Source organism: Sparus aurata, chromosome 8, assembly GCF_900880675.1.
Source record: "Sparus aurata chromosome 8, fSpaAur1.1, whole genome shotgun sequence".
NCBI lineage: Eukaryota > Metazoa > Chordata > Actinopteri > Spariformes > Sparidae > Sparus > Sparus aurata.
This window is the reverse complement of record NC_044194.1, coordinates 1,430,520-1,491,467: the sequence shown is the minus strand read 5'-3', so window position 1 is coordinate 1,491,467 and position 60,948 is coordinate 1,430,520. Positions and strand designations below refer to the sequence as shown.

Below are 60,948 nucleotides of genomic sequence, written 5' to 3'. Positions count from 1 at the left end.
TTCCTATAAATAACCACCTAACCCTCTTCTTTGCTCTCGTATTCTGCCAGAAACAAGATCACGTTACATCGCCTCGAGCACATCCAAACTTTTGTACGAGCAACATCAGCCTCTACTTACCTCATCATGGACTTCGTATCACTATCCCTGTCGGACGATGATCTTTTCAGACGAGATCAGGATCAAGATTCATCAGAAGCCTGCAACTTCCCCGTCACCTCCATACCCGAGACCCTGATTTCAGTGGCCCAAAAGCTGTCTAGGAAGCGAGCGTGTTCGAAGAGCACCAACTCTGTCTCATCCATGGTTTGTATCCCACCTGGTTCATCTCTCCTTAACATTCAAGATAACCATAGTTCGCCTGACGACTCCTCTGTGTCTCCCAGCCCATCTCCTTCGGCAGCAAAGAGAGGACAAGGAAATTTGGGAATAGAACATTCACCAACTCCTTTGCCTCCGAAGATAAATCCTGCCTCCCTCCATCGTTCCACCAACACCGTCCGAACAACTCGCCGATCGATGCGTCTCCACGATCCGATGAGATCCCCCGACTGCCCTTCATCTTCTACAATCAAAGATTGGACAGTGGCCACTCTCCAGAAAACTTTAAAGGACAAACTTTTCTCCACACTCATGTTAGCTTGATCTGTCAACACCAGCTCTCTTCCGGGTGACGTCATCATATGCACCCCCACACGCCGTGACATTGACGCTCCTGTTAAAGGGACAGTACAATTAAATCCTACAGCTCAAAGACAACAGGAAGCTCAAAGACAACAGAAAGAGCGGCAGGTGTTGTTTCTGGACTTCCCTCTTCAAAGGTGTCGGCGTGTAGTTTGATAATAAAGGATACTGCGGAGGCAAGACTGGGTGGAAATAGAGCGATCTTTATTAAAACAAAATCTAACACCTTGAGTCTGGATCAGAAGCGGCCGTGTTCTGATATTATCAAATCTGTGGACAAAACAATGCCAAAATGCTTTGCCCTCTGCTCCATCAAAACCTCAGCCTTTGCTCTTACGAGGTTTTTCCAAGTGCCACACCCCTTCGCTGGTGTGTGGGGACTTATTAGAGCCTATTTTCCATAACCACCCACTTCTCCTAATTGGTCACTTCGATAGATTAAAGGTTCATCTATCCAATGGAAAAGAAAAGAAGGATGGGTCTGCCTCACATCCCCTATGAAATAACTCTTGTGGGGGTTACCTAACTTTGCTGATGTCAGCTAAAGTAGACAGGATGGTCTCTCTTAAACTTAGATGACAATGTATAGTTGAGACAGCTCCAAACCTCTGGTGTGGGCTCTTTCCTGTAGCTTATCTCTGATGCCCACCTCAGGGCTGATCAGGGCTCCTGGGCCTGGGGACGCTTATCCTGTCGTATTCCCACCCATGTCTACCGGGGAGCATCTGGTCCTATCCCATCCTGTCATCCCTCTTTTCACTATTGTCTTGGAGCCCAGGCTGTGTAAGCAAAACACAGACACTACACAACTCTAGGACCCCTGGAGCTGTGAGCCTCACTCTGTCTGCACTCTTTAACTCAAATGAGGAGGAACAATTAGTCATCATTCAATCTACACTAAGTAAACTCGAAAATCAGAATGTTTTGCCATCCAGATACCTCACAGGAAAAGAGGAGACAGAGATCCTCAGCCAGATCAAATGACTCTAGGGTTTCTGCTACCACCTCTTGTCATCACTCCACTCCAGAGGGAGCGCCCGGAGGGATTCAGGACCCTCCAACTCCAATCAGGATTTTCATCATCGGCACCAGCAGCCTACAACATCAAGGGTAAATGTCATGGCGCCCACTGCCATCCAGTTCCAGCCATCACAACAGCCAATCTTTGCGGGGGAACCTGGCACCAGGAGGACGGGATCTTCAACGTTTAGTTTTATTTTTCTTTCATAATAAATCATTTAAACGCATCTTGTTGACAGTGTGGTCCTTGCCAGTGATTAAAAAGTTATTTAAATCAAACTTATAAAGCAGCTTCAACAGAGTGATGAGAACACAGAGATGCATCATCACCTCACATTGATGCAAACCACAAAATCTACTGAGAGGAAAACAAAGATCTGACTGGTTTTTATTCACCTGCTCAATTCTACTCAGTCAGTAATACGTCTCTGTCTACTGGACGTGTTTTAAACAGCCAGAACCATTAAAACACTGTTCAATTCTTCCCTACAACAGGAGACACTGATTAAAATGTTCCTCTTTAATTAAAATCATTATGTTCAGTCATTTCAGACCTCGCTGACGTCGTAACGAAGCCTTAACGGTTTTGTGGGAGCGTTGTGACAGATGCTGCTGCTGCTGCTGCTGCTGCTGCTGATCTCTCGGGAGGAGCTCTGCAGACGGAGAGACGGAGCTTTAAAGAGGAAAATAGTCTGTCAGGAGGTTTATTTCCATCAGAACCAACCACCGAACGAGGGAGGTCATTCTGTCGAGAGGGAAAAATATAAAAAGGTATCAACATGGGCCGCAGATAAAATGAGTTTAAAATTAAAATATCTCATTCTGGCAGGTAGGTGACACAACAGTGGAGGAGCAGAGGGATTAAAGTGCTAATGAAGTTTTTATAGTCCGTTAACCAGCTGACAGGACGAGCTGCAGGAGTCTGCTGCGCTACTGCTGTTTAACACCTTCAGATGATGTCACTGCGTCTCAACTGTGTGCAGTTACACAGCTGAGGAGAATCGCATCATGAGAGCAATGACATACTGAACTCCAGGACTCTGCAGCCGCGCTAACAGCTACGTGACACTGTGCTTCGGCATGCTAACACAGTCTCAGAGACAACAGCGTAAACGCTCAGGCGATCCCTGGACTTTATCGTTCACATCATCAGGCTGAAACTTCAGTGTGTCCACAGCTAACTCCTGGAAGTGACGCTAAACACAGACGGATGATGGTAAACAGTCTGCTGCTAAACTTTAGCACGTTAGCTTTGTGACTGTGAGCGGCGAGCAGAGCCAGAACATCTTCACGTTACTGTGAACTGAGGATTTACTTGGACCGAACAGACGTGACTGTGGAGACGAACAAACACTGTTCTGGTGACTCTGACTCAGTTTGAATGAAGTGAGTTTGACAATCCCTGCTGGGAAAAACAGCAAGACCAGCATATGTTGTGTTAGCATCCCAGCATTAATGGGACCTTGCTGGTGGTCCAGCTTCATCATGCTGGTCCACCAGCTAAACCAGCACCAAACCAGCACTAACCAGCACAGACGGATGATGAAGCGATGAAGCTCGTCTTACTTCAGCATCTCTGCAACACAGAACAGAGACATCATCGCTGCTTCTTCTTCTCTGTTTATAATGTCAGTTCATTTTCTAACGTTGTAAATCAAGGTTCTGGTCACATCTAACAAGTTGCTCCTTTAAAATATCTAAAAATGCTGAAACACTGCCCGTCTGGCCCCACAACCTCTGTCAGTTCCTGGAAAAAAATGTTCTGTCAAACATAATTACATTTCCTTCTAAATGCACCTGACAAAATACATTAGTGTCCTGTGAATGTACTCTCTAGCGGACTGGACGGGCCGACTCTGGAGGATGCTGTCCTCTCTCTGATCTCACGTGGACGGATGTGTAACGAACACACTCTGTCATCCAAGTCTTTTTTTTTTTGTTGCTAATCTAATTGTAAATTCTTCAGTTCGTCTCCTCTTCTGCAGCGACAACACAGGCTGGTAATGAGCCTCGTGTCGGTCCCTCTCGGCCCGCCACTCTTAACAACGAGCTAACGAACTCAGAGAATTATTATTGGTAACTAAATAATTAAGTCCTCACAGCCAGCGAGATGTAAGATGAACACAGGCGCTCCTCCGAGCACATCAGAGACTCTCCGGTCTTCAGAAGCTCCTAAAAACTCAGCTCACCTCCCTCCGGACGGGACTGAACTCTTATTAAATGTGAAGTATTTCTCTTCATTAACTCTGAGACACCAACTCACGCCTCGCTTCTGAATGTCATCATCTTCGGTGCAGTAAAACAGCTGCCACACATTTAAATGTTGGACTGGATGTATTCTCTTGACTCCGGCACACGATGATCGCTGCTTGCGTAAAACCCCTTGACCTTTATTCTGAAAGCGGCAGACTTCCTCTTCAGTTGAAAAGCGGTCGTCCCATCTGAGAGTCTGAGAGTCTGCGTCTGGTTTCTTATCACTTCCTGTTAGTCCTCCTCCAGAACAAACAAACAAGGACGGATCTCTGCGTGTGTCGCTGGCAGAAAACATCTCTGACAACATGAAGCTCATTTATTCAAATCGCTCCTCTGAATGATGAGATTAGATATTAAATTTTGCATCCAGCTTCACCTCTCTGCGTGTTTGTGACAACATGTTCTGCACACCTGTCGGTTGTTTGATCCCACATCATGAGATCACCATGGTAACCAGCCCTGCTCAGTGAGGAGAAGGGGAGGAGTCCTGCAGGTCCAGAGATACGAGCCACTCGTCCTCCTGAGCTCATCACGTCTACAGAGTCTGCACATCAGCTGACTCAGCACTTATTCAGTTTAATTTCTCATAACGACAAGATAAAAATAATCAGAACTTTAAACCAGTGAAACATGAAGCGCCGCTAAAAACAATCAGGGTTTAACAGTGAGAACATCAGAGCTGCTCCGACGAAGACAGGGTGATTAAACTGTTGATTAGCTGGAAAACAACGAGGAAAATACGTTTTTGTCACACCGCGGTGAGGTTTGTCCTGTCTTGGGTTTTTTGTTTTGTGAATTTCACATTTTATTTTGAAAAGTAACTCTCCTCTCGTTTCAGGTCACTTGCCCTTCCTCTTGTGTCACCGGTCTGGCGTCTTCCCTGATCACTTTGTTTTTCCCTGTCTTCGTTGCCAGAGTATTTCGTTCGTTCCGTCGAGTACATCCAGCCTTGATCACAGCCTTGTCGTTTCAAAGAAAGTTAAGTTTTGCCAAGTTTTGTTTTTGCATATAGTTTTCCTCTGTTGTAGAGTGATTTTGATTTTGATTACATTTTGGTTAGAGATTTGTTTTGTTGGTCAGTTTAAGTTTTATAGCGTTTGCTTTTCCTCCTGTTGGAGCGTTTTCTGTTCTTTAAAGTTTTTCAGCCTTATTCAGTGTAGAGATTTTCATAGCCTGTGTGTTTTCCTCATTTTTGAGTGACTTTTATCATAAGTTTTCATAGTGTCAAGTTTTCTAAGATTAGTGTAGACATCTCTTTTCCTCCTGCGGGAGCGTCTTTTGTTCCTTTTGTGTTGGTGTTTTGTTAGTTGTCCGTTGGACACTTAGTGTTTCTCAGCCTGTTTACTTATCACTCTGTCTACACTATATTAAAAATAAAGCCTGTCTTTACAACTGCCTTCCTGCATCTGAGTCCTCAATTTCTGCCTGAGTCTGACAGTTTTCTTGTTAGAATATGCTGTCTTTAAAGGGGCAGTTCACCCCAAAATCAAAACTTTATATCTTCCCTCTGACCTGTCAGGCTGCGGATCATCTAGATCGTTCTGGTGTGTGTGGTTGATGTTCGGAGCCGGAAACCTCGCTGAGCATCCTGAGAGTGACGGCTGTGATCGCCACAGGTGTGTTTCCGCCTGCAGGTACCGATGAGACGTCCAGATTTCAGGAGATATTAGAGTCTCATCCGAACGTGACATGAACAGAGCCGGGCTGCGTTCAGACTGACAGGTTTCATATTTACCAACTGCAGATTCTCCCTGAGGTGGATCAGCAGCAGACGTTGATGGATCAGTTGTGATCTGATGGAAACAGTCGGGTTTTATCATCCATCAACATCCAGACACACGAGGAGGCTAAAAACTGCTTCACCACGTCACCAGCAGCGTCTCACAGGGAGAATACATAACAAAACGGGGATGAAAAGAACGGATGGATATATTTTAGAAAACTGAAGATGAGGTGTAACATTTCAAAGCAACATGGGTGAATTATTGATCTGAATATATTCAAACTCTACAGAGGGATGTGAGGAAAGGTTTATGGTTCTGTCATTTCCTCTGGGCTTTGTCTGTTTTCTGGGTTTTTGTGGGGTTCTGTTGGCTCCTCAGCAGCCGGCAGCTCTGTTCCTGTTGTTTATCCACTCAGTATCATAAAGTACCCTGTGGTGGTCAAACTTCTAATAACTGAACCCCAGATTCTAAAGAGTTGTTTCTTGAAGAACCGTTATGAGAAGAGGATGCTCGAGGAACATTTGGGACTGAAAAGGTTCCTCGATGATCCTCTAGTTCCCCGAGTGTACCCTCCACCTGTGTTCCTCCACCTGTGTTCCTCCACCCCTGTTCCTCCACCCCTGTTCCTCCACCCCTTTTCCTCCACCCCTTTTCCTCCACCCCTGTTCCTCCACCCCTGTTCCTCCACCCCTGTTCCTCCACCCGTGTTCCTCCACCTCCCTCCACCCCTTTTCCTCCACCCCTGTTCCTCCACCCGTGTTCCTCCACCTGTGTTCCTCCACCCCTGTTCCTCCACCCGTGTTCCTCCACCTGTGTTCCTCCACCCCTGTTCCTCCACCCCTGTTCCTCCACCTCCCTCCACCTGTGTTCTTCCACCCCTGTTCCTCCACCTCCCTCCACCTGTGTTCCTCCACCTGTGTTCCTCCACCCCTGTTCCTCCACCCCTGTTCCTCCACCTCCCTCCACCTGTGTTCTTCCACCCCTGTTCCTCCACCTCCCTCCACCTGTGTTCCTCCACCTGTGTTCCTCCACCCCTGTTCCTCCACCCCTGTTCCTCCACCCCTTTTCCTCCACCCCTTTTCCTCCACCCCTGTTCCTCCACCCCTGTTCCTCCACCCCTGTTCCTCCACCCGTGTTCCTCCACCTCCCTCCACCCCTTTTCCTCCACCCCTGTTCCTCCACCCGTGTTCCTCCACCTGTGTTCCTCCACCCCTGTTCCTCCACCCGTGTTCCTCCACCTGTGTTCCTCCACCCCTGTTCCTCCACCCCTGTTCCTCCACCTCCCTCCACCTGTGTTCTTCCACCCCTGTTCCTCCACCTCCCTCCACCTGTGTTCCTCCACCCGTGTTCCTCCACCTGTGTTCCTCCACCCCTGTTCCTCCACCTGTGTTCCTCCACCCCTGTTCCTCCACCTGTGTTCCTCCACCCGTACCTCCCCCCTCGCCGGTGTGGTTTGTATTCTGCTGTGTGTCTGTTTGTTGCGTTGCTGCTGATCTTGAATCTCTTCCTGTCTGTTCGTCTCGTCTTCTGCATTCTCGTCCATTTTATCTGCTGCAGCACAGAAACAGTGAAAATGCTTAAAGACATAAAAGATCCAAAGAAAATATCTGAAACCGGTCGAGTTAAATTCAAGAGAACTGAAAAGATGTTCAACAATAATCATGATTCCACTCCACGTCTGTGTCTGTGTGTGCAGAGATCAGAGCCAGCGGACACGATTTATAAAAACACTCAGTTCTGTCTGGATGAACTTCCTCCGGTTTGGACGAGGACACAGCGAGCGGATCAGCGTGGAGGTAAAAGGCCTGAGGAGCTAACACACTTTGATGTCAGCGATCAGAGTGGGAGTGAAACTCTTCAATTAGGATTAGAAATACTCATCAACGCTGTCGATCAGCGCAGAACCCACAGATCTGTCCGTCCTCTCCTCCTTCATCCCTTCTTCCCCTCCTCCTCCTCCTCCTCCTCCTCTTAACACATCTGCTTCCTCTCTCCTGTCCTCATTTCCTTTTTTATCCTCTCGTCCTCCTTGTTTCTCCTCCTCTCTGTGAACAGTTTCATCTTTCAGCTCTCGCCTTCCTCCTCTTCTCTCCTCCTCCATTTCCCTTTCCATCCATTTCTCGTCTCATCTTCCTCTTCTTCTCTCCCCCTCATCTATCATTTCCTCTCCTCTGTTTCCCGTTCTCTCATCCTCTCCTTCCTTTTCTTCTCACCTGTACTGATTGTGTTCTGGCTCTACACGCCTTTTTTCCTCCCTCTCGCCCTTCACTTGACATTTTCCCCGTCTGTGTGAATGTAAAGGTTTATTTCAGCGGCTGATTGTTGGAATAAGAAGTTAAGATTGTTTCAGTGAGCTTCATGTTGTTCGTGTGGACGGCTCGTGTGTCCTGAGTCCGGCTGGACCTCGGCACCAGTTCTGGTTCTTTCTCTGGTCCGTCTTTGTGGTGGTTTTGTGTCTATTCGTCAGTTTGTCTCTTGGAGGTGATTTTGCAACTCTGAGGTGAACGAGTTTTGTGTATTTGTTGTTGTTTTGCATCCTTTTCTGTTAGTTTGTGTCTCTTTCTGAGTCTTTTGTGTCTCTCTGCCTGCTCTTGTCCAGATAAATCATGTGTCACACGTTCTTAGCGACAGAAGAAGTCGTATGCAGTGAGCGGCAGAGCGTCATAGTTCACATTACCTACAGGAGGTTCAGACAGGTTCTTGCGGTCTAATCGGTGCAGGTACTCTTCTGCAGTGATTCATCGTACACTCTCTTCCTGTAAATGATGACCTTTCCACGTCAATGTGAACAAAGTGCTCTGGAGGGGAAGATTGCTGCGGGAGAAAATGTTGTTCTCCTGGTTGTTTGGGAGTGATTTTCCTCCTGCTGCTGATGAGACCCCCTCCAGGTTTCTGCTGTATGAATGTGACTGATTTCACAGTTGACGTAATCATCGAGCACCAAACCTCCCCGGCGCCCCGGGTGGGTCGCTGCAGCGCTTCACGGAGGCACCGCGGCTCCTGCTGCGCTAAATGTGCGAGTGTGACCCAAAATAACAAAGAGAAAGATAAAGGAGGAGCTGTGGGAGGTGCTGATGGGTGTGTGTGTGCAGGAGGAGGGTGGAGACCCAGCGGGGGGTCGTCACGGCGCTCCAGCATCAAGCAGTAATTAAATTGTGTTTCTGTGTTAAACTGTGTCAAAGATAACGCTCCGTCCATGTGTGACAATAATTATGCTCCTTTGATGTGTGTGTTCACGCTGCGCTGCGTTCATGAACTCTGCATGTTCTGTAGCGCGCTCGTCTCTGCAGGAGGGAGCAGCTTCACGCTCTGATCGCCATCAGCCATTTTAACAAGGCCGCAAAAACGTGTTTAATTTATATCATCTGAGGAGCGCTGCAACAAAACTGGAGAAAAACTGATGCTGATGAGCGAACACATGCTGTTACTGCACGCTGTTGGGTTTACTGTAGCGCTCTGTGTGCCGCGCTCTCTAAAAGTCCACAGGAAGATCGTGGATCGTTCCTCCGCTGCTCGCTCGCTGCCGCTTTCTTTCAGAATTGATTTATAAGTGTGTTGATGCTTCTTTCTGCCATTGGGACTCTAAACTGTGGAACAGTTCCTACGACTGCAAACTCCCATGGTACTCTGAAAAAGAACACGAGTATCTTACTGGATCATGTTTTATGTAATATGTTTGTATCATTATGTAATAGATTATTAATAGATTATTTGTTCTGTCTGCTTATTTTTCTGATTTATTGCAGTTGTTGTCTGTTGAAGCCTGTTAGTGCCTCATGTTTTATCCTTTGGACTGCCGCTTTGCATGAAAGCTGATATATTTATACAGTTGTTGTGGTTGTTGATATGGTTGTTATTATCACCTGGCTGCAGTGACAGAGAGGAACACAGACGAGAGGTTTACGCCTCCTTTCAATCACTGATCAGCTGTGTGGAGTTAGTTGGCTGCAGAGTCGGACCGCCTCAGCACAGTTCACCTCAGAGCCGTCTGATCTAGAACAGCTTCCCCGTCCACGCTCACCCTCCAGACTGAAGCAGCAGCTCGGTGACAGCGGCTGTTTTCTGTGTATGAATGCTGGAGGAGTTACCTTTGTGTCCGTCGGGCGATTCATTCATTGACCTTCGCTGTCAGCGGCGCTCTCTCTCTCTGTACCGACCTCACACATGCACCGAGGTTAAGGCAGCAGCTCACTCCATCACTCGCTGCTCTGAGTACCTTCCTTCATCAAACTGGGGCCACCACCCCGGATTTTCAACTAAAAGCTCCCTGAGAGAGTTTGCAGAGAGTTCTCAGATCTTAAGCTCGTTTTTAGCAAAAGGTCATCTCGGGTTTGGCAGCAGAAGTCTGAGGACACGCAGGAAACCTTGGAACTGCTCCTTTTTCTCTATTTTCTGCTTAACCTTCAGAATAAAATCATAATTAGGGCCAAACCCCTTCTTACTTGTCAGGCTCTGTGGTTGAAGGCTTTCAGATCTTTAACTGGAGATTTTGTGCTGGTGGTGTGAGGTTTGATCTCTCTGCTGCAGGGAGGAGTCCGTCATCGTCTGCAGCGCCCGGACTGCAGAGGTGGTCGATATCTATACGTATGCGATGCTGCTGTCCCCCGTGCTCTGCTGCACACGCAATCATTTCGAACGCTGCTTTGAAATATTTACCTCAAATATGAAGAAGATAATCATCCTGCCTGTAAGTCTTTCCATTTCATAAAGTCATCAATAAATCATCACGTCTGAGCTCAGGTCAACCTAATGGTGTTAACATTTAATATATTTATCATTATGCAGCCAGGATGTACAATAAATGATAGTTATGATTGTTTATAACTGTCAGATTCTGTGTGGATGCTGAAAGAGGCAGAACCTTTCCTCCCACCGCAGCTCTGCACTGCAAAGCTCAACACTGGACTGACATTAAGATTTGAGCTTTGCTAATTTCATATTTTGTGATTAAAAAACAGCCGAACTCATCTTCCAGTTATGACTGTACTCCAGGAAGCAGATCATAAAAGATGAACTGTGAGAACAGAAACAGTCCAGACTGAACAGAAACATGAGAACTGGTCGCATCTCATGCTCACATCTGTGCAGCGGTATTTTAAAGTCCTCTGACAAACTCAAAGCTCCAGGCGCAATTTGTCTGGCTGCTTTTGATAACCTGTCAGAGCGAGAACATTTTGTCCTCCTCGGTCCAAATCCAAAGCACCGCCCGTCCTCCACTCTGACCACAACAACCACACCTTTCCCCAAGATCAAAGTTTCAGTCCATTTAGCTCAGAGTCGCCGGGAGAAGTTACGTAAATGACTCCAGTCGCCAGGAATTTTTAAAGTTAAGACCCCTTGGAGAATATTCTCAGAAAGTCTGAGCTCAGCCGCTGGTGAAGCTTTTCAGCAAAGGTGAAGTGAGGCCGCACAACACGGAGGAGCTGCTGCTCTGTGTGTCTCTTCTCTGCTCACACTGACATTTTCCACTTCTTCTATTTGCATTTTTTAACAATCATGCCCCGCAGGACTGAAACATGATTCATGGCACTAATAAGGATGAGAGCTCCTGCTTGCTCGTCAGGCTCTCGGTGCTGCTGGTTGCAGCCTGAGGTGAGTTGTGAGGTTTGATGTTTGAGTTCGTCCCTGCAGACCGTCAGCGGCGTCTGGACTCTGAACGTGTGAACGTAGCGCACGAACACGCTGGTTTGTGAATATTTAAATATTCACAGAAACTGTGAAACTGTTCACATGTGAAACACCATGCAGCAGTGGTTCTGTCTGATTACTGTTTTGTTGTGAGTTGGCAAGAAATTATTGATAATATCTTTTTAATAATCAAGAAGGAAAGTCACAATCCCTGGACAGTCATGTGTGAGTTGTTTTTACTGTCTTCTGTAACGATGTTTGCCAGCAGGCATTATGATAATTAGGAAAAGTAAATACACAAATGAATACATTGCCTTTATATGCATAAATAAAGATTGCTGTTCTGTGTTTTTGGGGAGTTGTTGTCGTGTTCAAACAAAGTCAATGATGAAAATATGCAATTAGACTCATATCTGCGTCTGTGCACTCGGTGCGAATGAGGCGCTGCGTTTGAAGCGACGACGCGAAAGTCATGAGTTGCAAATATTGAACTCAGGTGAAACTGTGTTACCAAAGCCGTTCACACTGACGTCATGATGATAATGTTGCAGATTTCCTGACATTCATAAATAATAATCACTGATGGCGGCTGTTTGCTGTACGACAACACATCTATCGTACTGAGACGGGACGGGAGCTGCCATGGAGGAACGTGAGTGAGAAAGTCAGGCTACCTTGTAAGTCATGGAAATATGTCTCAGCACAACACAGCTCGGACCAATCTGAGCTCCATCCAGGGAACAAGAGGTTGTTTCCTCGTCGTCAGGCCGACAGATCTGATGGAACGTGATCCATTCATTACAGCCAGATCACAGAGAGATCTCTTGGTGTTGGGTTCATACCGATGTGGTTCGCGGTCGGTCTGAACACGGCAGAACATGGCCTGTTATCAGGTATTCAATCAGCACCATATTAGGGCTGTAGCTGTGCACAATGAGACAGCAGCTGTGTTGGCGTTGCTACAGGACTCTCCCCAGCTGTAGCTCGCTATCATTAGCTCATTAGCAGTCGTCTCACCTAACGGACATCTCCGGCATTTTTCTCCCAGAGACGTGAGCTGACACTTCATCATTAATTCCTCTCTGTACTGAGACAGCAAGAAAATACCAACAAAGAAACACTGACAGGAACACATCGGTTGACTGGAAGCTGACTGTCAGTGAATCACAACACTAACAGTGGATCAAACTGTGCAGACGCAGCAGCGATCAAACCCCACACTCTGCAGGAGGGCCGGACTCTCAGAGTTTCCCTCCACAGAAATCTTTATTTCAAGATGTCCGCCTCAGTGTGTGTGTGTGTGTGTGTGTGTGTGTGTGTGTGTGTGTGTGTGTGTGATATATGAATATTTCATAGCAGCTTCTGAAGATGTCAGTATCTATTGGAACAAATATGGAAGCTCCTGTACCGCTCTAATCCCAAACTCACACTCCTGTCAAGGTGAAATCTGCACTTCACAGTCAAACTTCACGCTCCTAAAAAGCAACAAAAAGTTTAAAAGTTTCACATCGTGGAGACAAAATTATATCATCTGAGGGAGGAAACAACCCTCGCTGTCACATCTCCTCACTCTGAGCTTCAGGAAGGACAGAGATGTGAGTGTTTTACCCCCGTGACTGTTTTAAATAGTGGACAGAGCCACCTGAAGCCCATCGTTGGTTGGATTAGTGTCGCCATCTTGACTCAGGTGGAGCTGAGGCGAGCCTGGTTATTCAAACAAGCCCACCAACCTGGAAGCTACCAAGCTAGCTAAGGCTAACAAGCTGTCAGTGTTCACATGTAAAGATCAGCCCAGTCACTTCCTGCAGCGCAGCCAGAATACCTCGCATGTCAGCGCCACGATAAGGGACTGCCATCGAGAGGGAATGTGTCCACGTTCCTGCAGTGTCTTTTCTTTTCCCATCTCTTCTCTGTACGCACATGAACAGGAGATTTCAGCACCAGAGAGTGACGATAATCCAGTTTTTAATCCCATAAAGTTAAAAACACAATCTGCTCTCATCGACTCCTGTTTCACTAGCAAGGACCACACCTTCAACAAGATACGTTTAAACGATTTATTATGAAAGAAAGAGAAAACAAAACGTTGAAGATCTTGGTTCTTCGAGCTCTTCGAGTGCGTTGTGGGGAAGCTCTGTAGAGAATCCGCCGCCGCACTCGGGCAGCGACGGACCCCCTCATGGTCCTACGAAGGAGAGGAAAGAAAAGGAGAAACAGGGAGAGAGAAATTGGGTGGGGGGGAGGGGCGCTGAATACGAGAGCGAAGACGAGGAGAGGGTCAGGTGGTTATTTATAGGAATATCGGAAGTTGGCGCTGTTGAGGTGTGGTCCTGCTCCTGAAACTTCGCCATATAAGCTTCAATATTTATTTCCCCAGGGGCTCCAGCTGTCTCCTCCACGTCTGTCTGTTTGTCCAATTAACAACACAGAGATAGATTATGTGTCTGATATCTGAACTGAAATCCTCTGACTGCAGTCTCTGGTACGTCCACATTGGCTTCATGGTCTCATATCATGACTTCAAGCTGATATAAGACCCATGTAAGGTGTTTGTGCTGGTGACTGACAGTCAGAGAGACGTGAAACTCTCCATCAGTCCATCTGGTTCATTGATGCAAAATCAAAAAGTGCACAAACTGAAGGAGGAAGTGGTGCAAACTACTCAACGGCTACAATTCATCCAAACACTGAGCTGTAAATCCTGGTGAGCACACTGCTGCTGCTGCGGGGCTGAAATAAACACACCTGGCAGAAACCCAATAAAACTGCTTCACATCTCAGAGCTGTGTTCGACCCGCTGCAGCAGAGGCTGTAGGGATATTACAGTATATACAGACCAGACTAACAGAACAGGTCATAACTTTAACCTTCGGGATCATTAAATGATCCGAGCCTGCTGTTTCTCTGCTGAGGGAGACTGAAGGCATTTAGACTCCGACTCAGATTTGACTTTAACACCATCGAAACTTTCTGAATCCTGATCCTGATCAACATGGTCTCAGACTTCTGGACCCTACTGTTATTGATTTGTGTCCAGAACTTGTGAATTGTGGATTTGTTGGATTGAAACGTTGTGGGTGATTCAGTGTATTTGGACACCAACAGGGTTCACAGCAGAACGATGCTTTCACCATCGTTCTGCTGTGAAGGACATGATAACAAAACTAAAACCACAGTAAGGAGGATTTTCTTCTAAAAGCATGTGACTGCAGCCAGAAGCTCCTCGCCATCACACACACACACACACACACACACACACACACACACACACACACTTTACAATCCCTCCTGAGGGCACACACGCCGGGAGTGAAGAAACATCAACCCCTCTTCCTCTTCCTCTAACCTCAGAGCTGACATGCCGCGCTCCTTCCTGCTCTCCTGCTGCTCCTGCAAACTTCACAACAACAAAACTATGTTTGTCAAACACGTTTCATACAAACAGATCAGAAGATATCACAACAGAAACCTGAAGGGTCAGAAGGAAGACATTCAGACTGAATACTGATGTGTTGCATGGTAACAACGTGTGTGTGGTAAGACACAGAATATAAAGAGTTATTAATGTAGCTATTTACAAAGTTCACCATCTGCAGCTTCTCCTTGAACCGGCACCTTATCGTGGTGGAGGGGTTTGAGTACCTGAATGATCCTAAGAGCTATGTTGTCCGGGGCTTAATGCCCCTGGTAGGGTCTCCCAAGGCAAACAGGTCCTAGGTGACGGGTCAGACTAAGATCGGTTCAAAAGCCCCTAATGAAGAACACAGAGTAAGTTTACGTCGCCCAGATTGGTGTCACCAGGGCCCCACCCTGGAGCCAGGCCTGGGGCTCGCAGGCGAGCGCCTGGTGGCCGGGTCTTTGCCCACGGGACCCGACCGGGCGCAGCCCGAACGAGCGAAGTGGGCCCACCCTCCAGTGGGCTCAACACTCGCAGGAGGGTTCAGAAAGGGCCGGTGCAATGTGATTTGGGTGGCAGTCGTGGGCGGGGGCCCCGGCGACCCAATCCCCGGACACTGACTCTAGCCATGGGGACATGGAATGTCACCGCGCTGGGGGGGAAAGAACCTGAGCTGGTGCGGGAGGTTGAGCGGTACTGGCTAGAGATAGTCGGGCTCACCTCCACGCACAGTCTGGGCTCTGAAACCCAACTCCTTGAGAGAGGCTGGAGGGGTGTGATTGGGAGGAACGGCCTCCCTGATCTGGACCCAAGTGGTGTTTTGTTACTGGACTTCTGTGCTAGTCACAGTTTGTCCATAACAAACACCATGTTCAAGCATAAGGGTGTCCATATGTGCACGTGGCACCAGGACACCCTAGGCTGGAGGTCAATGATCGACTTTGTGGTCGTGTCATCTGACCTCCGGCCGTATCTCTTGGACACTCGGGTGAAGAGAGGGGCTGAGCTGTCAACTGATCACCACCTGGTGGTGAGTTGGATCCACTGGCAGGGGAGGAAGCTGGACAGACCTGGCAGACCCAAACGTATTGTGAGGGTCTGCTGGGAACGTCTGGCGGAACCCTCTGTCAGGGAGATCTTTAACTCCCACCTCCGGGAGAGCTTTGACCAGATCCCGAGGGAGGCTGGGGACATTGAGTCCGAATGGACCATGTTCGCCACTTCCATTGTTGACGCGGCTGTCCGGAGCTGTGGCCGTAAGGTCTCCGGTGCCTGTCGCGGCGGCAATCTCCGAACCCGGTGGTGGACTCCGTAAGTAAGGGATGCTGTCAAGCTAAAGAAGGAGTCCTATCGAGCCTGGTTTGCACGGGGGACTCCTTGAGGAAGTATCCGGGGAGAGGGAAGTCTGGGCGTCCCTGCTCCTCAGTGGCAAAGCACCGGGGGTGGATGAGATCCGCCCTGAGTACCTCAAGTCTCTGGATGTTGAGGGGCTGTCTTGGTTGACACGTCTCTGCAGCATTGCGTGGCAGTCGGGGACAGTGCCTCTGGACTGGCAGACCAGGGTGGTGGTCCCCCTATTCAAAAAGGAGGACCAGAGGGTGTGTTCCAACTATCGGGGGATCACACTCCTCAGCCTCCCTGGGAAAGTCTATTCCAGGGTACTGGAGAGGAGAATTCAGCTGATAGTCGAACCTCGGATTCAGGAGGAACAATGCGGTTTTCGTCCGGGCCGCGGAACACTGGACCAGCTCTATACCCTCCAGAGGGTGCTCGAGGGTTCATGGGAGTTTGCCCAACCAGTCCACATGTGTTTTGCGGACTTGGAGAAAGCATTCGACCGTGTCCCTTGTGGCATTCTGTGGGAGGTGCTCCGGGAGTACGGGGTCGGAGGCCCTCTGTTAAGAGCTGTATGGTCCCTGTACGACCGGAGCAGGAGCTTGGTTTGCATTGCTGGCAGTAAGTCAGACCTGTTCCCAGTGCATGTTGGACTCCGGCAGGGCTGCCCTTTGTCACCCGTTCGGTTCATTATCTTTATGGACAGAATTTCTAGGCGCAGCCATGGGCCGGAGGGGGTCTGGTTTAGGAGCCACTGGATTTCATCTCTGCTTTTCGCGGATGATGTGGTCTTGTTGGCTCCTTCGAACCAGGACCTCCAGCATGTCCTGGGGCGGTTTGCAGCCGAGTGTGAAGCGGCTGGGATGAGAATCAGCACCTCCAAATCCGAGGCCATGGTTCTCGACCGGAAAAAGGTGGCTTGCTCCCTCCAGGTGGGAGGAGAGTTCCTGCCTGAAGTGGAGGAGTTTAAGTATCTTGGGGTCTTGTTCACGAGTGAGGGAAGGATGGAGCGTGAGATTGACAGGCGGATCGGTGCAGCGGCCGCAGTAATGCGGGCGTTGTATCAGTCTGTCGTGGTGAAGAGAGCTGAGTCGAAAGGCGAGGCTCTCGATTTACCGGTCAATCTATGTTCCTACCCTCACCTATGGCCATGAACTTTGGGTCATTGGGATACAAGCGGCTGAAATGAGTTTCCTCCGCAGGGTGACGGGATGCTCCCTTAGAGATAGGGTGAAGAGCTCTGTCACCTGGGAGGAGCTCGGAGTAGAGCTGCTGCTCCTCCACATCGAGAGAAGCCAGCTGAGGTGGCTCGGGCATCTGTTTCGGATGCCCCCGGGACGCCTCCCTCTGGAGGTGTTCCTGGCATGTCCCGCCGGGAGGAGACCCCGAGGAAGAATATGTCACCCAGCTGGCCTGGGAACGCCCTGGGATCCTCCCGGAACAGCTGGAGGAAGTGTCCGGGGAGAGGGAAGTCTGGGCGTCCCTGCTCAGGCAGCTGCCCCCGCGACCCGGCCCCGGATAAGCGGACGAAAATGAATGGATGGACCATCTGCAGGTGTTTGGACACATCAACATGTCGACACGATGATGGCGCTGGATGACACGTCAGTTACATTTTAAACATGTCGCATGTTACAAAGACACTAAACAGTAACAATATAGGCTACTTCTTTGTCCCCGTGGAGAAAGTCCCCAGACTCTCTTAACAAATGTGTCAGTTTAGTGAGTTGTTGAGTTGGAGACACTTTATAAACTCTTTGAAACTCTGTCTCTGACTCATTCTGCATCATTTGGACCTTCTTGTTCATTCAGCAAATGTTCTACATGAACTTCTTCCTGTCTTTGTGCAGAAACATGGAGTCTGATGTTGGGTTTATTTCATAAAGAGCAGGAAGTGACATCAGATGGCAGGTGGTCACTCAGGTGCAGGTTAATCTGGTTGTAACACAGATAAAAACTTTAATTCAATGTGAACAGTTTTAATGAGATGAAAGACAGATGATTGATATATAAATAAAATGTGATCCGGCTACTTGTTGTTATATTTTAGTAACATTCTGCATGTTTCAGTCTTATTCTGTAACCTTTATTAGACTTTTTTAATATTATCATTTATCTTTATCAACTGGTATCCTTCAGTCAGAAAGAGAAAGTGGCTAAAATTGGAAGCATTATATTTTTCCTCAGTTTTGCATCATCGGTTTGAAGACGTGTCACCTCTGAAGCATCGCCGCCTCCGTCACACTCTCCGGGTCACACAAGTTCTGTTGGACCGAACTTCAGGCCTCCGTCAGCGCCGACGTTCAAGCTGACAGCGTGACAAATTTGGGCCAACTGAGGAGCCAAAAACACAGAGAGGTAGAGGAGGAGAGGTGTCATTCAGATGTGATGTGTGGGCACAAAGTAGGGCACGTCTGTCAACTTTAAAGCTGCTGCACTCTGAGGTTTAAGGCTCCGTTCATGCTCTGAAATACTGCTGACATGATGAAATACATTCCAAGTGCATCACTTTGGATTGTTTATTCTGTTCAGCACAGAAATACACATAAAATCTATTGTTCTGTGTTATTCCATACTGCTCTGGTTTCATGCTGAACACAGAACGGTGGTCCACGTCAGACGCTCGTTTGGATCCACCAACTTTTCATCACTTTTTCACTTCTCGGGTGTTTGTGTTGTGAAACGAGCTGCAACGACTCTCATTTGCATTCAGTTGATCTGTGAGTGATGGAAGTCTTTGTGGTCGTCAGGAGGAAGCCGACTGCTCCTGTCCACTCGTTAAATCAGCTGCTGTCGTCGCTAATGAACTCCACAGACTCGTCGTGAACACAAACGCTCGCTGTGTTCGTCCAGGTTTCCCCCGAGCAGACGCACTGGGGACACTTTTCAGATTGGAAGGCAGAAAATCTTGACTTAGAAAACGTCGTCTTCTGACTTGCAGCTGATTGCAGCATCAGTCCGTTTATTTGAAATGTAAATCCGTCTGTGATGTTTGATGGACCAAAGAGATCTCAGACATACAGCAGTCATGGAGCTCCCTCCAGGTTTCTGGATCCATGTAATTGTGACGTAAACCTTTATTCCACTAATAAGGACTGCAGGCTGAAAATAGCTCTGACTTTTCCAAATCTACTGATCCCTCGTGCTGCCTTCAGGTAACACGGCTTAATGTTTCAGATAATAAAAGACATCTTCTACCTTCTACCTGTTTCTATATTACAAAGTTCTTCATCGTTCCACATTAAACGGGCAGTAAACAAAATAAAACTCTTTTTCTACATCAGCCAAACAGCACTGAGTTAATCCAGCCTTCTTCCTCTGTGATGAAGCTGGACTCATGATAGATTTAATGACATGTTCAGGGTCTAAGCTGTAAACAGACAGAGAGGGAGACTGGAATGTGGAGAAAAGGCGTGTTAGTGTCTCGTATCTGCAGAGAGTTTCCGATTTTCTCTCTTTGTTGCTGCTCGGGACGCTTTACCAACCCAACATGTGTCTATTTGACGTCCTGGGAATGAGACGCAACAATCAACTGTCTTTGTGGTACGTTCAGGAACAGCTGGGACAAATCCTACTGATTCTACCTTTAACTTTAATAGTCTTTGAATTCTATTAATATGACGTGAGCTTCAGTTAGCTTTGAGCACAAATGTCCTTCAGAGGGAGACTTTTTACTCTGATACTCTGAGTACATGTCAGAGCCTGTAATCTATTACTTTACTGGAGTAAACAAGCTGGATCAGTACTTCTACTGTTACCAGTGAGCAAAGATTCAGGACTGAGGTTTGGTACTCTGGGTGCTGCTCCATGATGTCCAGAGACAAACTACCAAACCACTTCAAAAGTTTCTGCAGTTTGTCTGCTGACACCTTCCTGTCGGGTCGGACAGACGCTGAGCCGGCGCTGATCCGCTGCTGCTGGAAGGTTTATTACATGCAGCCGCTGATCCTCCACCCACAGCTACAGTCTGACATCTTCATCCGTCAGCATCAAACTGTCCACCTAACACACACACGCGCAGCGACACACTGTAGAGTGTAATGAGGTCCAAGGTGCAGCATTCAGCTGGTTTCACAGAGGTTTCACACAGTGTGACACTCCTCTGTTTACTCCCTAACGAGGAGACGGACAGGAAGCTGACACGGAAAGGTCAAAGTGTCAATTAAAAAGGTCGACGCCAGCAAAGTGACCTGCATGAAGAGCCGGGCTCTGTGTGTGTGTGTGTGTGTGTGTGTGTGTGTGTGTGTGTGTGTGTGTGTGTGTGTGTGTGTGGCGTAGCACCTACATTACGAAACGCTTGCAGCAATCTGATTCTGTGACGTCTTTAAAGCCTCGTGTCAGGTTCGTTATTCAGACACTGTGAAACACCCGCGGGTCAGTGTGACCCAGCGTGTGTTCCATCATCCAGAAGATGTCAGAAACACAAAGATCTCATTACAAACAACTGGGGAGAGAGATTTGGGTGTAATATGGTGAGAGGGAGTTTGTCATGTCTCATAGTTGCAGAGAAAGAAACATCAGCTGATCTTTACGATCCCACCTCGACGAGGATTCACTGATCTTTGCATCCATGTTTCTCTCTTTAGTTTTCTTCTGGTTTCTCTTCTGATCAAACAAACATATAATGTGTTAATCAGTCAGCTGTACAGGTGCTGCAATGTGGATTCTGATGTTTTTTTGATTAATTAACCATCAAGCAATCAGTTGCACCTCATTAACCATCGAGCCCGACCTTTAAACTTCACTCAGGGTCCACTTACAAGATTTTGTTCTTGAGTATTTTGTCTCGTTTCATAAGAAACTGAAAACTGAAGAACAGGAACACATAAACATTCACTTCTCAGTGAAAGCAAACACCACAAACTGTTCTGATCCTGACAATTGCATTATGGGTCGACAAGTCCAATATTAACCAAATGAAACGCTCCGGGACCGATTCAGTGTTTCCTGCGCGATAAAGTTATTAGAAAGAATCCGTCTTTCCAAACCCCATTTCCCGAGTGTGTGAGTCCTGCAGCTGTTCATCCATCACACTGTCTGCTCTTTACACCGTTCAAATCCTCCGTCACCATAGGACCACAGCCAGAACCGACACAGCCGATCAGATAGAGAGAGCTCTCACTTCTCTTATCTGTTTGCTGAAATTTAGCTTCTCACCTCCCTGCTGCTTCGATAACATCATTACATTGAAGTCGGAGCTGAAACCACTCACAGAGACGCGTAAAGAGTCTTAATGTTTCCTCTGATGTAATCTCAGCCTGCAGGCGGATGTCCTCTATTCGTCACACCGAAGCATCTGAACATTGATGGGAAGTCAGAGCCTCGAACCTCGTCTGGTGTCTGGCCCGACTGATGCTGCAGCTTCCTCACCGACAGAAACCATCTGGACACGACTGAGTTTAAGGTAGTGTGTCCCGTCCACTGTGTCACCATCACCAGCCAGGACAGCCAGATCCACTCCGATCTCTCCGCCTGGCGAGCGGCCACCGTCATCCTCCCTGCAGCTCTAAAAGGCAACAAAAGAAAATTAAACGCAGAGACGATGACGTAACATTTGTGCATAATCATAAATAATAAGTCTCCAGAAGCCCCGAGATCACACTTTGATTTGAAAAGTTAAAATATTCACTGAATGATAAAACTTGGATGCACGTCAAGGATGTACATAATGTCTTTAGAAATGAATTAAGGTTCTCCAGACTTCAGCCCAGTCGCCAGCATTTAATATTAGCAGTTAACATTTCTGCAAACCACAGCGACGTCCAAGGTTGACATTTATACCAAACATGTCGTATCACATTCACATCATGTTATTATTAGCTGACTTTCACATCAGGAGGTGACATTTCTGTTTCTCACAGGAAATCTTCTGTGATCGTGGTGACGAGTTGTATTTGTGCCTCGGCCTACACAGAAAATTCAACCTACACAGACGTTGTAACATAAAGAATCTGTGGTTTTGCAGAAACATCCTTAGCTAGCATTAATTCTGGGGAATTAGGTGACGACTTTTTAAAAAAAATGTTTGTGAAGCTCCAGAAATGTTCTTCTATCAGTGTGGAGGGAGGAGATCAAATTTTCACCATTGGATGAACTGTTCCTTTTCATAACTGGCTAAACGTAAACGTATGTCTCAACTGTGCAGAGTGATTGTGTATATTTCTCAGATACTTCAGATACTTAAAGAGATAGCACAGGAAATGTGAGAGTGAGTAATGTGCATGTTGGTGGGTGTTTGTGCCTGAGACACTCCCTCCGACTAAATATAATTATCATCCACCAACTAACTCTGCCTCGTCTTCTTCATTTCCTCCTCACATGATCTTTCTCTATAAGCAGTATTAGAGGCAGCTGACAGCGGGCGAGCCGACACCAGAGGTGAGACACATCTGTAATCGACAGACATCTGAAGAAGTCATAATACACAGCGGTGTCTCCTAGATTTATATTAATGCAACATTCATTACTTTAATTTCTGTTTTTGTTGTTCAGTGTCCCAAAGGAGCTTCCTTTGACGGTCGACTGCTGTGGCAGGAACATCTGGTGCACATTCAGATTCAGGGTAATCTCCACTAGAAATACTTTAAATAACATGTATATTATTCTTTTACGTCCTCTGAAAAGGTCAAAGACGCCAGCGACGCCCGGTGTGACTCTGCTCACTGACTTCTATGTCCTGTCTCGTGTTTTCTGCCTTCTTCGTTTTCTCTTGTCTCTCCACAACCTGCCTGTCTTTTGCCTCTCTGCCTCTCTGATCCTTCTGTTTCTTACATCACCTAACCCTGACCTCGTCTGTCAGGATCCTTAACGTCCAGGTGGAGTGAGATCCAGTAGAATGGCAGAGGACAGCCAGGCCGACTACACCAACTTGCCCAGCAGGAAGAAACGAAGGTGGCCGACAACGACCCAGAAAATAATTTTCCTGCTGGTCGGACTCAACATGTTAGGACTTTTTGTCGAGAGGTGGCTGATCCATAAACTGCAAGAGAAAATGGAGGTGAGTCTCATGTCTTTGTGTATGTTCGTACTTACATGAAAGCTACTTTTTTGGCAGGATTACTACTTCACCACACTCTGCACAGATCAATTTCATGTGTCCCATCAAATTTGAATGTGCAAGCCAAGTTTAACACTCACACTAGTGGTAACTTGTTTGAAATAATAATAGAGCTAGTGGTTCAGAACTCAGACGGTCTCCAATAGCACCAAGTCAGGTTCCCTTAATGTTAATAAAGTCCAACTTCCAAGATTCATCATTGGTCCTTTTTATTCACCTTAGCGATATCACCTCTGACACTCCAAACTGTAAATGTACATTTCTATGCAGATGACGCTGTTTTATATGCGACTGGCTCGTCTCCTAATCTCACTATTGTAACTCCACAGTCTGCTCTTGATGCATTTCCTTTATCTTGTTGATCATGTGCTTGTTTTAAATTCTGGAAAAAACTAAAAGTATCCAGCCTATCACCACGATCCAAACCTTTCAAGGTTGGGAAAATAAAACTGCATGTGTGTGTGAGAGGCTGCAGCAACATGATGATTAATTACACCAACATATTAAACAGTACAGATAAAGGAACCATTAACATTGTTGTTTTTGTTCTTAACAAATATCAGATTAAAGTAAGAAAGGATTTGAATTTAATCTCAAATGAAACTGAGGTTGAATCTGTCTTTCTGGAATTAATGTCTTGCCCTGTTTTTGGTGGCAGAATTGTCATAATTGGTTGTATTTATCGTCCACCTCATGCTGAAATTAATTCTTTTAATGACACACTCACAGCTTCACTTGATGTTATTAATAAGGAAGGTAAACTTTGTTATTTGCTTGGATATTTTTAACATCAATTTTATCAATACTGAGAACCATTCTTCTACTGTTAATTTTCTAAATGTGTTATATTCATCTTATTTTTTTCCTCTTATTGACAAGCCAACCAGAGTGACCGGTAAAACAGCCACTCTTATTGATAACATTATAACTAATACATTTGATTATCCAGTAAACTCTGGGATATTATATTCTGACATTTCTGATCACTTTCCTGTATTCCATATCACTACAAGTAATAGTTTCAAACACAAGGCCCCCAATGTCAGAAAAGGTTTCCACAAATTTAATGAAGATAACATCAAACGCTTTAGAGAAATGCTTGAAATAGTAAATTGGACTGATGTTTATGATCAGCAGGGTGCCAACAAAGCCTATCAATCTTTTATTCATCTGTTCAAGACCGTATTTAATGCTTTCCACTTGTAAGCTTCAAAATCAATAAAAGACATGGTTTTAATAAACCCTGGTTCACTACTGGATTCTTAAAATCCTCAAGGAAGAAAAACAGATTATATAAAAGGTTTATTTCTAATCCAACTCCACAGAATTCTAACATATCTAAAAAATATAGAAACAAGTTCACTTATTTACTTAGTATGGCAAAGATGAAATACTATTCTGACAAATTCAAAGAATCTACTAACAACATAAAAAATACATGGAATATTATTAGTGAACTATTAAACAAGAAAAAGGCACCTGCAAAATTTCCATCCCAATTTACTGATGGCAAGTCCACATTCTCCAATCTCTCTGACATAGCAAATTAATTTAATAATTTCTTTGTAAATGTTGGTAGCACCTTTGCCAAGAACATTTCTCCATCTAATAACTGCCCTACAGATAATATTACTGGTGTCTTCCCTGTCTTGCAAAACTTCGAACCACCCACAGTTAATGAAGTGATCAACATCATTGTAAATCTTAATAATTCAGCAGGGGGTCACGATGAAATCAAGGCAAAGCTCCTCAAGGAAGTAGCTCCCTTTATTAGCAAACCTTTAACACATGTCTTTGCTGTGTCACTAAAGACTGGGGGAGTCCCTAGTGATCTTAAAGTGGCAAAGGTCTTACCCCTTTTTAAAGAAGGCGAACCCAGTGTTTTTAACAAGTATAGACCGATTTCTATCTTACCATGCTTTTCCAACGTCCTGGAAAAGTTACTTTACACAAGAGTTATTACACACCTCGATGATAATGACATATTGTACAAACACCAATATGGTTTTCGCAAAAAGCACTCAACATATATGGCTCTTTTGCAACTTATTGATAAAATTTCTACAACTCTGGACAAAAATATGTTTGCTATTGGTATTTTCTTGGATCTCTCAAAAGCGTTTGACACAGTTGACCATGATATTCTTCTGTTAAAACTCCACCGATATGGTCTTCAAGAGGTTGTGATCAAATGGTTTAGTGATTACCTTTGTAACAGAGAACAATATGTTTGTATTAATGGTCATGAATCTAAGAAAGCAAAATTATACTATGGTGTCCCTCAAGGGTCAATTCTTGGGCCCCTTCTGTTTTTGATTTTTATTAATGATTTCGCTGTAATGTCTGAGTCTTCTCTGCCCATTTTATTTGCGGATGATACTAACTTTGCCATGTCTCACCCTGACTTTGGATGTCTAATCAGAAATGCCAATACCACGCTGGAATACGCATCAAGATGGTTTAAAATGAACAAGCTTTCCTTGAATGTAAACAAATCAAATTATATACTTTTTAGAAACAAAAATAAAACTCTTCCTAAGCAGGACTCAAAGCTGGAAATTAATAACATTGAAATCACACAAGTCTCCTGTGCAAAATTTCTTGGTATATTAGTTGATGAAAGATTATCTTGGGGAAACCATATTGAGCATGTAAGCAAAAAAATTATGAAGTCCTATGGCATTATCAGAAGAGTCTCTTCCTTAGTTAATCAGTCCTGTCTTGTGACATTATATCACAGTTTAATTTATCCATATTTGACATACTGTAACATTGTTTGGGGTGCTTCATATTCCTCATACCTTAATCAGCTATTCTCAATTCAAAAAAGATTCTTGAGAATGATTTCAAATTCAACTAATCAAGCGCCATCTGCACCCTTATTTAGCAAATTTAAACTTTTATCAATTTTTTCTATTAATATGTTTCAAACATGTCTGTTTATGTCTAAATTCATTCATCACAAACACGACATTCCAGGCACTTTTCATAAGTTTTTTTTGTTATCATCAGATATTCACTCTTATTCAGTGAGAGGTCTGAAGAATTTCATTTACCTCTTTGTCGTACCTCCAGGCATAAATCCTTTATCAAATTCCATGGACCCCGACTCTGGAACCTTTTTAGATAGGTCTCTTAAGCTTATATCATCCTACAAAATGTTTAGGACTAGTCTGGTGAGGTATCTTCTATCCAGGCAAAATAATACTCATGTCTAGTATAACTGAACTGAATTTGTAATTTAATGGATATTTTTCACTCTGTTTATTTGCTTATTGTGTCTTTTCTTTGTTTCTTTCCCTTTTTTGCTTTTTTTCTTCTTTTCTTTTTTATTAGTTAATCTGTTTTAGTGATTTTGTATTGAGGGGGAGGATTTTATATAAGCCCTGTGGGCTTCTTTTCCTCTCCTGCACAAATATTTGTATTATGAAGTATGATTCTGTTTTTTTATCATTGTGCATATGAATAAAAAAAAATTTAAAAATAACATCAGAGCTCATCAATACTACAGCACTTAATCATTGAGCTGTTTAAAACCAGCATTTAACAACAAACACTGAGACGATGATTAAAAAGCTCATTTAAAATGCATTTTCTGGTAAAGTTTTTACAGATGGAGATGAATTTATTCTCCTGGTCAGATCACAGTGTGCCTTTCTTAACTTGTCACATTAAAATAAAAATAAATGTGCTTTTATCTGTGCAGGATGTTTGGATATCTTCACATTTCCACTTCTTCTTCTTCTTCTCTAGACTTTAGAGTGGTTTTCACAAGCGAGAACACTTCCTGTTCCCACACCCACTTCCTGTTCCTGCACCCGCTCTGACTTTTGACACCTTGCTTACAAACACGCCTGTGAGTTCAATCTTTATTTCTCACCTGTTTTTTTTTCTTCTCTCTGCAGGAGATTTCCCTCTGCATGTCTCATTCTGTCTGCCAGAACCTGTCAGAACCCCAAGAATCTGTCCAGCAGGTAAATGTTGGGTCACAGGTCAGGCTGGATGTTTGTTGGAGTTCTGAGCTTTAACTCTTCTCTTCTGTTTCAGGGTGTCACTACAATCAGTCCAGATGGACCTAAAGGTAATGTCCTCATAATTTCTGAGCCGATCCTGCAGTTTTAACTGTTTAAGACAAAATGTTAGAACTCAAATTAAAGCACCAAAAGGTGAATTATTAGAGAACTTCAGAGCTCAAAACTCTGAGGTTTTTATATTGATCGATTACTTCACCGACTGATCTGATGCAACCTCTTTTTTTCTGTAACAGAGTCCAGTGAGATTCTCACAGCGCAGCCATCTCTGAACCCAACAGAACCGGTCCAACAGAAGCCGTTTGCTCATCTCACTGGTTAGATTCCTCTCAAACCTAAAGAATGTTAAAGACCCTTGTGCTCAATTTGAACTGATCTTGTTGTCTTTGTTCACAACAACTATTTCTGCTCTTCTCCTGCTTCGTTCTCTCAGGTGTCAACATGCCTGAGGGGGAAAACTACAGACCTAAGGTGCAATGGAGAAGTAGTGGTGAAGAATGTGTCCTCAGCAACATGGGCTACAACAACGGCCAGTTGCTGGTTCAGAAGACGGGTCACTACTACATCTACGCTAAAGTGACAGCAAACGCTGCAGAGGAGTGTTCACTTATCATGCACAAGGTCCTAAAAGTTGCGCTAGTATATGATAAGCCTATAGAACTGATGAAGTCAAAAAGGTAAGTCAGCGCACCGTCTTCATAATTTTTGTGGTAATTTTCTCTGTGTGACATCTTTGGCATGTTCTATTTAGCTACCGCTGCCCAAAACCACCTCCAGAAATATCTAGTGAGGATGGGGAGAATCTGTGGAACAGTTTCCTGGCAGGAATCTTCGAACTGCAGAGCGGAGATGAAATCTTTGTTACTCTGGAGAATGTACAGATCCAACCTGGATCCACTGAAAGCTTCATGGGGGCCTTTATGATATCACCTTAGAGGCATGAAGGAATGCCTGTGGTCAGATCACGTCTGTTGGCGTGTTCAGGTGCATCTTATGCTGAATTTTACACATCTGATAAACATGTGGATTATTTTTTTTGTCTTTTGTTGTCTTCTTAATTGTTGTGTGTTTAAATGTGTTATATGTACACACACACAGATTTTTTTTTTTAAATGTTAAGATATCATCAAAAAAACATCACATATTCAGGTTACATGATGAAATCCTGTAGATAATGTGTGATCTCTGTACTTGTGTGAATAAAATGCTCTCTTATAAAAAAGTGAGGTGCCGTCGTTTCTGATTCAGTTACAGACCTGCAGACTCTCCTCAGTGTTCAGCGCTTCTGACTGACTTCACAGTGTCGCTGTTTCTCAGTCCCTGTGTGGGATATGTGTCTTCAGACCTGGCAACCCAACCAACAAGACTGTTGACTGAATGTGCAGGCACATTTACTCTCCACTCAGGTTCTTCACTAGAAACGGGTCAAAATGGTCCCATGAAGAAGAAATACGCTCCCACACAGATGCCTCCTAACACTGTTACACCGTGTTGGCTCTTTCTATTTTTTTTTTATGGTTTTTAGTCACTTGTGTACATTTGGTATGATTTTTAGAATATATTTACCAATGAAAACACATTTTACCTTCACCTCCTTGTTATTCTCTGAGGTTTAATGGGGAGGCCATTCGCTGACCCTGCAGAATATCTCTGCCTTGTATGAGGTAATATCTCAGACAGAAGACAAGATCAATGAAGAAATGTTTCAGTGGCAGGAATGAAAATGTAGACAGATTTCTTTTCTCGCTCATGAAATAAACCAAACAAAGAAATGTATGAAAATGTTTTGAGGATACTTTAAAACTGACCAAGTCAAATCTCTGTTTGCAACAGACGCAGATGTCTGCCAGGCAGAAGTACAGAGAGGTGACATGACGGAAAGTCGGCAGCCAAAGAAGAAATGTGCAACAAGCACATTAACAGGTGTGAAGTAACAGGTAACCAGGCAACGTCTGAGAGCGAGCAGCGGAAACACTGACCTCTGACGGATCAGACATTTGGGTGGTTTCCTGCTCTGACAGACTGATAGACATCTGAGTGGGTAAGAATCTGAAAGATTGAGCAACAACACTTCATGGTGGTTTTTAGTTCGAGTGTATTTGGTGCCTCTTTTTACCTCTACTCCTCTACCTTTGAGAGAAACACGCCATTATTACATTATTTCACAACTGTGATTATTAGTTTAAGATTCGGGTTGTATAAACACATTACAAATATCTAGCTTGTAACACAAATCAGTTTTATTTATATAGCCCAGAGTCATTATCACATTGTCTCAGTGGGCGAGAAACATCTTTGATCTGAGTGAGAAGAAACTGAAAAAAAAGATGGAAGAAACGTGATGAAGAGCCTCAGAGGAAGGAGGACGAACATGAAGACGTCAACAGATCGACACAAACACAGTTTACAACTTTCCCTGACAGAATGTCTGATACAAGGATATATAAATATAGGAGTGTGGATGCAGGAGGCCTGGGTCATTTATGATGCATTATTCTAGATTAAACTTCCAGACAGTATAAGCATGTTCAAATGAACCAACTGGACCCGGCTGCAGTATTAATACTGTCTGTGCTCGGTATTCATTCGTCTGTATTCCTGCTCGTTATGTGAAAGCTGACGGATGCGGACCGACAGAGCGGGTCCTCCTGCCGTCGTTAGCTGCATGATCACAGGACACGAGGTGATGAACGACCGTCTGCTGGAGGAAAGTCCAGTGTTTGTTTGAGCGGACCATCCGTCCCCGTCCTCCTCCCAACCTGACGTCCTCCTTTGCTGCCACAGTGATCACAACAGCCTCTAGAGGTCGCCACCTGACAAGACACGTAAATGTGAGTCATGATAAGATGATTTCACAGTAGAACTATACGTCTCACTGGATCACTTCACTGTTGGTTTGAGTCTTTTCAAGGTTTTTATTGAGAAAACTAAAGAATAATTAATATAATATCACTGGACTTATCCTTTAACCACCTCAGTGCTGCAGTGAAGCGCGGCTGTGAACATTTACTGAAGCGTGTCTAAAAGATCTACATCATCGCAGGTTTTTAGTCCTCTAACTGTGTAACTGCCAGAGAGTCAGTCGATCATGAACTTCAGTCTTGTGAGCAGAGAATAAATCTGTGATTTGTAGTAAATGGACTGGAACATGCAGAATGGCTGCTGTAATCCTACAACAGCTCCACGGTGCTTCAATGCTTCTGAATCAGAGTTTTCTCAGCTGTGGAAGCATCACAGAGAAAGTCCTCTGAGCTCAGACGGCATCAGTCAGCAAACACAACACAGAAAACAACTTTAAAAAGATTTAATATCTCGGGGCAAACAGCGCAGAAAGTAATGAGCCAAACACAAACCGAATCAACAGAGAGGAGCCGACTTCACCTCCACATCACATTTATCATTCAGCCGATAATGAGGAACTGCTCATATTTCATAAGACCTGAAGGGTTGTAAAGAAAACCAGAGACAGAGAGAAACCGTTCTGTTCATGACATCACACACCCACGACCCAATCAGACACATCGCCTGCATCCACATGAGTGTTCCTGTCGTCTCTACAGAATCTCTCTGATGACCAACGAAAACTCAAATATCTTATTCTGGTGAATGTTAGTGTGTGTAACAACTCGCAGCTCACAGGTGAAGCTGATGTGAAGACCAAGATATCAAAACCAAGCCGGGTCCGAATTAACTCAACACGATGTTCTACTGTTTTATATTTAGTTTAATAAGAGAAACTGGACATGCTGAAAAAAGGAATCGGCTTGTTTGAGACAGCAAATGGAAAAAGTTGTCTCATCAATAAGAATGCGACGTGTCAGCTGTCGCCTCCAGTGAAGACGTGAACATCAGATGAGCGCCGAGAGATGACGGGACTTTAATCTTCCTCACATCAATACATCAAACTACAGAGTGTTGATGTGGTTTTTCATCTCTTTCACCTTTGACTGCAGCTCGATCAGAATAAAGGTGCAGCTGGACCGTCTGTTCCTCTCAGGAAGGTTCAGAACCGAGTGAAATGATCCAGAAGTGTTTAAGTGGCAGCCACGAAGAACCTTTCTAAATCCTCTCAATTCTACAGAAAGCTGCTTCCGTGCTTCCTGTCGTATCTCTTCAGCGTCGGAAACAGCGTTTCACATCATGGATCCAGCCGGTACCGGCACCAACAGCTTCAACGCACATCGACTCAACGTGGGAGTGTTGAGCTGTATCGATCAGAATCAGAAAGAAATGTGAGACAGAATGTTTTTATCCAGAGGTTTTGATTAAGCTCGAGTCCAACAAGAACCAAAGAAGTAGATCCCATCATCACAGTTCTCAGGTCTTCATACCGGCTTCCTGTCTGTCGGTTTATAAAACACATTTCTGATCTGCTGCTACGTTCTGATCCATCCAGAACCTCTGAGGTGGTCAGGTTCAGGTCTGCTCTCGGTCCCTGGAGTCAGAACCAAACATGGAGAAGCAGCGTTCAGTTTTATGAAGCTCACATCTGGAACAAACTCCCAGAAGCCTGCAGGTCTGCTCGACTCTCAGCTCTGTAGACGCTCTGAGCTGCACTTCTGTTCTTTAGTCTTCTTACTTTCCTTTTCTGGACGTGTTTTAATGTTTCTTGATGTCTTTCTTCTTGTTTTTAAAGTCTTGTCATGTCATGTTATGCTCCTGTGAAACTCACCTTGGCCAAGCACAGCCAAAACTTCAGATGAAGTAACAGATTCTGAACACGTTACGCAACTATTTTCATATAGTTATGAAAACAGGAAAACTGTTTGTCAAGTCAGCAGCACAGAACTGATGCATGAAGAGCCGCGAGGTGAAGATGAAGAGACGGCTCCTGGACGCTCGGACAGAAACACCTTCATCACAACATCCACCATCGCTCCCTCGCCGAGTGTCAGTGCGGTCTGAACCCTGACGCGTGATGAAGTCCATCAGGGTTCAAGACAACTGGTCATGACAGGACTCTGGTGACTCTTTCACTGATGTCATCTTGTTGTGTCATCTCCTTTTCTTCGGTCCTGACTGGAGGATTAGCGCCACCTGCTGTTCGTCTCCATCACCCTCTAAAACTCACCTGTGGATGGAATCACATGAAGCTAGTTTTTCACTGGTGATACTAGAAATGTAACCGTACTCATTCGTCACCTTCCTCTGATCAGAGCGGCTGGAAATAGGAATAATTTCACCGTGAAATTAAGAACATCCTGTTATTCAACTGGAGTCTGTTGAATCCATCACAGTAGTGGCCCCGAGGCTGACAACTCATTCTGCCTTTATACGCTTTAATTACAAGAGGCAGCGGCTGAGTCGCCTCGTTCCTTTCAGACTTTGACTTCATGAGATTGAGAAAACAAAAGCAGAAGCTGCTGCTCAGCGAGGCGTCTCCATCCGGCTGCAGGACAGTCAGCTCTCCTGTCAGACGTCTCAGAGGACAATGATGAGTCCTCACACACTCCACTGACTGCTACTGTGATGGTTTGTGTTCATTTGTTCCTGCGTTGTTCTAAATATCAGAATTAGCTCTGTTACGCTGTGATGTCTGAATAAAGTTAGCTGTCTGCAGCTGCAGTGCTGTTAGCGTCTGCATGTGTGGTCCTGGTCTGAGGACTTGTCCTGGATGGTGATTGGTGTTTACAGAAGCCAGTAGTGCTGAAGGAGCAGAACGCGCTCGGTCAGGAGGAGTTCGTTAGGAGGCTGCTGGTTAGCTTTAGTTACCATAGCAACACGTCAAGTTATCCCATCAACCCAGCAGAACAGTCAGAGGACTTGATATCGTCAGGAGGAGGAGAGGAGGACTTGATATCGTCAGGAGGAGGAGAGGAGGACTTGATATCGTCAGGAGGAGGAGAGGAGGACTTTATATCATCAGGAGGAGAGGAGGACTGAGGTTGAGGTTTTGGCTGAACTGTTCCTTTAAAATAATTATTAATGAGGTCATTATACAAACTTTTTTCCATCAGTGAATAAACGAGCTGTTCTCAGAGGAAGATAAGGTCCCAGTGTTTGAAGCTAGAGAGGTGGCAGGGTCCGCCACACATAAACAAAGTCAAACTGTTTAAACTGTGTGGTCCTTTAAGGTCAGTTTGTTAATTCAGTCAGTTAAGATCTCTCTCTTCTCATTAACACTTCATCCCCAAAACTACAGACTGCTCCTTTAAACTCTTCCTGGACCTCCTGAGGAGTTTGTTCTGATGAATTCTCTTCTTGTGTGCAGCAGCATGACTGGTTTTGTTGCCTGTGTCGGTCGGACCTGGTGATGAAAGTTGTCCTGTCTGAGAGTCAGAGGTGAGCCGGACTGTGTGGCCTCCTCAGCACCCTGCAGACATTTTATAAATAAAGGGTTGTGTAACATTTCATCAGCAGACAACTTTTTCAAATGTTTCAGGATGTTTTAACAAGATTGTTATCTGCAGGAAACCTTTGAAACAACCAGTGGGAGAATTACACCTTCAGAACAGACCAGCGGCTTCCTGACAGCCAGCGATGCTCCAGCAGGGGGGAGGATGAAGTGAGCAGAAGACTGAACGGAAGAGGAGAACAATGGAAGAAAGGTGTTGTAATATCCTGAACACGGACGCTGGAGAAGTGGATTATACTGCAGAAGTGCTCCGAGAAGCCTCTGTGGCTGTTTTGAATAAAACTAGGTCACAGTTGTAAATCTGAGCAGACTTCAGCTGCAGGCTTCTGTGGAGAGCAGAATGTAAACTCTCAGAGCCGCCCGTCCTTCACACTGACCAGCGGCTCGGCTCTCCTGCAGGCTCTGTGGACGTTTACTGCTTCTGTCGGCCTGTTCGCAGCCGTCAGGGCAGTCAGAGCATCTTCAGAGCATCTTCAGAGCAGCAGCATCCGTTTAACCTTCCTCTCTGTTTCCAGAGTAACGCTGGAGTCACTCAGATACAAACAGGCGACGCGTTTAATATAGTTTGAGCCATCTGTCGTACGTGTGTGTCGTCATCAGGTGGTCACTTCCACACTTCAGAGGACATTTGCATAAAGTCAAAGCTGGTTTAGACTTGAATCTTTGTGGCCTGGAGGAGGAGGAGGAGCTTCATTTATAAAACGCCGTTTGTGTCGAATGGATTTTCATGGAGGTTTTTATGGACACAGTGAAACACATGAACAGATAATCTCTCCCTTGAAAGAAATCCAGCTGTGCTCTACTGTACGCTGTACAGTGCTTCAGTTAACGCGTACAGATTCTCTTAATTCTCTTTATGAAGCATTTCAAGATGAAATCACATCAGGTACCGTCAACAAACCCACAGGCTAAACAAACAGGCACAACATTTGCCAGCTCACCAGAGGGGTATTGCACAAAAGTAGAATAAAGATATCCAGGATAACTGAGCAAGCGCGGCTTGACCTAGTCTGCTCGGCGCATCCTGGCTTAATTGGTTGCACGTTTGCCAAGCCAGGATGAAAAGGCGCGGCTATGTCAAGCCAGGTGTAGATAGTCTGGATAAGTGCGTGTTCACGGCAGACTTAAATAGACCTCGCGATTGCTCACAGAATCACCGATGGAAACATGGATAAGAGTCGCGCTTCATATCTCACGGCCGCTGAACAACAGCTCCTGACAGAGTTCTATGAAGAGGTGAAAGACATTATAAGAAAAAAAAGGCATTACCAGTGCCGTAATTAAAGAATGAGAGAAAACCTGGCAGACAACAGTGGACCGGCTTAATGCGTAAGTAGTTCAAAACTGTACAATTAATAAACAGTGCTCCACTGGAACTGTCATAATTAGGCTACAATTAAAGGACTAAAGGAGATACTTTTAAAGTCCACTAATCAACTGTTGTACATTTTGCATGTTACTCAGGAAATGTAGAGTATGATTAAGTGCAAACAATTATCCACGTGTGTTGTTTAATCTATTTTTCTCATGTTATGTTTTTATCTATTTTATCTTTCTCTCCTTCATAAAGAACAAACTTGTCTGGCTATAAAATGACCTGGCAGCAAGTTAAAATTAAATACAAGAACATTTTGCAGGCTGGTGACTTTAAAGTAGATAACAGTGAACAAATGAGGTGAATAGATTAGGTATCTGCTGACATGTTGACTGTCTGTATGATTGTAGCAGTTAAATGGCACAGGGGGGCCCACCAAACCAGGATACGACCCCAGCAGAGGAGCTGGTACTCCATTTAAATACAAGGAGGCCAGTGATGGAGGGGATCCAGGGAGGGACAGTAACAAACTCTGTCCCAGCCACAGAAACTGTCCCCTTCATCCAAGGTACATACTGCAGTACTACTGCACTTGGAACACAGTCAAATATATTATACTGTCTGACTTTGGATTTCCTTACAGTGTCAGGGAACACAGTTACACTTTTGGAGCCACCAGAAGATGATCTGGTTAGTACATTGTATTCAAATCACAGGGTGGGTATGTCCTGTGAAATCTTAATTCAAGTTCTCTCAATACATGTATGTATATGGCAGGGGGAAGGCACATCTGCAGCTGCAGAATGCACTTCTGCAGATGAGGAGACTGTCACTGGACTCCAGAAGGCTTGAGATACGTCAATTTTATGGAAATATCCTGCTTATTTAGTCCATAAAGTATGAAGTCAGTGATGTGGTGCTAATAGAAAATATATGTGTAACAGGACCCAGATGCTGCACAGTCCCCTAAACAGCCTGGTAACATTGTGAGTATTGGCAAAAGTAAATCTACATTATGCACAAATCCTGCTGTGCTAATTGACATTTCTTTTACAGACTTCACAAACTGTCAGAATACTGTATGCAAAGCACCTGGGGAAACAGAGAGCTGGCAGACATTAAAATCAAATTGAAGAAGAGAAAGCACCAAGAAATGGAGCTTGAAATTAAACGTGGGACACTCAGGAAACTGGACCTGGAAATCCAGAAACTAGAAAGAGAAGTGAGTATTTTAGTGCACACAGTAACCATAAGTGCAATACAGTGTTTGAATCTTTGTTTCTTTTGCTCTTTCTATTCCAGGATCCAAGCAACCAAGAGAAATGACTGCCAAATAAACCCTCAGGTGGTGCAGGCACTGAAACCCAGATTTCAGAAGGCCGAAGGTCGTCTCGATTCAAGCCCTTGTCTTGCTGTGTGCATGGGGAGTCGAGAGGAATGACTCGCAGGCATAGCCTCTGTCTCCCAGCAGCACACCAGAGAATTCACCTGATAATGCAAGATATCATTTAGAAAACTACACGGCAGAGTTAAACACTCATGATGTCCAAGGTGCTTACAGTACAAATAAAATGTGTAGCTTACCTTGTGAAAGTCTCTTGTAAATTGGACTCGCCTGAAAGACTCTGGAGTCATGCACTGAGCCAGGCCACTTTCCTCTAAAAAAAAAAGGCAGCCAGCATCACAGATCATCTGAAATGTTAAGTTGTAACCTATTAAGGTCATTTATTGCACAGAATTAATTTATGTAGGTCATAGTAACCACAAATCACTCTTACCTGAACACTGATGCTGTGGAAGGATGTCCTGTTAATGTAATCTCCCTCATGTTCTCCTGAGGGGCGTTTGATCCTGATGTGTGTACAATCCAGCTGTAACAAAAAATAGTGTCCAACTGTGACTGATCAAATTAGAAAGTAATGGTTGCACGTTGAAATTGAGGTTACCTGCAATCTTGTAAAACTCCTTGATGTGGAGGGGTCTTCTGTGGCCAGGGAAGGTGATGAATATGTTGAATGACTTCAGCTCCATACAAACACTTATTGTGCGGCAAATAGTTCCTTTATTGAGGTTCTCTACATCCCCAACAGAATAAAGGAAGCTCCCACTTGCAAAAAATCGTGTGTGTATGTGTGTGTCACAGATTTCATTGAAAACACCTTTGCAACTTCATCAGCTGTGTCTTGTTATCTCAATTACTGCAATAAAACATATTTATGAAATCTCTGATGGCAATTTGGCAAGCAGTCTTCATTAGCATAGCAATTTAACACTTGGCCCAAGTAATAAAACTACCACTTGAATAAATATAAAAAGACTGTTGCAATTACAAACAGCCAACAGATTTAAATGAAAGGAAAAATGACAATATATATGTAATATTTTAATGCAGGATAATTAAAGTGATGCAACATACTTAGAAAGACCATGGACATGCTGTAAAACACATTAATTCCTCACAGGATTGACGGTGGAAATACAGGTGAATCACTAGGATTAATCTTAGCCTGGCTGTTAGCCTGGTCTGGAGCAGGCTAGCTCCACAGAATAAATCTCCATGGTAACTTATACCAAAACATATCCTACTGCCCCCTATCCTGCTTTTGTGCAACCGGATCACGGATAAATTGAGCCAGGATAACCAAGATATCCTGGCTTAATCCCTTATCCTAGTTTTGTGCAATACCCCTCAGCTGAGTGTGTGAACGTCCACACCACACATCCTGGCATGGTGGGATTTTTGCACATCTTTCTTGAGCCAATCACACGCCAGCCTCTGGATGATGGATGTATCATGTAGCCAATGAGATTTCAGATCCAGTACTATAGAGCTCAACAGTGACCGCCCACTTTTTTAACGGCTCCGGTTCCGGAAGTGAATTTGCCAGTCATTCACTCCATTGACGTTTCAGTAAATCCTTATATAAAGAGTTTTAGGCCAATCAGCTACGAGATGAATCGTGACCATAAAACATTTAATTCAGCGCAAAAAAATGTTGGATAATGGAGAAAAAGCAAAGAGACGAGACTGTGTACATAATTATATCTTAAGAGTAAAGGAACTACTCATCCCATAAACCATTGCGAATGTAACAGCGATGTCTCTGATTGGTGGAGCTCGCTGTTACCATGGAAATGTTTACCAAACCCGCAGATTTCATGTTCGGCTGAACCCTTAATAAACTCTCCTCATCACTAAATGAATGCAGCAGGTCAGAAAGTGAAATCATGGTCGTAGAGTTCAGTGTTAGCAGTAACTAGCCAACATGAAATTCGCAGGTTTGGTAAACATTTCCATGGTAACAGCGAGCTCCACCAATCAGAGACGTCGCTGTTACACTATAGGATTGTGGGTAGTGTAGAACTTCTCCATGACATCGAATAAAACATGTTTTTCTCAAAACAAGATTGATATCATACAGACTTGTGGCTTCTACAGGATCATATATCATCGTTTGACAATCTGATAACTCGTGGTGAGTCTACTTTAGATGGTTACGACATTATGGCCAATCTATATGCAGAATATGAATGGCATTTTCACTTCCGGAACCTCACTGTTGAGCTCTATAGAGTTCACCTCAGTTTTTAAAGCCCTAAACAAACACACATGTCAGGCGGGGGGTTAAAGGGAAGACTATGGAAAGGGGAAGGTGGACCCAAATGCAGTTACACGAGAGGCAAGGCTGGGGGAAACAAAAAGCGAGCTTTATTTTAAAGCTGAAGACAAAACAGACAAAACGGGGGCAAGAGACAAAGTAGCAACTAAAAGGCAGGACAAAGTACAAAGAAAAAATCAAAGTTCAACTCAAACATCAGAAAACCAGAAATCAAAATCCAAAGAACACATACCGTGGGGAACAAGGAACAGACAGGAGCAGGCACATGGACGGGAGCATGGACAAAGACAGACGCTGACAAGAACAATGACCAGACAAGGAGTGAAGGGAACACAGAGACTAAATACACAAACACTGATGACAAGACGAGGAACAGGTGAGGTGGACCGACAGGTGAGATAACGAAGGGGAGGAGCACATGAGAACATGAAGGGAACAAAGCAATAGACAGAGGGAGCCAGAGGGAACATAGGAAAATACACAGGAGAACTTAAAGGACACATGAGGGTATGGAAGAACAAGACACAAGACAAGATACAAAGACATGGAAATCAAATACAAGAACCCACAAGACAAAACCAGACACAACACAACCACCAAGAATCTACATTCTGCAGCTTTATGTCGTTTTGTCTTGTTTCTGACAGTTTATATGACCTGACCCGGATATTTAATAAGAAAAACTTGTTTATTTTCAGTGATATTGTTACTGAATTAGAACTGGTTCCGTGTAAGACTTAAGATGTGGACCTGTTGTGTTTTGGGTCATCAGCCTCCTGATTCCTACCATCGAGCCCCTGCTGCAGATCATCTGGATGTGTTTGGTTTGGTCCGTCTGTCTGTCTGATCACAATGTAAAGCACCCAAATGTTCAACACTTTGTACTCTTTAACAAATATATGTGTTTCTTTATGCGCTCCTTCTTTTAGTCGGCTACACCGCGTCTCCCTGTCGGTGCCGCTCAGCAGCACAGCGCTCCACCTCCCCGTCAGAGCAGCTGATCTCTGTGTTGATGAGGACGGAGGCTGTTTCCACGCTCCCCTGTGAGGCTGCATCAGGTTTGCTGACAGGAAATGGCCTCCGACAGATGCAGCTGACAGCCAAACCGTTTTCACTGCAGAGGAGAGAGATGAGACTCAGCATGGTCAGCCTCCACGGACCTCCTGCCTTCCTCTCCTCCTGATTCTGTGAAGATGCCAACCTAGTTTCCTGCATCTTCCTGATGCATAGAGTCTCGTCCTGCGAAGCTTCCCCCGCGGATACAGCGGCAGGGAGCCCTTTAAATCTGTGCCAGCCACAAACATCTCAGAGTGTTATGTAAATGATACCATCTGCACGAGGAGGAAAATCCTCCTTTAAAACCTTTATTGGAAGAAAGCGACAACTCTCTAAACAGCTGCTAATCTCAGATAATGTGGCGGCCCTGCTTCAGCTTAATATTCCTCCCATTTCCTCAACAAAACCTCCAGAGTCGCATTTAGCAGGCGAACATTTGGAGCAGCAGCAGCTCGGCTCCAGGAACGTTTCCCAACCAATCACACGCTCTCACACACAAATGAGCTCATTTGAATTTTATGTCTTACACAAGCAAACCGAGCCTCGCTGCATCTTCTGTGAGAACATATATAATCCATACATACAGTAAACTAACTCCCACACACTCTTTATTGATCCCTGGTTAGAAACTCACAGATTCCAGCTGGTAAGAAAACAGTCTCACAGTCTGAATGTGTCTCTGAGGGCAGTGATTTCATTTTGATACAATTTGGACTGAAAGCAGCGCGCTCGTTCTCTCTGGACTGATTTCAAACTTGTCACGGAGGAGAGATATTGATCTTTGTTCCAGTTTGACTAAAAGGAAATTAACTAACCCAAAATGAGGCTGAGACTGCGTCTGTCCCCGTTAGGTAAATGTGAACGATCTGCTCAGAATGATGATCAGCAGTGAGTGATTCTGCCGTCCTCGGTCATTTGTTGGTGTTTTCTCGTGTTTGTGTGAATGTACACGACTGTGAATGTGAAGAATCTGTTGGATGATATGACGACCCGGTGGACCTGGTCGTTACCACAAGGAGCAGCACGCAGGATGATGCATAAAATATTCTAAACCAGATTTAATTTTGAGACTTTTCTCTTTATTGCATCCAGAGCTCTGAACACTTTGTTCAGCTCCGTGTTGAAACTGCCTGATGTTGAAGTTTAACTCCTGTTCTCCAGTGACAGTCGCTTCATTTCATGTTTCCTGCCGGGTCACTTCTGACAGAACAGTTCTGCTACGTCCAGCTGCAGTCTGTCACAAATGTTCATTCGGGACAGACGACTTGAGATGATCTTGTTTTCAGGAGTGTTCCAGACACACACTCTCAGTGATGACAGAATAATGTGTCGTCATCATTTCAAAATTAAATGTGTGTGAACAGAAACCTGCCGGGCTGCTCAGAACAGACAGCACACACGTGAACCGGGTCTAAACAGAACACTTTCTGTTGCTCTGCAGCGAGTGATTAAAGGGATCAGAGTGACTCGCAGCATTCTTCAGCCTTCGTTAAAGGGCGTCGCCGCGTCGTCACACCCTGATTGGCTGCGAGCTGCTCTCACTCGTTAACACACCTGAACGACAGGTGATCTGAATCTGCTCCAATCACTGCAGAGAGATTCTGACACTCACACACAAGGAAAGCAAGAACCAAAGAGTTCAGTTTGTCTCTGATGTCAACAGCAAACTTGTTCTGAATACACTGATGTGAACCTGCTGACAGGCACCAGACACGAGGCCCGGTCCAAACACACGTGTGGCACCAGGACCTGCAGAACAAAGCCTTTTCTCTGCTCCTCCACACGTCCACAGAGATAACACACCTCCTGGATAAACTCATTTCAGATATTTGAAAACTCTTCTTTCATCTTTTCATTTTCAGTGTTCATATCTGGGCGAGCAGAACCAGAGATTCTTTTGGAAACAATGACGCTCGTCGAGTGTTTGAGGCGGTTCATTGTCACAAACAAAAAGTCGATGTTGCCGACAGTGTTTTAATAAAAACTGCCTTGTCCTGAGGGATTCTTTGAGCACAGTGGGTGGTGAGTTCTGGGGAAACAAAAGTAAAAAATCATTTCTGTATTCTGTGTTTCTGTAACAAAGCGACCGACCACAGAGCAGCCGGCTCGCACAGGTCCAGTCTACGTGACCGGCCGTGTGCTTCAGTGTTCCTCTGGACGGACATCGTTCTGGTTCTGAAGCCCGAGTGGGCGAGAAAACAACCCGACTGTAACCTGATAATGAACAACCTCAACATTTACGTTCTGTGATCCGATCAGCATCATGACTTTTTATTCTGATGATTAAACATTTTAATCTAATGATCTTATTCAACATGACGATGTCAGTGTGTAGTTTTGTAGAGTGGAGCTGTTGTTGCCTGTTGGATGTTTTTTGTATTATTGAATGTGAATTTGTTGGATTCTGTGCTGACCAGAACCGGACAGAGTGAGTCTGATCAGCCACATGTGAAACAGTCCGTCGTGTCTTTGTCGCTCTGGAACATCGATGTTTGTGATCCGCTGTGGTTTGTTCTGCACCGGCTGTGCTCGACGTATCTTCTGTTTTGAGATCATGTTTTATAGTGCAGAGTGAAAACAAAAAGAAGAGATTCATTTTATCAAAAATCACAATACGGAACACAATCGTATGACGTGTTCAGAGGCTCCACAACAAGACGAACAAACCTGCGACTCCCTCAGGACGAGCGTGTTGATGTGACTTTGGTTGAACTGAAACCTGAAACCTGCAGCTGATCCAAAGCTGCTGTAAGGTGAAGATATGTGGTTTTAACAGCCAGTCGGTTATGAACGAAGGCTGCTTCACATGTCCTGCTTCTGTTTGGAGGGTCGTTGTGAAAAACCTCCCTACGCGTCACATTAACGGAGCAGTGTGGCGCCACCGTGTGGACGTGACAGTCAGGAGTCAGTAACGTCAGCAGCAGCAGGGCTAACTACAAGCTAACGTGCTAACTACGGTATCATCATCGTCTTTGAGAACATGTGGCTCAAGTTTCTCTCCGTCCTAACACATGATGTACATCAGTTAAAACAACAGTAACTCAATAATGGGATAAAATAACAGGAAATGAAATAATGCAGTGATAAATAATAAATAAATAACAGTGTGAAATGTTTCTAGAATGATATTTACACTGAAAATATTGAAGATCAAAAGTGTGAATACAGTTTTGAGCCCATCTGAACAAATCTGAGAAGTCAGCATGCAGAGGAAGACTGAAGATCCTCCAGAGATTCAGTATCGACGCTGCCGAGCGTTAACATTCAAGACGAATGAAGCCCGAAAAACAACATTTTCATCTTATCCTCGGAAAACAGATGCAAACTTATTGACAGAGAGGTCAGTGAGGTCAGAGGGCTCAGCAGCAGCAGAGCTAACATGGGAGTCGATGTTTCTGTGGACGATGTTGGGAGGAAACAGCTCGTCCAACTCTCTGTCAGTGAGAAGTCTGATTTCATAAACGTCAGGGAGTCTGAAGAGCTGCGAAGAAGAAACGAACTGTAAATGTTTTCACAGCCGTTCAGTTCTTTTCTGCAGAGCTGGTGGGGAATTATAATCAGGTCTCAGAGATATAAACACAGAAAAACAAAGCAGCATCAGAAACATCGCAGCTCCAGAAAACATTAATAACATGAACGAGGCCGTCGACATTTATCTTCCAGGAGCTGGACTTTCAAATTCAGCCTCTCGTTCCTCTTCTGAACTCAAAAACCGAACTTGTGAAGCTGCTGCTCGGCCGGAGACGACTGATTGTATTCAGCTTGTTTTATTCTGGCCGGAGACGACAGCAGCTGATTTCTCTGATTATCATTTTTCAGCTCCGACCCGTTAATCACAGAAACGGTCCGGACTGATGGTGGACTGGAATAAAATCCGGCTGCTTCTTGGCACCTTCCTGCCTGAGTCTGTGTGAAAGTAGATGACAGAATATTTCAACCTGGTGTAATTTTCCATAAATAACCTTTATGACTTTGTACTCGCTGCTCAGACGTGCTGCAGCTTCACGTCAGACACACGACTCAGAGAGGAGAACATTAAGAACAAACATTCAGCTGCAACCAAACGTGACGTACAACAGCTGCCTTCACTCTGATGGATCCGACACAAAGTCACACAATTAATCAAGCTTCATTAAATAAGCTGCATCGCTTCACGTGCTGCAGGATGACTGTTCTTAACTGTTGGAAGTTTGTCTCTTTTGGTTTCCTCAGTGTTGCCTTCACTTACACTCCAGTGATTACTGACTGGACGACAGAATGAGCAGATGAGTCTCAGCCGTCCTGTTCGTCCTCCCTTCCTCTCCCACATGAAACACGGGTCGAAGTAACAGGCGTTTAACAAAGTGAGACGTCTGAACCGTTCTGCACAGTGACGATGCCACAGTTTGTCATCTGTCCCCTGGTTTGTTTTAGTCCACTGCTGTATTTTATCTGCTCTGTCATCATCTGTAATTTAAATATTTACTTTTATACTCGTGAATGTGGTTGCAGCAGCTCGTTGTGACACAAACAGTGAAGGGCAGAAGGTTTGATCGTGCATCTGATTACCTCAGAGAGCTCTCACACCTGAAGAGGAAACCAGGTGTCACGTTTTGTTACATTTTATTCTTTTAGTTAGTTTTGGTTTCAGTAATGTGAGTAATGTCAGTAATCTCACTGTGGGACGGTTCTGTAACTTCATCTGTTTACCTCAAACTGCTCAGTCTCATTGTCTTTAAATTCAGTTAATGAGCTCTGTGCACTAAAATCAACCAGGAGGACGAGGACCAGCGGAGGAGACGGTCACACGGAGGAGACAGCAGCGGATCGTTTATTCATACATATATTCATCTCGCGCCTTCGTTCTCCTCCAGCGTTCCCAGCACGTCCCGGCTCCCTGCTGTGGGCTCAACATGTTGGACATTTATAATTCAACATGTGAAAATATATCAGCGTTTTAAAAAGTGAAGACATGGTGTTAAAAAATTACTTTGGTAAAAGAGAGAGTCATCCTGACCAGCAGTACCCGAGTCAAAGTGTCAAAGTGTCTGATATGAAATGAACAGTAACTGTAGTTTAATATTAAAAGTACAAATACATCATATATCTACATGTAGGTACAAACTTCTGATTATCAGGTTCAAATGCCAAATAATATTGTTTTAAAGGAGCAGTTAGTAGTTTTGGTGAAGAAATGTTAATGAGCAGAGAAAGATCCTCATTGGCTGAGGAACAAAGTAAATAATAATTATAATAATAATAAACTCTATTTGTTTTTGTGACCGAATAAACTGAATAAACAAACTGACCTTAGAAAGGACGACACAGTTTCTACTGTTTGACTTTGTTTATATGTGGCGGACCCTGCCACCTCTCTATCTTCAAACAGTGTTCTGGGATCTTATTGTCCTCTGAGAACAGCTCCTTTATTCACTGATGGAGTTTGTAGTATGACCTCATTAATACTGTTGATATTAAAATGATCAGTTTGAATTTCTTCTTCAAAACTTCGCACTGCTACTTTAAATCAAAAGTGTGCAACAGTGGCTCTGATGCATTCTGCAAAGTAATGTAATGTAGTGTAATGTAATGTAGTGTAATGTAGTGTAATGTAGTGTAATGTAATGTAGTGTAATGTAGTGTAATGTAGTGTAATGTAATGTAGTGTAATGTAGTGTAATGTAATGTAGTGTAATGTAGTGTAATGTAATGTAATGTAATGTAATGTAATGTAGTGTAATGTAGTGTAATGTAATGTAGTGTAATGTAATGTAATGTAGTGTAATGTAGTGTAATGTAATGTAGTGTAATGTAATGTAATGTAATGTAGTGTAATGTAATGTAGTGTAATGTAATGTAATGTAATGTAGTGTAATGTAATGTAGTGTAATGTAATGTAGTGTAATGTAATGTAATGTAATGTAGTGTAATGTAATGTAATGTAATGTAATGTAATGTAATGTAATGTAAATGTAAATGTAATGTAATGTAAATGTAATGTAATGTAATGTAATGTAGTGTAATGTAATGTAATGTAGTGTAATGTAATGTAATGTAATGTAGTGTAATGTAATGTAATGTAGTGGAGTATAAAGTACAAACACCTCAAAACTGTTCTTGAGTAGATGTACTTAGACAACATCATTGACCACATATAAAATACAAACATTTCATTTTAAATGTTAAAATCTCGGTGTGATCTGATAAATGTTGGTGAACTGGATTCACTTTAACAAAATAAAGCAGGATGAAGATGGGTCGGTGCAGCCTGAGAGGCAGAGCCGGGTCAGATCAGTCCTGTGGGTGCTGACTGCAGCTTGGTTACTGAGAGCGGACGATGACGAGAACAGGAACAGATTTGTGTAAATGACATTTGTTCTCTGAGCTCGTCGGTGCAACACGATGTTCTGCAGATGTTTGTCTCTGTGAAGACTTCACTCTGACCGCAGAGCTTCTGTTTCAGCTGGATGCAGATGTTTCTGCACACGGTCACATGTCAACATCTTTAATCACAAGCTGAATGTGAAAGTGAAGGACGTCTCATGGAAAGCAGTGACTATAAATTACACATTCAGCCCCTCACTTACATCATCCTGAGGAGACGTCCAAACCAAACACTGTTATTTTCTCAGAATCACAGGTTTGGGTTTTATCACTCCGACGTTATTGGCAGTGATGACTCACCAATAAATCAGAATGATTGACAATTAAGGAGCTGATTCACCGTGAACCCGCCTAAATTGTGCCTGTCAGTCATTCAGCTGTGTGATGATTTCCTGCGAAACTATTCTGGGATGTGACGAGGTCGAGCTGCAGCGGCAGGCCAGATCAACTGAGAGGATTTGCTGGATTGGTTCTGACTGTGTTTGTGTGTGTTTTAGATTATTTCAGTGCTCGTGCTCATTAATAACCACAGCTGTAGTCCAGGGCAACACACACAAAAACACAAAGTTATTGAGATCAGATCTATTTTTTACCCTAACCCTAACTACCTAACTCCGTCTCCAAAAATAGCCGTGTTTGTGTGGACTGAAGTCACAAGCAGCTTCATGATATCCCTCTTCTCCCGTCCCCTCTTCATCCAATCACAACCTGTCACGCTCTCCTCCAGCCAATCATCTGTTAGCTGTCAAACTTTAAAATGTTCCTCTCTCACTGCTCTTATTTCAGCAGCGTGAAGACTTTGTGACCCTTCACCACCTCCATCCTCCGAGCAGAACGTTCCTCTGCACCACCTCCTCATCAGCACCACCAGCATCTCATCAGACTTCTCCACATGGTGACCTACTTCCTGCCTGCATCTAAGTGCCAAAGTTGATTCTAGACGTATAGAAGCAAAATGAAGAGATGCTTTCTCTGATGATGTTTAGTTGTGAGGCTGTAATGTTAATAGAAACCTGATTTTAATCTGAAACCGTCAATATAAAATGTCACATCCATGAATATAGAATACGAAAAAGAAAACCTGAACAGTGTGTGAACTCGTCGTTGTCGTTCATACAACATGTTCTGCACATGTTTCTGTGTCGGGTGGTGATGTACTGAGGAACAGAAACACAAACAGTGCAGGTCAGATAACGTGGCAGCAGAGTGTTTGTGAGGAGGCTGACGAGGTGGAGAGCCAGCTGATGGAGGCTGAAGGAGGCAGAGGTGGATGCTGTCAGCTCTTATCAGCCCATCTGCATGTGATTACTGAGGAGGAGTCTGTGAGTGCAGCATGTTAACATGATGTTTGTGTCAGGTCTGCTCTCATATCAGCCCGTGTGAATGAGCTTTTTTCTCGCGGCGGTCTGAAGCAATCACTCTGGACAGGAAGTGTTCATTTCCTCCGCAGGCCGACAGTCATTACCTGGCTGTCAGTGCCGTGTGTGCGTGATGTGATTTCACTAATTTGTTTATTTTTATCCCAAGAACGGCGAGGAGGCGATCTCTGCAGGTCCGTCAGCCCTCTGCTCCGCAGTGAGATTCGTCGTGAGTCATATTGTTTATGTTGTACTGTAATTTATTCCCATTCATGCTGCAAACAGCCTCTGCCTCTCTCCTCTCCCTCCCATTGTGTACAGACAGCCAGGTGAGTCAGTTGCCATGGTAACGGGATGCTGCATCTCTTTCACCTTCAAACTTTTGGGGTTTTTTCAGGTCAGTTTGTCTGAGCCAACACACTCTCAACTCTCTCAAATCTGACGCCAAATAAGAGGAAATATCAGCCTTTCCTTTGTAAAAGATATTATAGTGGATGAAAAACAGCAGATCATCCATTGATATCTAGCTCATATGTATCAGACGGTTCCACTGGTACAGTAAATATGTGTGACATAATAAGAAAATGTATCAAATACAAACTAAATAGTTCAGCAAAGAAATCTTTTCCTTGCAAAGTTATCAGCCTCATCTGCAGGATGTAACAACAGCACACAAACATTTCTGCAAACCACGGATACGCCCAAGGTGGACATTTGTACTGGATGCGTCATATCATCATGGACTCTCACATGTGGTGGGGGAGGGAAGGTGGATGGGGAGGGAAGGTGGCGGTGTTATTACGAGCCACAAGGCTGCAACAAGCGACCGCAGTTTGAGTCTGTGGGGACATTTCCCGGCATTTTTTTGGCGACCAAGGTGGGAGTTTTTTTTTTACGCGAAGTTGGACTGCATGAAGTTTTCCTGAACCTAATCCTCTCTGTGGTTTTGCACAAATATACACAGTTAACATATTAAGTTAGATAACACAGGTAATCTCCTTCATTTAAAATTCATGTAACGTTTGTAGATTTAACATTTCAGACTAAACACCTGGCGGTTAGGGAGCGATGAACCCGACTCCTGCAGAGGGATAATCCCACTGAAGGCAATCTCATAAAAAGCACGTCACCCTGAATCTCACCCCAATCTAAACAGAAATGCCGGCATCCCATAATAATGCTTGAAATGTACAAATTTACATACATTAATATTATAGTATTGTGGAAAAATGCCACAGGGCTTTTATTTTGACCCCTCTGATGACTAAACCACAGCCTGGGACGGTCACACTCAAAGAAATTCCCTAGATTTTTCTTCCCTCGTGGGAGTTAAAATGATAATGTGGGTCCTCATTTCATGTCTCATGAATCAAATCAAGGTCTTCACACAGAGAACCAGAGAGCATTGATTCCATAATAATGGATATGCAAATTAAACTGCGTTATATTAATGAGATCTCAGGTGGAGCTCTTTTTAATGAAGGGTCCAGAATGCGGAGCGAAGCTGCTGTCGGTGTCACCCTGAGCAGGACGGATCAGAAGGTGACTTCACAGGAACTTTTGATCACTGATTAAAATTGAACTCGGCACAGATTCAAACAGCATCTTTTTATGGAACCACTTCCACCGAAAATGTTCCACTGTTCACAGTCGACTGAGGAGAAGTTCATCGACTTCACATCCTGCCTCACTCTCAGTGATGAAACCATTTATTGGACTAGTAATTGGAATAACAACTCAGTCAGATAATAAAATGCTAATTTCAACAGAGTTTAATTGAATTCCTGATTTAAATGAAATGTCAGAGAACTTTAATGATCGACTCGGATTATGATTCTATTTTTGGAAGCTCCACATGCTTCAGTTCACGACTGTCCACTTGATTACATCACAGTCGTCGTCCTCTCTGCAGACTATTTTCAAACCGATGTGACCCGGATCGTTGGTGCAGTCGTCTTTTCTGTTTTTAAGATCTCTGAATCACTGCTACATGTTGTGTTGTGTTGTGTTGTGTTGTGTTGTGCTCACTGACAGTCGGACACAGGAATGATGACTCACGTGGAGGAGATGTTTGCAGCTGCAGCTCTTCACTCAACATATTTCCTTCAGTGACTTGACAAATACCTGCCCTCAGCAGCAGCTCCCAGTGTCTGAGTAAACAAGCCCTCCGCTGTGAGCTGAAAACAGAAACACCGTGTCAGGATGAAAAATGACGTCCTCAGAGAGACATTCATAACCAACCAGCAGGAGGCTGAAGTCTCCAGGGTCAAATGTGAGCAGGTAACGTTACTGAAAACAGCAAATATAATCACATCTCTACGTACTGGCATTTTCACGTGCACATCACATGTTTATTTCCTGACTACCTCGCTGGTCATCCCAGTTCTAATGTTGCGGCATTTGCAAACGTGACACAACTGGATATTTCTGGACAATTTGTAGCCATGTCAGGTATTTTAACTGAGATGTTTTCTTAACTCTAACCAGGAAAAGTGTTGTGACACGAGAACGACAGAAAGATAACCTAAAGAAATATCAAGTTTCAATTTATCTGTGGTTTTGTGTTAAATCTTTTGTGTCTTATTTTCTCTAAGATGTTTTTCTCAGAGTTTAACCTGATGAAGAAATCTGTGTCTGTTACGATGAGGAGGAGAGGAAACAGCTTCTCTACTTCTTATCTAGTGAAAGAGAAGCTGTCAGTTAAATAAAAATCAGAACATTTCAATGTATTTTTATCTGCACTTTCAGAACAGAACGGCCGCGAAAACTTCTTTATCACTTCAGTATTTAACGTGATCTTGAATTAATTAATTATTTCTTCTTGTCACTGAAGAAAACCTGGTGACCTAACAGTCATTAGCAGCACTTTAGAGCTCCAGCTTATTTATATGTATATTTTTTATGCTACTTTCTATTTCAAGTCCCCGACATGTTGGATGATAACTTTCTTTATGAATCTGCAGCTTCAGCTCTGGAATAAATGTTTTTGTACTTGAAATTAATTTTCTAATGCATAATTGAAAGTACCTCCTCCACAGGTAGTGTTCCTAGAAAACAAATGAATAAGAGAATTAAATTGCAGAAATGATTTATCCTCATTAAATCCTTTTCACTAATTAAACACTCTCTTCTCTTCGGTAAGAAGCAGAGCAGTAAACAGTCTCGGTGCCGGGAGCTCGCTGCAGCTTCATCGATCTTTTTCAAGGTCTGACGTGTTGCAGATCTGGATTCAGTCACAGTGATTCTGTCTGATTACTGACTGTGCAGCATGTAAACAGGACACATTATCTCCTCATCTGATTTACTGTCGTATAAATACTTTCATGGGAATTGTCCAGTGGATTGATTTCATTTGGAAAGGAAAAACTGGCTCATGTAAGCAGTCCGCGTCTCGTTCATCCTCAGGATTCATCTCCTGCTTCTTCCTGTTCAGCAGACGGTATTAACACGATTTACTCTCACAGCTGTCAGCACAGTTTTCCCTTGACTCCTGATCCAAGTCCCCTAAATCCATCCTAAATGTCAGGCTTAAATACTGAAGCACTACAACATCCTCCGAGGACGTCCGCCACTCACCCCTGTAAGTGCAGTCAGACAAATGTAGACAACAAGACGTCACATTCATGGAGACGTGACTGAGCCGAATGTTCATGTGCTCAACGAAGGAGATATTTTCAGATCCAAACAAAAACTAAACATGAATGAATGTAAATATGATTCAAACATGCAAACACGAAGCGTTGACACGACAGTAAAGAAGCAGGTAGAAAGTAAACACTCAGTAATCAATTCACTTCCATGTGCTGAACACACGTACATACAAATATACATATGTAGCTTATCGTAGACATAATATATATACACATTGACCAAATTTCTATGTTATCATAGTAGTATAATGTATTATTTATAGTATGCAATACCACACATTTAAATTGTATATATTTATTATTTATTTATTGTCAGAACTGTTTGTTAAACACATTTAAGGTGTTTTTGCATAAAAAGTGAGTCTGTATCTGACTTTTTTTTAATCAAAAATGGTGGATTGGTTGTGTTTTAATATACATGATAAGTGTAACTTTAGATGTGTCTTGATAAAATAATGAACAGAAGTCATTGCAGAGGAACCTCATTGAAACCATCATTAAGTACAGAAGGTATCAAACTATTGTATAACGCAGAGATTTCCTGCGACTCAAATAAAAACATTTAAGTAAAAACTCCCACGACAACTTCACTGTCTCCACCTACGCATGAAACTCCAGAGTCATGTTCCTGAGGGGTTGTTCATAAGTCGCTCTGTCAAACCACACAGAGCAGCACTTACTGGAGCTGAAGGCGATGAGTCAGGATGAAGTCAAGTTCATCTGTTGAACAAGAAAGTAAATTACAGATGTCAGAAGAATAACTGGTGGGAAGCTTTAAACATGAGAGATGTGACAGCAGCCGACGATCTGGAGGATTCTCCTTCAAGCTGCAGAGTACAGATGTGACATGTTTCAGCCCAGCAGCCGGCGGAGGTGATGAAACAGCACCGACACCCCGCTGGTCCCAAATCACTGTCGGAAATATTGTATTGTACGTTTTCAACTGCAAGAGATGAGATGAGGCTTTCTGAAGGAACAGCAGCGACAGCAGGAAGACATTTTCATTTTCAGATCTAAAGATCATTTAAAGCTGAACAGACAGCTCGTTCTGTTTTTATCACACTGATGTGAGTCACTCTGCCAATCAAACACTCACTGAGCCCAGAGGATAAACCCCACTGATCACAGTGACTCCTGGACCGTCAGGCCTCTGAGGGGCTCTGACACACACTGTCAGGACCTGAAGGAGAATGAAGCAGACTGAAGCAGACTGAGGCAGACTGAAGGAGACTGAAGGAGACTGAAGCAGACTGAAGCAGACTGAAGGAGACTGAAGCAGACTGAGGCAGACTGAAGCAGACTGAAGGAGACTGAAGCAGACTAAAGGAGACTAAAGCAGACTGAAGCAGACTGAAAGAGACTGAAGGAGACTGAAGCAGACTAAAGGAGACTGAAGCAGACTAAAGGAGAATGAAGCAGACTGAGGCAGACTGAAGGAGACTGAAGCAGACTAAAGGAGAATGAAGCAGACTGAAGCAGACTGAGGCAGACTGAAGGAGACTGAAGGAGACTGAAGGAGACTGAAGCAGACTGAAGGAGACTGAAGCAGACTGAGGCAGACTGAGGCAGACTGAAGCAGACTAAAGGAGACTAAAGCAGACTGAAGCAGACTGAAAGAGACTGAAGGAGACTGAAGGAGACTGAAGGAGACTGAAGCAGACTGAAGGAGACTGAAGCAGACTGAAGGAGACTGAAGCAGACTGAGGCAGACTGAAGCAGACTGAAGCAGACTGAAGGAGACTGAAGGAGACTGAAGCAGACTGAAGGAGACTGAAGGAGACTGAAGCAGACTGAAGCAGACTGAGGCAGACTGAAGCAGACTGAGGCAGACTGAGGCAGACTGAGGCAGACTGAAGTAGACTGAAGGAGACTGAAGCAGACTGAGGCAGACTGAAGGAGACTGAAGGAGACTGAGGCAGACTGAGGAGAAGCAGACTAAAGGAAACTGAAACAGACTGAAGGAGACTGAAGGAGACTGAAGCAGACTGAAGCAGACTGAGGCAGACTGAAGCAGACTGAGGCAGACTGAGGCAGACTGAAGTAGACTGAGGCAGACTGAGGCAGACTGAAGTAGACTGAAGGAGACTGAAGCAGACTGAGGCAGACTGAAGGAGACTGAAGGAGACTGAGGCAGACTGAGGAGAAGCAGACTAAAGGAAACTGAAACAGACTGAAGGAGATTAAAGGAGATAACCAGATAAAGTTCTAAGTACCAAAACGTTGCTGTCATTACATTTAAGTGAGTGAAGCAGACAGCGTGCAGGAGTCTTTTTCCTGATTTTGTCAGCCTTCGATCTTCTCCTACACACCTGCCAATCTTCAGGTGTGCAAAAGCTGAACTCTGTGGACAACATGACTGAATGACATGTCGAGAACACATGAATTCATGAAGATGCACCAAGAAAGACAGAAGAAAACGTAAAGTCATATTTACAGTATATTAATTTTAAATCTTCTCCTCTTTTTTATTTCTGGACTGGATCGTTGCTCTGATTTAGAGACGCGTCTGCCTGACAGTATTTCAGTGTCCGGTTCATCACAGCTTCAGAGAGTCGCAGTGAGACATCAGACTTTTAGAAGTATTTGCCAAACTATGATGAAGCTTCCTTGACGAATGCAATGAAAATGTCGTACAACGGGAATCATGTCCTGTTGTTTGCAGGTTGAATATGAAGCTTTAGTCTCCCGTCACCTCTGTGGTGATGAGTCACAGGATGATGAAGCCTCTTCACTGCTGTGCTGGAACACACTCTGGCCTCTGCCTTTGATCCCTCACCATTGTAAAGAAATTCACCCCAAATGTCTGATTTTCTCCAGCTGCTTCTCCTGCTGCTCCAGGAGCTTTGATCTGTTCTCCACTATCTTCACCGCCACGCTTATTTTCCAGCCTGGCTTTGCTCCCGCCGAAGCGTCGTGGTTCTTTGTGTGAGGTGATGACGCACAGAGACACATTGGTTAGAAAAAAACCCACTGACCTGGACAAACCAAGATCTCTCAGGGCAGGAAACACTTCTGTACTCACCTTCTGATGCTCACATTTTAAAGGATTTTACAGTATCAATGAGGTAACAATACAAACTTTATTTTGGCAGGGTCCACCACATATAAACAAAGTCAAACAGTATAAACTGTGTCGTCCTTTAAGGTCAGTTTGTTTATTCAGTCATGAGAACAAAGACAGTTTGTTTATTTGGTTTGTTCGTCAGCCAAAGAGGATCTTCCTCTGCTCATTAACATTTCTTCACCTAAACTACAGACTGCTCCTTTAATGAGTCAGAACGTCTTCAAAGTCAAACGAGATCGACTGAATGAAACGAGCTGCTAACAGAAGCTGCAGCATCACGTCTGAGTTCTGATTCACAGCAGAATGTTTGATGCAAACTGTAGTTGAAGTTTAAATGTAATGGATTACATATTACTACTTTCTCTACAATATTACACAGCTGCAGGGGGACGGCTGAGTTATATAGAATAGTTTATAGTGATATTGTTTCCTCCTGAAGCCTCAGATGAACCGGCTCTCTGTAAAACACTTACTGATCCTCGAACATGCAGCTCCAGATCACCAGAACCGCATAAACCCAACATTCAGAAAGAAAACTAGTCTGCAACACTGACGACTCTTCACAGCCCGTCACCGCTCCTTCAGCTGCTCCCAGGCCAGCAAAGGACAACTTACAAGAACGCTTTCATTCTCTGTTGTGTGATTTTATGCCAGTCGATTGGATGTGAATGTTTGTCGTGTTGTTCGAGCTCTTTGAAGGTAATCTTCTGTCATTATGTGATAGACAACACAGTTTCTTGAATCTTGAATCGTGTTGAAGTGATAGTTTGGGTCTTCTGATGTGAGTGTGAGTGTGTCACCTGCAGATGATGACATGTCATCATGATGCCGGCGTGCAGAAGCAGAGATAACTGCTGAAACTGCTCTACAATCCCTCAACCGCACAACGTCTGTCTTCCTACGCAGAGGCAGAATGTAGTGCCTCAGGAAAAGTTTCATGGCAAAGTAAAAACAGCCAACACTTAAACTGATATCTGTACTTTCGTCTTGCTGCTGCTTCAGTTTCAGCAGCACAAAGCTCTGATGGCTGTCGGCGCTGTTTCTCCACGCCGGCGGCGAGATGAGAGACATCTGCTGCAGGTAACACACTGACGAGGGGATAAGCACCTCATGAAGCCCCACATCTAAAGACCTGAACCATTTAAGACAACTGAAACAGAAGAAACGCACAGCAAACACTGTCTGAGCAGAGCTGACCGGCCTTCTGAGCAGAGAGCGCCTGCTGCACCCCGGGGCTGTCCGGGGGTGAAGGCTACACCGGAGGAGGAGGAGACATGCAGCCAAAGAAAGACAACAAAGATACCGAGCAGCAGGAAGACGAGAAGACATGTCTCCTGTCCAAAGACTGGATGCAAGTTAGAAGTTTATGAGTGATTCAAATATCGGAGGCCTAGGAAGTAGTTAATCTTCGTTTCCTCTGGTTTCCATCAAATGAACTGAATTATGGTGATTGTAACTAATGTGACCATGAGTCATGTGATGAGCTGCAGACTTAGTAACTGTAACATTACTATGCAAATCCTTCTAGAAACATGTAATAGCATGTTTATCCCAAACACTTCACTTCCTCTGTGTGGCTCCAAATCAGCCGCTGAACTACAAAAGCTGATATAATTACTGCTAATTATAGTTTTTAACACCTGTGTCTCTTCACGTCCCGCAGCGCCTCGTGTCGCTCATCAGCACAGACATGAGGACCCGTCCTTCCCCCTGCTGCCTCCAGGTTCTATTCATTCTGGCTCCGCTCTATTCACTCTATTCACTTCTATTCACTCTGGCTTTGACTAATCAGAAGAACTTTCCACCAGTGTTCATCGAGGTCCCTGACTTTTCTTTGTCTGGGTGCAGGCAGCAGAACACAGACGGCTCGGCAACAGAAAACAAAAAAAGAAAAGAAACGTTCAAAGAGTTCAAAGTCAGAGACGGAGGACAGACGACTGAATGTTTGAGACAAATTAAGCAAATTAAACAGAAACTGAAGTGACCCTCTTTATCACTGCAGGTAAAACATTAAAACCTGCTGCAGATAAAACTCAGCGCCGCTCTCGGTCCAACATGACCGCCTCACCTCTGATTAGAATGATTTTTTTGGCATAAAAATTATGTTTCAAATTAAAATAATGGCGTGAGTCTGTAAATCAGAGAACAGGTCAGAACTTCACACCTTTTCACCTACGTGCCTTTATATAATGATGATGTTATGTAAGAAGTTCTGAGCCACACAGTTCTGTAAACTTCTATCCTCCAGCTCCAACAAGATGATGCATCCCAGCATGCACTGGGCACGAGGAGGGGAACACCACTGGGTCCACTGGGTCGTCAACGCTCCTTTGAACGCCTTTTGTTTGGACCTCAGCGGTTCTGATGCTGATCCAGCAGCTGAGGAGAATCTGAGCATGAGCTGAGTGATTCAAATGTAAAGTGAAAAACAAACAAGCTGATTGTTTTATTCAGTTGCTGCTCTGTAATCATCCCGGCCGTCTGCAGCTTCATAAATAAACATGCACAACAGAGGTATAATTAACTGATGCAATTAGCTGAATGGACCGTCTTTAGTCTCCCAGCATAAAGAGTCTCAGGGCGAGGACTTCATGAGCCTGTCAGGATGACGGCGGTGCGCAGCGCCGAGGCTGCTGGAACAGAGCGCAGGTACGCTGACGAGCCTCATCAGGGTTTTAATCTCCCGTCAAGATGAGATTTAGATGACTGTGTTTCTGTGCTGCTGGCAGGCAGGAGGCTGACTGACTGACTGACTGTCTGTCTGTCTGACTGACTGACTGACTGACTGACTGTCTGTCTGTCTGACTGACTGACTGACTGACTGACTGTCTGTCTGTCTGACTGACTGTCTGTCTGTCTGTCTGACTGACTGACTGTCTGTCTGACTGTCTGTCTGACTGACTGACTGACTGTCTGACTGTCTGTCTGTCTGTCTGTCTGACTGACTGACTGACTGTCTGACTGTCTGTCTGTCTGTCTGACTGACTGACTGACTGACTGACTGTCTGACTGACTGTCTGACTGACTGACTGTCTGTCTGTCTGTCTGTCTGTCTGACTGACTGTCTGACTGACTGACTGACTGACTGACTGACTGTCTGTCTGTCTGGTAATTTACGACCACATGAATAATAAAAACAACCTGTGGGCTCTGTGTGTGAACGAGTGTGTGGGTGGAGGGCAGCTCTGAGGCGTCCGACTCAAACCTTTATTAAAATCATTAACGTGTCGTCCCTCTGAGGCGTTTCCATAAAGCATTTTGAAGAATATATATATTAATGGAAACAGCAAAAATTGTGACGATGTGTTTACTGGTGGAGAAACTACGGCTCTCTGTCTTTACACCAACCACACAAAAAAGAACTCAATTACAGACAACCACTGAACATAGTTAGGAGATAATATCGTGCTCCTCACTCTGACAGGGAGATCAGTCGGGTCTGTGCCAATGGCTGGGTGCCTGTTCTCCCTGGGTGCCCTGGTAGCCTGCCTAACCACCTTCCCCTCTGGAGCCAAATGTTCAGTTTTTTTGGCAACAAGCTCAGTTCAATCATCTTACAAACGGATCCCAGCTGTGGTTTGGAAAAGGAAAGTGAGCAACCAGAACCAAACCTCCAAAGATGGAACAGCACAGATCTGCTCCACTGAGAGTCACAGTTATTAATGATCATGAACATTTAACAGTCACGTCTGCGTCACGCCGAACATCAGCGATCACTTCAACGTTTCCTCTGATCACTCGTTTCATCCACCTGCCTTCAGACACGCAAACATCTGAGTACGAACGACTTGGATTAAAAAACTGAGCTGGATTTCATATTGTTTTTATTCTATTTGTGACAAGTAATAAATCTACTGTAAGACTTCCTATAGATTCAGTTCCCTGCTGTGATTTTTGTAAATAATAACTCACGCTTATCCAGTTTGAAGCAGAAAAACCAGAAAAACCTTTAAATAGACTGACAGATGCTGCAGACACAAATTACAGAGGGATGGTGTTTCCTTGGAAACGGACCATTACTGTTCTGATTGTTCAGTATAAAACATGTTTCCCTCACCAGAGTTACACAAAGACAAACACACACAGCCGCCGAGCCGAGTCAGAAACAGAACAGCAGATAAAACCCAAATCAGAGGCCACGGCGCATCATTTAAATATATTCTCTTTTAACTCCTCGCTTATTTTCTCAGACTTCACAATGTCAAACACACACACACACACACACACACACACACACACACACACACACACACACACACACACACACACACACTGCAGTAATGATCTCCTCTTTAACATCAGCAGAAACACTTCAGGGTTTAAAGCTTTGGGACGTTTACTTCAGATTCCAGTCAGTATGCAAACATCCTAAATGTGTCAGCATGAACTTCATATTAATTATCTATACATAATAAAACATGGTGTGTTCGGTTTTAATATTCCCCTCAATGAAAGTTTAATCTGTTCACAGTCACTGAAATATAACCAACGTACAGCACGTGTCGTTTATTATCTCTCCTACAAAATGTCCTAAAATAAATGCAGAGCTGTCGTCCTGTCAGACTACAGAGGTACAATACAGATCCACATACAGCATTTACAGTTTTTATTGATTGCTTTGACCTGCTTAAACAAACTGGGATCCACTCGGTTTTCCTCATCACTGTCTCAGCAGAGCACAAGACACCTCTTGCAGATGTGTTAACCCTTTCTCATTGGATTGACACATTTTCCCCACCCTTTTGCAGAACAGTTAACACGGATGTCATTCAAGCAGTCCAAACTCCATTGTTTTAGCTATGGTAACCAAACAGAAACCATCTGTTCCTAACTATTAGAAACTACCTACATCAGTATGAAATCACTGAAGCACCTGTTTGACACTCCTAACCACAAATCTTCAATTAGCAATCAGTCTGCAGGCCTTAAAAAGTGCAGCGGCTGTGTTGTTCTTTGCCAACATGGATGGAAGAGGTCTGAGGCAGAGAGAGAGAGAAAGAGTAAGAGGAAGAGGAGTCAGAGTGCGAGGTGGAGGTATAGTTGGAAGGGCTCAGGTTTCTGATGAAATTCGGGCAACTGTTATTGACCATGTTATCAATCATGGCCTTTCACTTAGAGAGGCTGGACAAAGAGTCCAACCTGTTCTAAACAGAAACACGGTCGCATCCATTGTCAGAATTTTTCGACAGGAAAACAGGTAATGTTGCTGTACAGTATATACAGAAATATCTTCAGTGATATATTTTATGTAATTGTTTCCTCATTCCCATTACATGTATTCGTTATAGAATCCAAAGGCTACCATTCTCTGGTGGTAGAGGGAGAATGTTTAGTGCTGAGCAGGAGGCAGCCGTTGTGAACGTGGTTGTGGCAAACAATGCCTTAAGGCTGCGTGAAATCAGGGAAGCAGTGATTGCAGATCAGGCCATGTTTAGGAACATCAACACGGTGAGCGTGACCACCATTGACCGCATCCTAAGAAGGAACCATGTGGCCATGAAGCAGCTCTATACAGTTCCATCAGGAACTCTGATGTTGTGAAGGAGGCCAGATGCCAATATGTGGAGGTAAGGAAACATTACTACAGTATACTGTAATGCCTTGTCATATCATTCAGTTAGAGTCAACTGGAGTCACTTTTCATTGTCATTTTGCCTTTTTTTACTTAGAGAATAATGGAGCTTGAAGCTGAGGGGGCACATCATGTCTTCATTTATGTTGATGAAGCCGGCTTTAATCTCTGTAAAGTGAGGAGACGGACAGGACAGAGGGGCGCCAACATAACCATGTGTGCTGCCGTCTCCAATGATGGTGTCCTGCCATATCCCCAGTATTGGCCCACACAACACAGAGCGCCTCATAAAATTCCTGAATGCACTTCATGACAGGCTGATCCCACCTGAGGAGAGAGGGCTGTTGAGGCCTGGCATGCCACTCTTCGTCATCATCTGGGACAATGTGGCGTTCCACCATTCTCGCCTCGTCAGTGAGTGGTTTGCAGTACACCCTCGAATGATGCTGCAGTTCCTTCCAGCATATTCCCCATTTTTGAATCCCATAGAGGAGTTCTTCAGTACTTGGAGGTGGAAGGTTTATGATCACCGTCCCTATGAGCAGATGCCCTTGCTGAATGCAACGACTGCTGCTGCCCAAGAAATAAGTGCAGAGGACTGTCAAGGTTGGAAGGCATGCGAGAAGATTTTTCCCTCGGTGCATTGCAAGAGAGGATATTAAATGTGATGTGGATGAGGCCATGTGGCCCCATCGTCAAGACAGAAGAGCCTGAATATCAAGTTGCAATTTCTTTTACTCTACAGTAATAGATTTTGATAGTTTACTGTAATAGATTTTATTTTATTTTCTTAATTTCTTATACTCTAATAGATTTTATTTTGGTATGCATGCATTTTGTGTAATATTTACAGTATTTCAGTTTTCTGCCACAGCTTGAACAAAAGAATCAAAGCATTTCTGATTTGCAATAAGGTAAATTTGACAATAAATGGCACTGGCGTGAATGCTACGTAGAGTAACAGGTCACAATGACAAGCAATGGTGCACCGATTCACACTGAGTGCTGTGTTTTGTATTTTGTTGTCCACTGTGTAATGGTTGATTGGAAGAGCTCATACACTTGTTTGCAAGTTGTGTTGTTTGAAGGCAAAATGAGCTTTTGTTGCATATCTTAAATGTTTTGGCTCGATTAGAGCCTTTTGCAAATAAAATAAGCCATTTTGATTATGAGTGCCGCTGTTTCAGCCTGTGTGTTAACTGTTTTGAAAATGTGGAGTTTGAGTTGACTGCTGCATCAAAGCAATCAATAAAAACTGTAATGTAGAATAGTTGAAGTAGTAGTTGTTTATTATATTTTTGCTGTGATATTTCAATGAGTGAATGTGACAAAGAAACGTGACTTCACACAGACTGACAGACTGTAGAGGACGTAGCTCAGCCTGCTGGCTTCAGCACCGCAGTACCAGGTGGTTCTGAACGTCGGGTTTGGATTGGAAAGTTTTCCTACGCTCTGTTTGCTCCTCA

The 60,948-nt window shown here is 44.2% G+C and overlaps 2 protein-coding genes and 1 long non-coding RNA gene across 3 annotated transcripts; all 3 read left to right on the top strand.

Moving 5' to 3' along the window:
- The first annotated feature begins 6,187 nt into the window (after positions 1-6,187).
- On the top strand, positions 6,188-11,345 carry LOC115586542 (putative proline-rich protein 21). The gene is made up of 2 exons (XM_030425686.1): positions 6,188-7,132; positions 11,313-11,345. The coding sequence occupies exons 1-2, from the start codon at positions 6,188-6,190 to the stop codon at positions 11,343-11,345; spliced, it is 978 nt and encodes a 325-aa protein (XP_030281546.1).
- A 10,988-nt stretch (positions 11,346-22,333) lies between these two features.
- LOC115586963 (tumor necrosis factor ligand superfamily member 10-like) lies at positions 22,334-28,161 on the top strand. Its single transcript, XM_030426462.1, has 8 exons — positions 22,334-22,419; positions 22,534-22,603; positions 22,841-23,038; positions 27,004-27,072; positions 27,146-27,179; positions 27,366-27,446; positions 27,563-27,806; positions 27,881-28,161. Exons 3-8 carry the CDS (start codon positions 22,877-22,879, stop codon positions 28,062-28,064), a joined length of 774 nt encoding a protein of 257 aa, XP_030282322.1. The 5' UTR covers positions 22,334-22,419; positions 22,534-22,603; positions 22,841-22,876; the 3' UTR covers positions 28,065-28,161.
- Positions 28,162-35,381: 7,220 nt separating this feature from the next.
- On the top strand, positions 35,382-36,466 carry LOC115586187 (uncharacterized). Its single transcript, XR_003984835.1, has 3 exons — positions 35,382-35,785; positions 35,856-36,021; positions 36,102-36,466. It is a non-coding gene; the product is annotated as an uncharacterized LOC115586187 (long non-coding RNA).
- The last annotated feature ends 24,482 nt before the right edge of the window (positions 36,467-60,948 follow it).

Bases quoted from the DNA above. Each gene is read 5' to 3' on its own strand.
- LOC115586963 (XM_030426462.1), top strand. From the start codon at position 22,877: ATGGCAGAGGACAGCCAGGCCGACTACACCAACTTGCCCAGCAGGAAG. The intron at 23,039-27,003 runs GTGAGTCTCATG...TTCTCTCTGCAG, and splicing joins AACTGCAAGAGAAAATGGAG to GAGATTTCCCTCTGCATGTC. The intron at 27,073-27,145 runs GTAAATGTTGGG...CTTCTGTTTCAG, and splicing joins CCCAAGAATCTGTCCAGCAG to GGTGTCACTACAATCAGTCC.
- LOC115586542 (XM_030425686.1), top strand. From the start codon at position 6,188: ATGCTCGAGGAACATTTGGGACTGAAAAGGTTCCTCGATGATCCTCTA. The intron at 7,133-11,312 runs GTTTGTATTCTG...TCGTCCCTGCAG, and splicing joins CCTCCCCCCTCGCCGGTGTG to ACCGTCAGCGGCGTCTGGAC.